Consider the following 72,089-nt stretch of genomic DNA (forward strand, 5'->3'; position numbering starts at 1 on the left):
TAAATTTCTCAGCATTTCCACAAATAGGCTGACGACACTCATCTTCAAATACAACAGGTACCTTCCCACTTTGAGTTGCCTTAGCATCACTAGTAGTTTTGTACCCACGAGTAGGCCCACGTGTTTTTCTACTACTAGGACCAGTTGATTCTATATAAAAAAAAATATAAGTTTAAATTCATCCTAATTTTAAAACAATCAAATGTAAAATGTATGAGACATACCAGATGGTGTTTGAGATACATTATATTCAGTGGCAGAGTCAGCCGCGGAGGCAGCTTGTTGACTCTGAAGAATAGGGGGAATGCTAACTTCAGGTGGATCACCCTAAGTAGTAGAGCGGGTGGTGGGGGCATTTGGTCGAGGTGGTAGAACATGAATAGTAGAGCGAGTGATATAGACATCTAGTTGTTGACTAGCCTGCTGAGTATGAATGGTGGAACGAGTAGGGCGACAAGGTTGTTGCCTAGCAGTATTAGACTCATCAACTTGTCTAGGTTGTTGAGCATGGGCAATGGAACGAGTTGTACGACGTCCAGGTGCCATGATAACTAAAAAATTTATAAAATAAAAAAAAGATTAGTATACATATATAGAGACTACATTTATAGAACGCATAGAATACATGTAAAATAAAAAAAAATTATAACTAGCAATTTTTTTAAGATTTTGTGTCATCATCAAATTGTTCTTCTAAATTATTTTCTTCTCACTATCACTAGAACATATCACTTCTCCATCAAAGAAGATATCTCCGTCATCAAAATCTTTCTTAAGTTCAATAAATTCATCTTCATTTACTTCCCCGCCAATATTCATTTGAACAAACTCGCTTGAGAGAGTTAAAGGTGCAACATCTCTACGATCCATAACAAATCTAACTCTGTTGGTATTTGGACACCCTCCTAATAACAATAACTAAAAAAAAGTTAACAAGTTTGAATTTTATGAAACATATTATGTAGTTGACACAAATTTATAATTTGCATTTTATGAAATAAATTATAAAATTTTATTACCAAATGCGATTTTCTTTATCTTATTAATTTAATTTTTATCATAAAATAAATCATTTTATTTAAATTTTACCATAAAGTTTCTTAATTTTATTGATTCAAATTTTATCATAAAACCAAAATTTTAAATTACTTTATGATTTACATTTCATAAAACAAATTATAAAATTTTGCTACTAAATGGGGAAATAATTTCTAAATTTTATTAATAAAATCTCTTTATTTAAAATTTACCCTTATGCACACTATTTTTTTAATTAAATTTATTAATAAAATCGCTTTATTTTATTTATTTATTTCATTTGGAATTTTTAAAGATGAATGCTTTTAAAAAATAAAAAAAAAATTGGGTCATAAATTATTAATTTCAATAACATTTTAAAAATTACCATTTTGAAGTTACATTTTAAAGTCAAATGAGTTGATCATTGAGAAAAAATTAAAAATTATAAAACATTAATGCTTTATTTGATTACTTCATGAGTAATTTTTTTAATAGAAAAAATATGAGTACATTAAGTTTATCACTTGTTGGAAAAAAAATTTCATAACCAAACTTTTTTATCTTTCCAACTAATTTTTTACCAAAATATTTTTTATATATTGCCAAACAATATTCATTGATAAGATAAACTTGAGGAACATGAGACAATTAAAGATAAACTTACTAAATATTCAATAATAAGCTTAAGATAATATTCAAACTTTTGTACAATCTGAATATTTATACTTCTCATTCTTCAAAACTTAATACAATATTACATCATTATAGTAAGTCAATACAAATAAAACATCCCCACTTTGATCATCACAAAAATTTCAGAAATTTATATAATATGAATTATTAAGGGCACTTACATGACTTGGTATACCAACACACACACACACACACACACACACACATATATATATATGGGCACAAGAAGCCACATAATCACCAAACATAACAATTATAATCATTTTTAAACATCATTGGCCAATTTTTTTTTTTAAAACAAGACAGATAAAAAATATATAAATCAAGACATATCCAAAAAAAGATGCAGATTTTGAACATAGCAAACAAGGCAGATAGATTTGTTGGGGTTTTATGCCCTAATTAAAACCCAAATTCTTTGTAATCTCATTTTATTATCAATAAAAGAATAGAAATCATTTTTTGACTTGGTCAATCACTTTGCTCACATGTTTTATTGATTATTTGTTTAATATAAACTTCTATTAAATCCCGAGCATATAGCTAATCTTATTTATAGTGACGTAATCACAGTGGAATATAAATATGATTATATGTTCAAAATAAGTTAGTCCTAAGATTAGTCAGTGCACCGGATTTACACTGACTTTCCAATCGACGATATGATCTACTTACACATTACAGTGTTATGATATTTCCAGAAAATTAGCAAAGTAGATAAGATCGGATGTATATGTTACATCGGGCATGACCGATATTGACAGTTGATAAGATAAGTAAACATGCCGTTATTATCTATTCTAGTCATATCATATATTTGACCATAGGTCAATTCAATCTCAATTATGAGTGGTTAGTATTCTAACTGATTGTATTATTTGAGTTCTTTGACTTGTTCGTTACCAGCTTACCCTACGGACTAGCCCATACTTACATCTTGGGAACTCGGTAGTATAATTGAGTGGGAGTGTTAATCATAGATATGAACATCTATAGCTTCTGATGAAGAAGTGAAACGATGGTTTCCTTTTAGTTTGGTTCAAGGTGATAAATGATAGAGATCTCATTTCAGTAATTAAATTAGTTTATTGAAATATCATTTACAAGGAACTAAGTGTTTTAAGGATAAAATACAATGAGGGGTAAAACGGTATTTTAGTCCTATCTCATTGTAGACCGTCTATAGAGGATTGAGTGACAATTATGGTTGTAACAATGGATAATTAATAGCGTATCTATATTTCTTATAGAGCGTTCTATGAATTCAAGAGTGCAATTCCAAGTCTATAGTGGAGTCACGAGGAATTAATAAGTTAGTAAATTTATTTGTTAGATTTATGATAACTTATTGAAGCTTGATTTCATAGGCCCATGGTCCCCATTGTACATTGGATAAAATCATCTAGATAGTCTCAATTAATTGATTTAATTATCAATTAGAATTATCAAAGTTGACCAGGTCAATTTTGGATAGTTTCACAGAGTTGTGTAATTTTGAGAAAAAAAGAGAAATTATGGCAGATTTATTAATTAAGATAAATTGGTATCTAAATTAATAAATAAATTTAAATCAAGGTTCAAATTATAAATAATTAATTTAATAAAGGATTTAAATAATTATTTAATTAATTAAATCAATAGAAAATAATACAGGCCTTGATTTTAAGTCCAATGGGCTTATAATTAAATGGGAAATTTCACGGGCCTATAGCCCATGATAATTTCGACCTAGGGCTTCAAAATGACTGTTATTTTGATGATTTTTTAATTAAATTAAATGGCCTAATTGAGTCTATAAAAGGAGTGCTTAGAGAGAAGATTTCAGAGATGACAGATAAGTCACAAGTCAGATTTTCTGATAGTTTTATATTCTCTCTAAACACAAGTCCTTTTCTAAGCCACTTTGTTATTTTCTCTTCTTCTCTCTATATCTATCTCATGTGTTGAGAATTGCCCACACTAGTCTAGGTGGTTCTAAGGATACATTGGAAGATCGTGAAGAAAATAGAAGATCGGTTCAGTTTCTTGATAATACTTTGCGACAGAGAGGATACAAGAGTTAGAGAAACTGAAGGAATGACTCTTTAATTCCGCTGCGTATACTGTAAGTATTATATTATTTGTTTCTCTTTGAATTCAATTTTAGAAACATGTTTTAGGCTATCTCGTATTAATTTGTTTAATATTAGATATACATGAAAATAAATAAAGATCCTGTATAAGCTTTTTCTAACAAGATTTCCAATTGAATTCCCAATTTTTTTTTATAAGAATGGAAAATCTAGCAAAATGAATAACTAAGTACCTAAAAAATTACTAACTAAATAGACAAAGATACAAAATTTATACAAGTATAAATAAATGTTCAAAATTTTATTCAGAAACAAAAAACCAGATTTATATACACAAAGTAAGGTAAAAAGCATTTCTGAAAAACAAATAAGTGTTGCAAGTGACAATTCATAACTCTTTGAGCATAAACAAAACCCCAACACAAATAACAGTTCAAAGACTAAGGACAATTAAAAAAATGAACCACAATATAACAATGAAAACATAAACCAGATTACAACAATGACACATAACTGAAAATCTCTCAACAAAATCACAGCTAAATAACAGTGAAACAACTCAGACCTGAAACACAGTAATCATCAAAACATAATTTTCTCAAAGCATAACAATGAAAACATAAACCATATTACAACAAGGGCACATAACTAAAAAACTCTAAACAAAATCACAACTAAATAACAGTGAAATAACTCAGACTCAAAATACACCCGAAACACAGTAATCATCAAAGCATAACATTCACAAAGCCTCAGAACAACAATAACAAAGCCTCACAAAAAAAAATAACAAAGCCTAAAAAAAAATGAATCATCATTAATCTTTCAAATCAGTGGGGATTTAATAAAAAAAATCATAGATTTATACCTCAAAGCCACCAAGCCAATTTGTCCGAAACTCAAAGCCACCAACAATCAAACTTCCAAAAATTTTATAGCCACTAGAAAAATCTCAAAGCTAGGCCAATCCACCTAATTCTAAATAATCAAAGCCTCTAAAGAAATCAAAATCAAACCTTAAACAAAAAATTAGAGACATTACCAACAGTAATTACAAAGGAATTACACAAATTTGAAAATGAAAAACTACCCAAAGAGAACTGACCAACAAAGATGGAGGCGACTCAGAGAACTCAACAAAGATGGAGGCGGCTCAGAGAACTCAACAACGATGGGGGCAGCTCAGATAACTCAACAACAATGGCAGCGGCTCAGAGAAGTGAACAACGATGGTGGCGGCTCAGGGATTTGAAGGATGAGTGTGGCGGCTCGGAGATTTGAAGAAAAATGGCAGTGGCTCAGAGCAAGCGTCGATGACCATGGACAGAGGTCCAAAAATTCCAGTCGACCATGGAGAGTGGTCTGAAAATGGGAGAGAGATGTTGAGAGGGAGTCCGAAAATGGAGAAGAGGTCGTGAGTAAGGGAGGCGACAAATGAGAGATCTGGTGAGAGGGAGTCAAAAATGGAGGGATTCGAAAATGGAGAAGAAGATTGTGAGTGAGAGAGATGACAGATGAGAGAGTGAGAGTTAGATAAATGTTAGGGTTAGATAGATTTTAGGTTTATATAAAAAATATAATAAATTAAAAATATTAATTAAATTTTAATTTATATAATTTTATAATTTATTTTTTAAAATATATTATTAGTGCCACGTGTCACGTAGTGATACGCCTACATGTATTCGTCAAGTGACAAGTCACCATATTCATCACATGTCAGCAGCCACATCACCTTTTTTTGCAGCCACATCACTTTTTTTTTTAATTATGTAAAAATGAGAGGGAAAAATAAGCGGGAATTGTTAAAACATTTCCCTCCAAAAATAATCGTAGGTAAATCTAATACCTACCAATACTAATGGTAGGTAATAATAAATTTTATAGCCCCACACATTTTCTTAAGGAATCGCTTACTGATAGTCGCTACGAAAATATAATCGTAGGTAAAAGAATTCTTTAGCTACCAATAAATATATGTAGGTAAAATATTGGTAGGTAAATGCCGAATTTCTTGTAGTGTATTATGTTATATTGAAGGCAGAATAGTAAATTTGGACCCTAAATCAGAGGGGCCTAATAACAGAAATGCAACCAATAATAGAATATAATTAATGCTAATGAGAGATTAACTACTGCCTAACATTCCTGAGAAAACTCAGCGGCCAGGGTAGGACATTGAGTTTGGTTCAAAGAACTTGAAACCGAGCTGCAACTAACGACTTTGTGAAACAATCTACCAGTTGCGAGTCTGAAGAAGTGGAAGCAAGCACCAGATTACTAGCAACAACCCATTCTCTAAGAAAATATAAATCAATCTCAACATGCTTCGATCGACTATGCATAGCTGGATGAGAAGCAAGACTTAGGGTACTGATATTATCACCGTACAAGACAGGGGGAGTGGACAGAGAATGTTGAAGATCAGCTAAGAGCGACTGGAGCCAGGGCAATTCAGTAACTCCGTTTACAAGGGCTCGGTACTCAGATTCAGTACTTGAGCGAGAAACGACCTTCTACTTAGAAGAACATCAGGAGATCAAGTTGTGGCCAAGAAATGCGCAATAAGTGCTAGTGCTGCATCGATCATCCGAGAAAGAAGCCCAATCGTCATCCATATAGCAGTACAAGGAATGGGCAGAATTGGCATGAACAGAGAGACCAAGATGAGTCGTTCTTCAGATATCGTAGAACTCATTTAACAACAAGCATGTGAGAGTCTGTCGGTGCATGCATAAATTGAAAAAGGAAATTCACAACATGAGAAATATCAGGTCTTGTCATGGTGGAATACTATAAAGCCCCAAGCATGCTGCGATATTGGGTAGCATCTGAGAGAGGTGTGCCATCATGAACAGACAATAAGGTCAAAGCCAATGGTGTGGATACTGGTTTAGAATCAAGCATTCCACTTCGAGATAATAAATCCCTGATGTGCTTCGTTTGGCTCAAGTGTAATCCAGTGGCAGTGGGTTTAACTTCAACGCCCAAAAAATAGTGCAAAGTGCCTAAATCTTTGACAGCAAAGTGAATCTTTAAGTAACAAAACAAATCATGAATAAGAGTGGAAGAAGACCCAAGGAAAACTATATCATCCACATACACAAGGACAATGAGTCTATGAGTAAAAGAATTGTAAACAAACATTGAAGAATTAGCTCGTGAACCATAGAAACCCCAAGTTGTTAAGACCGAACTAAGCTTCAAAAATCAGGCCCTTGGAGATTGTTTAAAGCCATAGATAGATTTGTTCAACTTGCAAACATAATTAGGCCGAGTAGAGTCTTGGAAACCTTGGGGTTGAGCCATATAGACATCTCCATTAAGATAGCCATGGAGAAATGCATTTTGGATATTCGATTGCCGAAGAGGCCACTGTTTAGAGATAACAATACTGATGCAACAAATCGCATGGGGTGAGCAAAGCTCATGCCAAATCCATGGCAACAAGGGGAAAACCCCAAATATGAGAGACTCTCAAAACTCTATTTCAAATATCAATTCTCAAAAGTTCCCTTACAATAAAAACAAGCTAGGTATTTATATAACCCTCACAAATATGACAACATAAATTGAATAAAAAGAATGACAAATTAATAAACCTAATACATTCTAGAATTAGGACACCTCATAATATTCTAGATTATTCTTACTACATCATTCACCCTCTCTATGAAAGAACTCGACATCGAGTTCAAATTGAGGCACACAAAAGGGTAGCATAAGAATTGAAGGAAGCTCAAACTAATGAAGCAAATAACACCATTGTTGAACTTGTGAGAGTGGTAAACCTCTATGGAAAAGTCTCTTCGAATCTCATCCCAAAGCCAAAGTGGTATCCTAGTAGTAATCCAACAAAATGACAAGAAATTTCAAGCTATCCACCATTGTCGATGCCTTGCCTTTCTAGTCTTGAAGGCTCCAAAATTATCAACCAGTTGGTCAATCACAAGTTTTGGCTTCACTACTAGTTTGTCAAAAAATATTTTCTCAATTGGCGGCGCTTCAATTTTGATGATATCAACATCTTCCATAAGTGCATCTTGATCATTCTTGCTTTCATCAACAATTTATTCTTCCAAATCAACACTAAAAAATGTGGTAATTTCCCCAAAATGAAACCATTATTTGACAAATACCATCATATTAGCAAGAGTTGTGGGTCTATCTCTTGGAAAGGTGGGCTTGGTGTTGTTTATTGGTTGCATTTTATGCATGGAATTGGGCCTTAAAAATGGGCAGCCGAGAGAAATTGGGGAGCCATCTAATTGATTATGCTTTAGGCCATGAAATTTTTGGGCTCCATTTAGAGCAAAAGAATTATGACCTATGTTGAAATCATAGTGTTGGCCCAATTCATGGCCATTTAGGGTTAAAATAGTGTTGGCCCAATTCAATTGTAGCATCACCTTTCTCAGTGATAATACAACTAGGTTTTCTGCTTGCTTGACTTCTCACCGCCATTGCAGGCATTTTCTTGCAGTAGCCATCTTCTTTAAATGTAAAGATATGCTTTGTCGAAATCGTCGTTGTCGCGGCGTCTAGTGTTGGGAATATTGCCCATAAAGCAATTGTAGTTGATAAATGTTTTAAATGAAATAAATAATTGAATTAAATTATTATATATAGACTATGTCCGATATTATGGTTATAATATTAAGTAAATATCATAAAATTTAAAAGTTCATCTATGTGGTCTTAATCTCATATTGGTATGAGAGTATCGAGATTGAGATAATGAACTTATAACAGTTCGCAGTAAAATAAAGTTATGAAATCTTTAGATTAATTACTGCTAGTACGGTTCACTAGCATTATGAATGCAAGTGACCTAGATCCGGGTCACTAGTGTAGTAGGACACTTTAGTGAAGGTACTTTATATATAATGATATATAGACCAGATGTGATTTGTTAATACTTGTTTAAATACTATTTCATAGTATTAATCAAACACATCAAACGATGATCTTAATCCTGAGGTTACTATGAACTCCTACATATGTCATCTAATCCTTTGATTCATACGTTAAGGTTTGGTAGAATGATTAGGCTAAGAACAATTATTTTGGGGACTCAATGATATATATGGCTAGGGACATAGTTTAACAGATATGGAATCTATACTTTATTATAGATTGAATAATGGTTCTCTATTGGGTTGACTTTTGGAACTAAAACGGTTATGAGCGCCCACGTCGCAAATTTATCGTGACACAACATTCACTAGTAAAGTCAATGGTACATTGAGAACTAGATATAGTTAAAAATGTAAAACGATAATTTTATTCCCTTTTAATTATGAACCATTAATAGAGAATTAACGTTGTATGTAATGATTATATCAATGGACACTTTATTCTTTCATAAAGTACTTTGTAAATATATGTCTATAATTATCAAGAGTTCAATCTCATATTGATAGTGGAGTAATCATGAGATTAATAAATATGATTATTTAATCCAAGAGCTTTGATTAATAATCTAATATTTATTTAAGCTTGATATTATAGGTCCATAGGTCCACAAGGTAGCTCTATCAACACCATATCAAGGTAAGAGTTGATACAATGGTAAAACTATAATTTAGAAATTTGAGAAGAATTTTATTCTTCGATTCAAATATACAATTATATGATAGTTGATGTTGAACAATTAATTTAGAATTAATTATTAAATTTTTGAAAATATATTTATTTATTTAAATATAGAATTTCGAAATATATATAAAATAAATTAATTATTTTATTTGAGTGGGAGAAAATAAAAATGGTAAGTCAAAATAGTTTTAATTTATTGATTTTTAAAAGATGATGATAATGATGATTATTAATTTGAATTTGGAATTTTGAATTTAAAATTTAAATTTGAATTATGGTTGTGATATTTTCCTTAAATAGATAATGCTATATTTTGTGGGAAGAATTTATTTAAATAAATAAAAGCAAGTAGGACAAATACAATATTCCATGAAAGGGAATAGTGCTACATGCATGACACAGTCCAATGACTGTGCCATGCGTGTATATGATACTGATAATGTATCAGTATTATTTTTATTTTATTTATTTAATTAATTAATTAATAATTTAAAAATAGATTTTTTCAAATTTGGTAAGTTAGATATTACCTAAATCAATTCTTATCACCATTATGATTGTATTGTTATATTATTATTATTATGAATAATAATGCAATATATAGTCTAATAAGAGAAAGGAAGTGGTGATTCAGAAGAGTTTCAGAAAATTGTCAGACGAAAAATTCTCATATTCTTCTCTTATTATTCCAACCTTTTTCAAACCATAATCCAAGAACTCATGTGTTGAGATAAACTTGTGATTTCTAAATTACAAACCCTTGTTCTCTATGTGCCCATCCACATCTTGAGGTGTAGAGAACACTCTGGAAGATCGTGGTCTGAGTACTCAAAGCGTTGGATATGAAGATCGTTATTTATACAAAAAGACTCAAGGACAATTGATAAGCTTCAAGAAGTAAATATTTTTGTCCTTGAATATTTGTATACATGTGCATATAATATATAAGTATGTGTGTATATATATGTTTGATGATTAATGATATTGCATATTTATGATTCGTGTATGTATTCTTGAACATATAAACTGTTTATACGAGAGGTGGAAATTTTGTTGTTGTTTACAAACTAGGCCGACCATGCCATTTTGCTATGCACTCTGATGGTTTTTCCAACATCTAGATCATTTTTCCTGCTGCTCTTATGTTCTCGTGAGGTTCGTGGAGCTCGTACTAGTGCCGTGGAACGTGGCTGCGATCTATCATGAATGGCGGAGGCTACAGGTCGCACTGCCGGTTCCTTCTCAGAGGTCGTCAAACCACCGTGGTCGCCTCTGAGTTTTTCAAATGAAACATCATCTTCGAACTTGGGAGATGGTGACATTGATGTCATGGGAGAGTCTTCTAGTTTGACCTTTTTTTTTTACTCAAGGAGATGTTCATGTCGTTATATTGTTGTGATAGATGATTTTGTTTGCATGTTCTTTCTTGAGTTTGAGTTGAAAATGGGTCATTTAGATTGTATTTTTGGTTATGAACACTATGGATATGTTGGTGTAAGTGGAGCTTGTGGGTTTCTCTACTATTGTTATGGGCATGGTGTTTGGTGACTCGAGATCGGAGAAGATGAAAAGGTGAATTTGATATTGAGTAATGAGATTGATGGTTGGTGTTGACCGCGTTTTTGGCCAACGCGTGAGAACGTCAAAAACGATGAAACCTTTTTGAGAAATTAAACGACACAGATGGTTTTATAAAGAAAGTAAATAACACACACAATTTTTATAGTGGTTCAGCCCCAATATGTTGGTAATAGCCTAATCCACTTAGAGTTATGATTATAGATCTGTACTCAAGATCAGATGAACTGAGCCAACTGAGTTTCTTCAGTACAGATTACAAGAATACAAGAATTCTTTCAGATGCAAGCACTTTCTCTCTGTAGAAAACGCAGACCCAAAATTTCCCAAAAGTCCCAAAAGAAGAAGAAGCCTTTTTCTAATCCATAAGCCATATATTTATAGGCTTAGGATCATACATCTGCTATCCCCTAGAATCGGGATATTTGATTATATTTATTACATTTACAAAAATATTCAAAATATAACAGAACACCCAATTTGTGGGAAGAATGAGAGATTCCCGCGTGTGTCAAGACCGGTTCTTGTTGAAGCTGTTTCTGGGAATCTTGACTTAGTCCTCCTCTATCTGGTCGACCCATATCTCCTTCAAGCTGGTTGAACACACCTCTACTGGACAGTCATGCACTTGGCTGGTAGGACATGCACTTGCTGGTAGGACATGCACTTGCTAGCAGGACATATGCATGCTGGACATATGCAAGTGCTGGTCGGACACATGCATGCTAGACATATGCAAGTGCTAGGACATGTGCATGCTGGTCTAACATGGCACTCTGGTCTAGCATGCCATGTCTCTCCTCTAACATGGCACTCTGGTCTAGCATGCCATGTCTCTCCTCTAACATGGCACTCCAGTCTAGCATGCCACTCTTAGGCAGCAATTTCACTCCTGGGCAGTAATGTCGTGACTGGTCGGACAAGGTCATGCCTGGTCGGTCATGACACTTCTCAAGCCAGTCAAAATTTTATCACAACTCTGAGGAGTCAATGTATTTATTGACTATTTAATGTGTCTTTTATGGACCATGTACTGCCACTTGTCACCTCTATTGCCACGTCATCGATCTCCATTTTTTGGGGATAACAGTTGGGATAAAGAGAATGGTAATTTTGAGATGGTGACTCCCGGTGGGGTGATGGTGGTGGTGGGTTACGGTATCGTGGTGGTGGCGTTGGGTGTGAGGTAGAGCTATAGTGAGTTTGATGATGACTGGACAACGAAGAATATGAATATGGAGATGATGAAAACGAAGGTGATAGTGTTAATGAATAGTACCTTAGAAATGAGGTGGAGATGTTAATCTTTGGTGGCCACTCCACATTTGAAATCACCATTCTCCGTCGTTTGAATCTCTAACTCACTCGGATAGACAGTGAGCTAAATCTTTCTTTCGCATCCGTTGAAGTTTTTGATTCGCCCAAAAGGCTTTCGCTTCATGTTCTTCGATATCGAAGTGACTCCAAATGCCATTCATGGCTACCGTACCTCTTGGGATAGAACCGAGGCTCTGAATACCAAATGATGCAGCAGGTTAGATGGGTGAGCAAAGCTCAAGAAAAATCCATGGCAACAATGGGAAAACCCCAAATATGAGAGTGTTTACCCAAAAAATATTTGATTGATGATGTGGCATGATCAGGGCGCATGTGGATATCACATGATTGTTTAGTGATGAAAGTCTGGTAGACCAACGATCAAGAAAGAGTAAGCGGCTCGATGGGCACAAGAAATATGCTGAACAGTAAGGAAGAAGATGTACTGACATACGCGATTAGATCTGATCGTAGGAACAAAGCTAGAATTCAAATACAGTTATAAGTCGGATATTTCTAAGATATTTGACCCTCTTTATGTGTAACTATTATTATTTATGTTATTATTCAAATATGCTTGTAACAAAATTTGAACACGGCCCATCGACCCATATGTATGTCCTTGAGCCTATAAATAGGACTCATGGAATTCATTTGTTTAGGATGCAATAATTGGTATTTAGAGAGAACAAGTGTTTTATACGCGACTTTTGTTTTCTACTTTGGAGCTTGTGAAACTTAGTGAACCCTAGTTTGCTGATCATAGGTTTCAGAGTTTACATCAATAAAATCACTAAGTGGATGTAGGTTATTACCAATCTTTGGGGCCGAACCACTATAAAATCTTTGTGTCGTTTAGTTCTTGCATTCAGCTTATCAATTCTTATCGCTTTTAGTGACTCCATGTTGTTGACTAAATCACCACTCAACATTTTGGTGCTTTCATTGAGAGTTGAACTCAAGAACTTCAGGATAAACAATGGCAAAAACCTCCAGGAAAGCGGGTCAGATTGGGCAGACATCTGAAAGTATGCCAAATCCACCTCCTCCACAGGATGTAGTAGAGGACGAGCCACAAATGGAACTGGAAGAGGAAGAGATGGATGTTGAAGCCTTGCGAACAACTTTGATAGTGTTGTAAGAGGAATCAACTAATCTGAATGCTAACCAAGAGAATGTGGCTGAAATGATGGCGTTGTTGCAAATGGAGATTGATCGGCAGCACCGAGAACTGAATGAGCCGCAGGCTAACATGGATCACCGACAGAGAGATGCCATGACAACTTTAGAAGCAACCATTCAGTTGGCTTGAGGACAACCTGCACCAACCTCTTAACCAAATCAGCCACCAAACTCTCACCCTCACCAAAATCTGCAGTCAGATCATCCCCAGTATCATCACGATCAACCACACCCAAGGAGTCTGCATAGACCAGAGAAACCTCCTACTACTCAGCAGGAAGGACCAACCCTGAATCCTGACAGGAACAATGAGCAGCAACCACCCTCTCGATCTGGTCGGGATAACGTTCAACAACACATCCAGAATAGGAACAAGCAACATCCCAAAAGCCCTAGACGCAAAGTAGGTGTGGAACCAAACCTTCCTGGCAGGGGACAATGTCCCATGGAAAGCAGAAGGCAAGTGGACTCAGGATTTGCGGTCCAGGATCCCCCATGACATAGTAATGTCAGAGGACCTAACGAACATTGCAAACCCCCCTGTTTATCGAGATGGACCAGGAAGAAGAGAGGGGAACAATGCGTACATTAGGTCACACACTCATAGGTCGCAATTCAGAGATGGCCATGACTATAGTGAGGCAGACTCTGGTAGGAGGATCAATGGTCGGCAGCAGGAAGAGAGAGACGCACAACGAAATCCTCTGCCAATGGAGAACCGACCGACGAGCCAAAATGCTGGGGGACAGCCTGAACAACCCAATGTCTTTGACCGACTAAGTGCAAGCGAGCAGAGACGTAGGGATGAAGATTTGAGGGATGCGCTAAATAACTGAAGAGAAAGACATGACGAGTACTTCCCCTCGGCCTTAACTGCTCCAGCAATACCGGATGTTGTATAGGCTCAGATAGATGCCTTGAACAGGCCCTGCAACATCTAGTTGGGAATAAAATGTCCCACATAGAGTATGATCGAAGAAAGGGCACCCCATTCATTAATAGAATTGTTGTGGCAGAAATCCCGAGCAAATTCAAAATACTAGTTCTGCCCAACTTCACGGGAGGAGAAGATCCAATATCTCACGTAAACAAGTTTAAGATATAAATGGACATCTAGAAGGTGTCCAAAGATGCTTGGTGCAGGATTTTTTCTGCCACTTTGTTTGAATCTGCTCATGAATGGTATTTCAAGTTCCCTCCGGCTAGTATAGTTTCCTGGGAGATGTTTGTGAAAGAGTTTTACAGGTAGTTTTATGCTAGTCGAATACACCCAACAGAGGCTAATCAGTTGGTCGACATTCAACAGAAGGAAGGAGAAACTCTCAAGGAGTATATACAACAGTTTATGCGAGCGACTGCTCGAGCCAAAACTATTGGAGAAGAGGGAAAGATGATGGCATTCACATCTGAAGTGCAACGCCATTCTCCCCTCTGGAGTAGTCTGCAGAAGAATGGAGTCAAGAGCACTCAAGAATTTCTGGATCGAGCAGACAGATATATCAAACTCGAGGAGGCCATTGCCAATCAAGGATAGTCCCCAAAGGCTGACCAGAGTAAGAATGAACACCCGACCAAAGCCGCCAGTGGGTTTGGTAAACCCAACAGTAACGACAAAGGCAACAATAAGAATGGACGAAAAGGGCGAACACTAAACCACCGACATCTGATAACAAGCGCCCCAAACAAAACAGATACGGACCAAGGTTCACCAATTACACTGCCTTAGTCAATAGCCGCACTGAAGTGTATCAGGCCAGTCATACCATCGTTCCTTTTAGGCGACTAGACTTGATCAGGAAAGACATATCCAAAAGGGATACAACCAAGTTTTGTCATTTTCACAACGACTATGTCCATGAGACCAATGAGTGTAACCAACTTAAGGATGAGATCGATTTCCTTATTTGAAAAGGACATCTAAGGAGATATGTACGAGTAGGAGGAAATTCTCAGCAGGAGGCTCACAGAGGCAACGAGCAGGTACATGTATGCCAACACTCGCCTCCTCTGCATCCAGCTCTTGTCACTGGTATGTTGCTGCCTATCTGTAGAGGACAACTAAGGCGAGGGAGAGATATGCCAGAACCCTGCGTCACAATTAGGACATCGAAATGCTAAACGTCGAGGAGCGAACTCCCAAAAAAGCTTGAACAGAGGAAGAATTTCTAACTTTCTCTGAGCTGGATGCACGTCATGTCCAATTTCTCCACTCAGATCCTCTGGTCGTGGATGTTTAGATCGCCAAAATGATGGTAAAATGAGTGTTGATGGATACAAGAAGCTCCGTCAATATTTTATACAAATCTTCACTTGAAAGAATGAAATTGTCAGTGCAAGGTTTAGAGCCATGCAATCAAACCATCTATGGTTTTCTGGCAAAGGGCTAGCACCAACTAGGTTGATCAGACTCTCGGTCACAGCAGGAGCTGCACCCGCAAACAGGACACTGCTCGCTACTTTTATAGTAGTTGATTGTCCATCCGCATATAATGTTGTGATCAGAAGGCCCATACTCGTTGATCTGCGAGTCGTCACTTCTTTCTGGCATCTAGCCATGAAGTTTCCAACCGATGCAAGAGTTGGGTGCAGATTGGGAAACCAACGAGAAGTTAGAGAATGCTACAATTCCTCGATCACAAAGGAAAGAAGAGGAGGATCGGGAAGCAGAGTTGAAAAAAGGTTGCTAGTGGTAAATGAAACACAAGCCCAATCAAGTGAACAAGTCACCAAATAGGGCATTGCCCGAAGTGAGGATAGGGACTTAGATATTTGCATTGGGGATTTTGAAGAATACATTGGCCCTGTGGAGGAACTCAAGGAGGTCCAACTATAAGATAAAGATCCGACCAGGGTTGTGAAAGTCGGTAAAAACTTAGAGACAACAATAAAAAACAAACTGGTGGAGTTTTTGAGGAGGCACTAGGAGGTCTTTGCTTGGTCGCATAAATATATGGCTGGGATAGACCCAGTAGTGATTAGTCATGTCTTGAATAAGACAAAAATCTTCCACCAGTACAACAAAAAAGAAGGCTATTCGACAAAGATATATCTAAAGCCCTAAAAGAAGAAGTCGAGAAGCTGAAGGAAAATGGATTCATTAGGGTAGCATTTTATCCATCTTGGGTCTCTAATCTCGTACTAGTTCCCAAGACAAATGGTAAGTGGAGGACGTGCGTGGATTTCATAGATCTTAATAAAGCTTGCCCGAATGATTGTTTCACACTTCCAAGAATCGAACATCTGGTCAATGCTATATCAGGACATGAAGTTTTATCATTCATGGATGCGTACTCTAGTTATAATCAAATTAGTATGCATCCACTTGATGAAGACCACACTAGCTTTCAAACAGATTCGAGACTTTATTGCTAAAAAGTAATGCCCTTCAGTTTGAAAAACGCTAGTGTAACTTACCAATGACTAGTCAACCACATGTTCAAAGAACTGATCAGCAATAACATGGAGGTTTACATCGATGATATGATGGTCAAGTCGAGAAAGGCCGGTGAACACATCAAGGACCTACAGGAATGATTCAACGTCCTGAAAAAATATCAGAGGAAGCTAAATCCTCTAAAGTGTTCCTTTGGTGTTGGATCAAGATTTTTTTTTTGGGATTCATAGTAAACTCAATAGGAATCAAAGACAATCCTGAAAAGATTGGAGAACTGATCGAGATGTAGTCACTAGCCAAAGTCAAAGATGTGCAAAGCCTGACATGAAGAATTGTTGCCCTGTGTAGATTCATATCTAAGTCTACGGACAAGTGCATCCCATTTTTTAATCTACTCAGAGGAAACAAAAAGTTTGAATGGACAAAGGAATGCGAACAAGCTTTTTAGGTGCTCAAAGCCCACATGTCGTAACCACCCATTTTGTCCAAGTCGGTCGTGTAATATCCGTTTTCCCGGAAGAGCAATTTCGTAATTTTCCCACTGTGTGCATCCTTGTCATTTTTTTTTCTTTTCCTTTGATGGATTATTGGATATGTATGACTTCCAATGAAAATAAAATTCATGGTTTCTCATGTGTTGAGTTTTTGTGGAATCACAACATGAGAATAATGTCAAGTGAATAAATAATGGCTCGGGTTAAGTTATTTATTTACTTAAAAATTATTATTATTATTATTATTATTATGAGCATAATAGTAATAATAATATGCTTGAAATTATTTTATCATATTATGTGTAATTTTTTGTTTGCCATAATATTAAATATTTGAATTTGCGAAAATACCATAATACCCTCAAGTTTGGGTTTGGTTCAAGGGGTATTTTAGAGACTTTATTTTTCTGTTTTAACATGAATAAATATTCATAAAATTGGTTAAATTTTCGAAATTTAACTGATAATATCAGTTGTGGAACTTAGTCATTTTATTTTATTTTTAAAAAAATAAAATAAAGAATTTACTTGAAAAGAGGATTTTACCACTTCAAATGCTAACTTATTTTCTAAACCTATTCTAAAACGTGTTACCATGATAATCTGAAGGAGAAATCGTGGAAATATTGAGGGAATCAAAGGATTAAAGAGAGATAGTGTTATTATCGTTTTTTTTAAAAAGAGAAGAAATTTTTGAGTTCTTGCACTTGGGAAAAATCTGGGGAGTAATGAACATTGTAGAATCATTCTAGGGGAAGAAATAAACATTTTTAGTGTGAGAAATACATTTATAAAGCCTCGGATTGTGATTCACCATTTTTATCCAAAAAAATGCATATTCTTGGATAATTTTGGATTTAAGTTTGTTCAAAAGTGTATGGTGTGTGTGGTTGGTGATAAACAAGCTTAGGGGACTCCAAGAATCGGTTTTGATGTGAAGAAACGGGCTGAAATGGTCTAGAGCAAGAAAAACTAATTTTGAGCTCCATTTTTGGCGGTACACCGGACTTGGAGAAGAAGACTTCGGAACAAGGGGTTACAGACATATTTTTGGGCTGGAGTCTATTGTTTTGAAGTTCTGGACATAAGGGGATCATTTTCCAAGCAAGAGAAGGGTTGGAATGCAGCAAAACTCAGCCATAGAGTCGCCGTTGCTGAAGACGAAGAAAAAACCGGCGATATTTCCGGTGAACCCGATCTGGGTATTTACTGAGGTATTTTTTTTTGTTTTTAAATCTTAAAAATTAGTACATTAATTTTAGACCATTTTCCAACTGGTTTCATATTTTTCTGATTTTTCTTTGAATTATTATGATTTATTGAAGTTTAAATAAAGATTAATTATGAAAAATATTTTTATTATTCAGAAAAATATGATTTTATGTTTCAATGATATTTGTATGATTTAGAATGACTTTGTATGTTTAGATTTAATTTTTGATCGTATTTTATAATTTTCTTCAATTAATTGCTTTTAAATATGTGATTTAAGAAAATAAATGTGAAAAATTATTTAAAGTATTCTAAAAATTCTGAGAATTTTTGTATATGTTTAAAATGAGATTATAAGGCTCTCTGTAATTTAATTTCGAATTTTTATTATTTATGTAATTTTCATGATTTATTTGGTTTATTTTATATTTTAAATATAACAAAATATTAATGCTACTGTTCTGAACCCTAGGTAATTTTTACGTGTTACTGTATGGTGTAGAAATAGATCTGTATAGTTAGATTCTATTTTTAATCAGTTATGAATTTTTTATTTAATTATTTAGTTTTTCTATAAAATGAATTAAGAAAATAGTTATTTTGCCCAGAAAATTCTAAAATAATTTGTATAAGTTTATTTTGGATTTTTAAACAATTCTGTATGTTAGTTTGATTTTTGGGCTTGGTTCTGTATTTATTTATATTATTTGGGTTTTATTTGAGAAATTGAGGGAAAATAATTTATAAATGTTAAAAATTATTTTTCTGGTCTTATATGAGAATTTGGTGATTATTTAGGGTTTTGGAAAAGTTTATTATAAAATTTTGTTGTCATATGATAATTTTTATAAAATTAGTGAGTCTTTAATGTAATTATGATATTAAAGGGAATTTTAGTAAATTTCACATAAAAAGTAGTTATATGAATTCATGTGATATGTTAGAAACATTATTGTTTGTGTATGTGACATGATGGTTTGAACATTTTGTGGAAAATTGTTTTAATTTACGTGTCATGCATGTTAAAATGGCATAGTAAAATTATTTTGATAATTAAGGTTTCGAAATAAAACCTTAACGCCTATTTTATTTTTCCTAAATTTTCGCTGTGTAATTGGACGTCTAGGAGCTAGCGGTCATCGAGGTGACGCAGCGAGTGGTTCGAGACACGTTAGCGGAAAACACACTGTTTAAGGTAAGAAGAGTGGACATCTGCGCACAGGGTGTACGTTATGCGTGCGACCTTGTTTTCTTATTTGTTTAATTATGTAATTATTTTGTGACTTGAATTGTTGCATTAGGTTGAATAGCATGAGGATAGTGCTATGGATTTTAATTAGTAGACATGCTTAGAGGATAGAGTAGGCGTGCTACTAGATTTTAGCTGCTTGTGTGAGTATAGCACTTGCAGGAATTATCTTGGGTGTGTATAACTCAGGATAATAGGATGCCACCACGGAACTGTCGAGTGTGAGTACAGTGTAGGCAGGGCAACGATGTCTCGAGGGAACGACCGAGTGTGAGTACAGCGCAGGCTAGACTAGTAGCCACCGTGGGAATGCCGAGTGTGAGTACAGCGCAGGCAAGGCAGATTACATTTCATGTCTGATCAACATGACTTGTTAGTATTTATGTGTGTGAGTGTAACTCACATTATGTTAGTGTGATATGGTGTTTATATATCACACGATGATTATTGTGCTTATGATGTTTATTTATTTTTAGTTGAAAGTTTATGTTTCTTGGTTTGGGGAGTTATGTCCTACATAGCTCTTCTTATTGGGCGTTAGCTCACGGGTACTCTGTGTGCATGTAAAGGCAAAGCAAAGCAAAGCAAAGCAGTGAGTAGTGTGGGCTCGAGGCATGGACGGAACATGTTAGAGGCTGGGCTCCAGTTATTTTATGTTTTTAGAAATAAATGTTATGTTTTTAAATTTTCAGACTTGAATGGTTATTTTCTTTATGTTTTTGTTATTAAACCTAGCGTCCAACATTTTTATTTTTAAATAATGAGATCTCATTGTCTGCTTAAATTTTAAATAAATATTTTCTCTTAGTGTCTTAAAGTATTTATTGTTTATTATTTTTAAATGGACTCCCTAAGTAACGTCTCGGGAAATCGGGGCGTTACAGGTCGAAGGAGAGACTTTGTACATCTACTCAGCCATAACAGAGTATGTTGCTACTGTTGTTTCAATAAGAGAGGAAGAAAAAATTCAAAAAGCAGTATACTATGTAAGCAAAAGGCTACTGGGAGCAGAATTACGATATCCACCTATAGAGAAATTGACTTATTGCTTGATATTGGCGTCTAGGAAACTGCGACCCTGCTTTCAAGCTCACCCCATAATAGTGCTTACCAACCAGCCACTACTGCAAGTCTTGCAGAAACCAGAAGCTGCTGGTCGACTATTAAAATAGGCAGTTGAGTTGGGGCAGTTTGAAATTTCATATGCTCCTCCAGCAGCCATAAAGGGACAAGCTTTAGCATATTTCATTGCTGATTTCACCGGACTCCTTGCCAGCAAACTGATGATAGAGACAGATAATCAAAATCAAACCCCCGCCTGGAGACTGTTCGTAGATGGGTCCTCTAACGAGCACAACACGGGGGCAGGGCTAATCTTAATCACCCCCGAGGGACATTGGTTTCACTGTGCGATCAGATTCAACTTTACATCCTCCAAAAATGAAGCTGAGTACGAGGCCTTGCTCGTAGGATTAAGATTAGCCAAGGATATGAACATAAAGTCACTAGAAATATACAATGACTCCCAACTAGTAGTTAATCAGATTATTGGAGAATATCAGGCTACGGGTCTTAAGATGGTTGCTTACTTAAACAAGGTGAAGGATTTACTAGCACAATTTGAGAAGTATACTTTCCAGCAAGTACCTCGTGACCAGAATTTAAACTCCAATGCCTTAGCCAAGTTAGCAAGCTCCAAAGATGCTGACACTTTGAGCATAGTACCGATGGAACGTTTATTTGCACCAAGCATTCAAGCGGAAGAATCCTTGCTAGTAATACAAGTGTCCGACACAAGGATGACTCCCATTATACAATATAACGAACAAGGATTGTTACCAGCAGATAGGAATAAGGCAAGGACTCTTCAAAGGCAATTAGCTCGACTATCTTGTTCAATGGAATCTTATATAGACGAGGATACTCAATGCCTTTATTACGGTGTGTCTCCAAGGAAAAGGCTAAGGAATTAATGCAAGAAGTACATGAAGGATTCTGTGGAGATCATGCTGGGGGGCACAGTTTGTCAAAGAAGATTCCCCAACAAGGGTATTTCTGGCCTACAATGATCGAAGATTCCATGGAATTCGTTAAGAAGTGTGATAAGGGCCAACGATTTTCCAAGATACCTCAAGCAGCCCTAAATGAGCTTAAACATATGCAAAGCCCATGGCCATTTGCAGTTTGGGGAATTGACCTAATCTGATCTTTGCCTATAGGAAAAGGGAATGTCAAGTATGCAGTATTTGATGTCGACTACTTTACTAAGTGGGATGAAGCTGAGCCACTCACAACAATCATGACCAAGAGAGTATTAGATTTCGTTGTCAAAAACATTATATGCCGATATGGTTTGTCGAAAAAAATTGTTTCAGATAATGGGACACAATTTGACAGCGACCTTTTCATCGATTTCTATGAGCGGCATGGTGTCACGAAGAGATTTTCGTCAGTCGCTCACCCACAAGCCAACGGATAGGTTAAAGCTGTTAACAAAACTCTAAAGAACACACTGAAGAAAAGATTCAAAGAAGCAAAGGGAGCGTGGCCAGAACAATTGCTAGAAGTACTCTGGTCGTATAGGACATCTCACCGAACAACAACAGGCCATACGTCATTTTCCTTGGCCTATGGGTATGAAGCCATGTTACCCATTGAGTTAGATCCACCATCGCATAGAAGGCTGACATACGACAAGAGCACAATTAACCAGTTATTAATGGAGTCCTTGGACTTGGTCAATGAAAGGCACAAGTAGGCTCAACTACGAGTTGCAGCTTACCAACAAAAGGTTGCTCGATATTTTAACTCTAAAGTATGCAAAAGAAAGTTTGATTTGGGAGATTTGGTACTTAGAAGAGTTTTTCTTAACACTCGTGATCAGACTGTTGGAGTATTCAGACCAAACTAGGAAGGGACGTATCAGATTGAAGAAATCCTTCAACTAGGCACATACAAACTTGCTCGCTTAAATGGAGATCTCATTCCTCGCTATTGGAATGGAGAACACCTGCACAAGTATTACCAATGAACAATTCTTTTTAAAGAGTTGGCTTGTATTAATTTTACTTTTTACAAGTTTGTGAACAAGGGCTGGCCAGTTAGATGGTTGGTCGCTTATAAGTGTAAGATCAATTTTTGATCACTCTTACATACACGAATCTTGTCCATTTTATTATGAGAAATAAAAGGAACTGTGCACAGCAAGTTATTCTTGCCAATTATTGCATTTATTACAAATATTTGCTCATTACGTATGTTGTTTTGTTATATTATCATTGATTGTTTATAAGTACGCGAGCAGTAATGTTCTAACATGTATTGGTCATGGAAAGTGACCGAGAACCTTAGACTCCTCGATCACTTGGGGGGCATATAAGATACTAAGCGAGCAAAGCATATCAACATAAATATATGTAAACACATGAGCAAAATAAGGGAAATCATACTACGAAACTTAGAGTATTTTTAAAAAAATTTAGTTAATTTTGTGAAATCTTAATGAAGTGTTATGCTAAGTTCAGTCATACGAGCAGATGTTATAATAGCAATAATAATGTGTTATAATATCAAAATGAAACGTTTTTACACTGCGAGCAACTGTTGCTCGGATGTAATTAAAAATATTAAAAGGTAAGTAAAGCTGCCTTAGGTAACAAATTGTCTCAACACCACAAACAATTTATTCGAGTGTTTTAATTACATAAACACGAATTTTTACTATGTAGCTGAAGGGGGTCCTGCTGAGGTTGTTGGTCGACTGAAGGTCCGACTTCTTTGTCAGCACCATCGATGCCCATCGCTAAGGAAATTTTAGGAGAATCTGAGGCAATTTGAGCATTTTTCTCCTCCTTTAGGCGAGCAGCACACTTGGCGAGTTCGGCTTGTTTTACCTGCTTGGGAAGAAAGTCAAAATTTGCCTCTGAATTATTTGTCCAAAACAAGTAAAAGTAGTTGAAGGTGGCTCCTCGGAACCTCTCCAAGTTTTGGGAGTTTTTCTCCTCGAGCAGTTTGACTCGCTCCTCTAGACCAATGGCTTCCGTCATGCTTGCCTTCGGATCCTCTTGAAGCTTGGCTGCTTCCTTGTAGTTGGTTTTGGAGGCTTCCTTAAACTTCTCCTTGGCAGCAACAACCTTAGCCATATCTTCTTGGCTCTTCTTCAGCTCCTCGGTTAAAACGACCACTTTGTTTTCAGCTGCCTTAACCTTAGCCTCCCATGCCTTGATCTCCTCGGCATGCTTTAAATTGACCTCCTCAGTGTGGTGCCAGCCACTATTCATGGTCAGAATACCCTGCGAATAGTGGAAATATGAAGCTGTCAGAGCTAATCAAAGGAAATGTTGTTCGACTAAAAGACAATGCATAAGAAACTTACACCGAGGACTTCACTGAACCCACGAGCAAGGACCTGTATAGGTTTCAACGAAGGAAGATATGCAAAGACCTCTTGGTTGTGGCGGTGCTTGGTCAATTTTTGTAGTTTGTCGTTTGTTGAGCTTTAAGCATTGCTCAGCAATTCTGCAGCCAAAGATCCCCCTGTCTGGTCAGTGGAAGGTTCAGTGCGAGGAGGAGGAGATGGCGTAGTTGATTAAGAAGGAGTGGGAGCTGGAGGGTCCTCTGGTTGAGCCCTTTTTCTTGAGGGTTCCCCACTGGCTTTTCTAGGATTTCTTATGCTCAACCTCTTCATACTCGCTAGAGTGCCTACAGAAGCATAGATGTTGAATGCGTCGTCAGATTGCATGACTACAAAACAAAAACAAACGAGCAGATATGTCAAGAAATAGTTTGGCATAATAAGGAAACAAACTAAAAAGAAATTCTAAGTAGTATACCGGAACTACTATTATTGGTCGCTACATTATTTAAAAAAACTACTGCTACGGTTACTATCTGCCTCGAAGAAGTCCAAGCTAAAACTACTAGTCGTAAATTTAAAGTTGCCATCCCTATCAAATAAATGATAAGGGATGGGCAATTTATCTAAGAGTGAGAAATCTATATTGTTCTCACCAGTATATTCTATTAGTTTTTATTTTCCCCTCCCATGTTGGGAAGGAGTATTAGCTGGTCAAGTGTTGGGGTTGCGCCCTCGAATGGTCACTCTCGTTGGTCGACGCCTTTGGGGCTGTGACACATCTTGTTGCTACTTTGGGTTTTCTTGTGCTTCACTGTCGTCTCCAGTGGCACTCCCTGTAGTTGATTCCCTCACTTCCTGGTGAGGTTCTAAAAGGCTGACCAGCCTCAGGTTGCTCTCCGTGACCAGCTGTTTGACACTATTTTCTATGTTTGTCATGCTGGCCAAGGCAATGGCTCTTATCTCCATTTCTGGAGTGGGATTCGGTCGATACCATGGACCTAAGTACAACGCAAGCTAACTAAGAACAATGGAAAAAATACAAAGCGACTAGATAAATGTCGAACGAAGATTAAAAATCTTACCTCCTTGTGTGAAGGCCATGTTGTCTGTGACCAAGTCGGTTGTGAGGAAGTACTCTTGGAAGTACTTTCCCACGTTGGACTTATAAGTTATGTCACTCAGGAATGTGCGAGTGGTTTCCTGGTGGTAGAAATGGAAGAACCCCGTGTTTATTTGATTAGGGTTGGATTTGAGATCGAACATATAGTTGATCTCATGAGGGGAAGGCACAAGCCATTTTTTGTGGTTGTATAGGATATAGAGTGCTGAAGGTACTTTATATCCATTGGGAGTTATTTGGAAAGGGGCGACCTCGAAATAATTGGCCACCTCCCGGAAAAAGTTGTGCAAGGGAAAGATTGCCCTCGCTTCTATATGATACCTCGACTAGGCACTGTAGGCGCCTCCGGGCACGTTTTCCCTCTGGTCAGGTGTAGGTTTGTATAGAGTAATCCCAGGAAGCCCGTACTTCTTTGGATATTTGGCCACCATCCTGGTCGATATGACGCTAGGACGGGTGATGTACCAGACTACCTCTGCTCGAGGGCCATCACGAGGACGGGCTTTGGGCTGGATATCTGGTGGTGAAAATTTTAAGGGTTGAGGATCGCTTAAAGGACCCTCGGTATTGGCTGCAGGCTGGTTGGTAGAAGAGTTTGTGGGTTTCTTTTTTCTACGAGCAATGTGTTTGACACGACCCATATTCGATTGGTTCTGTAAAGGATTGTGAGGAGGACTGTTCGTAGGGTTTGGGTGTGAGGTCGAAGGCTTAGAAAAAGGCAGAGAAGGTTGTTCTTGATCCTTGAACAACAAAGCGAGAAGCTCGTCGTCTATTGGTCTCTCATCTCCCCAGAGATCATGCATGAATATCTGAGAAGAGCAAATGAGAAGTGAGAATCTACGACCAATAGATAGAAGAAAGAGAAAAGCAAGGATAAGTTGCTCGTGTATAAAAGATAAGCTTTTATACGACCAACAACATCCTAATAAAAACACAATAAACATGCGATCAAGGTGGACAAACGGATGAAAAAGCGAATTTGGAAAGTTTTTTTCAAAAAAACTTTTCAACTCCGAAATTAGGCGGGAAAAACCAGTTTTCCCAAAACACTCAAAATCGAATTTTGACTTCGATTTTGGACCCGAAATAAACATAATTATACTCTCTATTTTTTCTTACACATTGTCTTGTATAGTATACTGCCTAAAATCCCTATTCTAGCATACTTATTCTATGTATTTTTGCCTAAACCAGATTACCCAAAAAACTTTCCAAGAACAATGTGAACTCAGTTGTGGAAACGTGTAAATCAGTGCTAGAATGCGCGAAAAAGTCTACAAAAGTAAGAAAATGGAGTCGAAAACTTACTTGAAGAATGGAATTTTTGAAGAAAACACGAGGATGGTGCTTGAAGTTGATTGTCGATGCCTCGAATCAGACTGAGGATGCTGGTTTTCTTGGAGGTTTTTCTGAGTGGTCTTGAGGAGAGAGAAGGCTCGGGTAAAAAATGAAAAGAAGTGAGAGGGCATATATTTATACTGATCGAAGGTATTTGTTGTGTAATGATGAGATTTGAGGGTTTTTGCATGAGAAATGGCAATAACCGTCGAATTGTTTATGGGAAATTGTAAAGGTCATAATTAGTAATTTTTTTCGAAAAAGTAAGTACTAATAGATGTGACAGGTCAGATGGATTGGTGGTCGATTAAGTTTATTAAATGTTGATCGCATTAAAATAAACTTGGGGGGCAAATGTTTACCCAAAAAATATTTTCTTGATATTGTGGCACGATCAGGGTGCACGTGGATAACACATGACTGTTTAGTGATGAAAGTTTGGTTGACCAACGACCAAGAAACAGTAAGCTACTCGATGGGCACAAAAAATATGCTGAACAGTAAGGAAGAAGATGTACTGACATACACGACGAGATTTGATCGTAGGAACGAAGCTAGAATTCAAATACAGTTATAAATCAGATATATCTAAGATATTAGACCCTCTTTATGTGTAACTATTATTATTTCTGTTAATATTCAAATATGCTTGTAACAAAATTTGAACACGGCCCATATGTCCTTGAGCCTATAAATAGGACTCATGGGATTAATTTATTAGGACACAATAATTGGTATTCAGAGAGAACAAGTGTTTTTATACGTGACTTTTGTATTCCACTTCGGAGCTTGTGAAAGTTAGTGAACCATAGTTTGCTGATCGCAGGTTTCAGAGTTTACATCAATAAAATTACTAAGTGGACGTAGGTTATTACCAATCTCTGGGGCCGAACCACTATAAAATCTTTGTGTTGTTTAGTTCTTGCATTCAGCTTGTTAATTCTTATTGTTTTTAGTGACTCCGTGTCGTTGGCTAAATCACTAGTCAACAGAGAGACTCTCAAAACTCTATTTCAAATATCAATTCTCAAAAGTTCCCTTACAATAAAAACAAGTTAGGTATTAGAACCCTCACAAATATGACAACATAAAGTAAATAAATAAAATGACAAATTAATAAACCTAATACATTCTAGAATTAGGACACCTCATAATATTCTAGATTATTCTTACTACATCAAATAATTAACACCAATCAGATTGTATCTAGCTTGATAATGGGACTGAACGTCTCATGATAGTCCAATCCATGTGTTTGAGTGAATCCCTTGGCAACAAGCCGAGCTTCGAACCTATCAACAGAACCATCAATGCATAACTTGATATGATACACCAATTTTGACTTGATGGAATTACAATGAGTTGGTTTTGATACCAAAGACCATGTATTTTGAGATTGCAAGGCCTGAAATTCGGTATTCATAGCTACCACCCATTGGCTATCCTTAACAATAGTAGCATAAGAAGAAGGTTCAATAGGAAGACTTGCAGCAATGTTACAAAAGACACGAGGCTTGAAAACACCAACTTTGGATCTTGTTACCATGGGATGAGTATTGATTGGAGGGGAAGGATCTAGAGACAAAGAAGGAGAAATATCAGGGGAAGAAGTATTCAGTGGTGAAGGTGAAGACGCAGAGGTAGGAGAAGCAATCAGAGATGAGGGTGAGACAGACGAAGTGAACGGTGAGACCAATGGAATGGACTTCGAGACAGAAGGAAATGGTAAAGAAGATGAGGAAGGAGGGGAATCAACAAATGGAAAATAAGTCTCATTGAAAACAACATGACATGTAACATACAACGTGCTAGTAGATACATTCAAGCTAAAATAGCCCTTGTGATGGCTATTATAGCCAAGAAATAAACATGGCTGAGATCTAAATTCAAGTTTATGATGATTATAAGGTCTCAAAAAAGGAAAACATTGACACCCAAAACTACGAAAATGTTGGTAGGCTGCTTGCCATAAAGCAGCACATAAGGTGAGCTATTTCGTAAAACTCGTGTGGGAAGTCGGTTAATTATATACGTTCCAGTAGCAAATACATAGGGCCAATATGTTAATGGCATAGAAGAATGACCTAATAAAGCCAATCTGGTTTCAACAATGTGTCTATTTTTCCTTTCAACTTTCCCATTTTGTTGGGGAGTATGAGGGCATGAAAGTTCATGATGAATACCTATCTTTTTAAAAAAAATGAGTGTAGTGGGTGAAATTCACCTCCCCAATCAGACCTAACACTCCTAATGGAACATTGAAATTGAGTTTGCACCATCCTTTGAAATGTGAGAAAAACATTATATGTTTGGTCTTTGGATTGCAATAAGTAAAACCAGCAAAATCGTGAATAATCATCCACAAACAACATAAAATACTTAACTCCAGAAATAGAATTAACAGGGGAAGGACCCCATAAATCCATGCGAACTAATTCAAACATAGATGATGTTCGAGTTTTTGACAACGGAAATGGAAATTGATGCGATTTAGCCAATTGACAAGCATTACAAAAATCTAAACTACAAGAAGTAACAGAGGAAAAATTACATAAAGATAACACATATTGGACTATTGCCTTGCTAGGATGACCCAAAAGAAAGTGCCAAAGATGAGTTGGATTGCTGGAACCAACAAAAAGTTGAGGAGAAGACGCATGAATGCTGGAAGTGAAGGGGCTGACACGATAAAGGCCATTATCAACTTGTCCCCGTAAAAGAACCTGATTGTTGACTAAGAAAAAATGGGGATATAACTCAATAAATTCACGATTATCAGTACATAAACGAGAGACACTAAGTAGATTTTTGGTAAGAGAAGGTGTAATGTCCTCCTAATCTAGGACCATTACACTGTGTACTTTAAATAGTGTTAGACTTGCTAGTCAAGTCATTTGGTTATAAACGTGTAACTAAGGTTAACGTCAAGGGTTAGGGTTAATTTTTTTTTGGTCAAATGAACTGTTGAATTTTCATTTAAAAGTGTAATACATACATGGGATCCCAAAATATTACAAACATATGTTTAAAAGGGTGTATACAAATCAAAAGTAACAATCAGCCGACCTAAGTGACAAAATAAGGGATACAATCCAAGTTCCTCTGCGAAACCCTTGCCCGTGGTGGATGAGCAGTCACATATGTACACGCTGCCACCGAAGCTCTCCAACTCATGGTTGGTCAAGCTTTCCTTTTCCCTTACATGCCCCACATAGCATTCGCTAGCCAAGGCTCAGCAAGAAAACTTAAGCATGTGTATGAACAGTAAATACAGAATCCAAGTACATATCTAGCATGCCCAACAATAATAACCTACTCATGCATGCATACAATTACAAATAAATGATAATTTGATCATTCTGGGGTCCGCTACCATAAATAGATGACCATAAAGTCAACCCAAGGCCCTATGCCCTAGCTATGTGACCATAGAGTCACTCGGGGGCCCTTGCCCTTAGCTCTAAAGAACTATCCAAGCGCTTTGTTTTCCAACGATGATAGGGTCGGCCAACGTAATAGTACTTTCCTAATTGGGCCTAAGCCTCTCAACCAGCGTGTAGCGTGCTATTGCCTCCCTTGACTAATTAGTCAAGGCTTCAATCAGACATTCAGATACAGATACATGTACAGATACAGATACGGATACATATACAAATACATATACAAATAAGCATACTTCAAACAATACAAGTATGCAAACATATAATTCATGGTATCTTAACCAATCAAGCAAAAACACAGTAATAACCATGTTCCTTAACAGGGTCGAGCCCTACCTATGCAATAAGGTAAGCATTCATTAAGCAATTATCCAGACATAGAGCATTCAAGAATAATTTAATTCACATTTATTCTTAGGGGCCGAGCCCTATTCAAGATTGTAATCAACAATCGGGCCAAGCCCTAATCACATATACCACGTATTGGGTGCAGTTTTCTTACCTTAGGTCCGAGTGCAAAGTGTATTAAGAACGACCCTCGTACACAATCTTGGTTTCGAGCCCGTAGCGATAACCTAGTCACAACCAATAGAGAATCTCATCAAAACGAGCAATTAAAGGCTTCCGAATCATGTCCTAGCCTGCGGGACATCGAATTCTACTAAACCAGGTAGTAGGTCGATCCCGAGCCCTAAGGTTTAAGTTCCTGCACTCAAAAACCCTCCCGGGGCTCTAAACCCTTTAAGTATCGCGGCTCAAAACAAAGAAGCTGAGGCCCGCCCCAAGTCAGAGAGCCAAAGCGCTCCTCTGCTTCAACCTGCACCGCGATGCTCCCTAGCAGGCGCCGCAGCTCAAATGGCCTGAAGGTACCAACTTCTTCAAAGCTTCAAGAGAGTCACGACTCGACATGAAAACCCTGTTTTTTCTTCATTTTCTTCAAGAAAAATCCCTCCAAAAACCTATCCCAACATAGCTAAAACTCAAAAGTAAAACCCTCAATCAATTCAACAGCTCAAGTCTAACAAAGCCCATGCAAAAGCTTGGCCAAAACCCCTTCAAATCTCAAAATCAAAGCTGAGTTTTCTAAACTCCAAAAACTCAATTGAAAATCAGAAAACACAAAGTGTTAGGGCTAGAAATCATTACCTCGGTTTCCCCAATCGATGGTGAGTCTTTCCCCAAGAAATCTCGAGCCTAAGCTAGCCTCGATTCTCCTTAAACCGTAAGAATTCTCAAGAAATTTGAGAAAGAAAATGTGTATCCGAGAGAGAGAAAAGGGAGAACGTGTTTTTCTGTTTTTTCTGTGTTTGTGTAATTGTGAGGTTACTTAGAAGTAAGTAAATCCCAAGGCTCGGGGTCCCAAAAACGTCCCCGAGGGGAAAATGGTCAAAACTCCCAGAATTCCCTCCTAATCTCGCTAATACCAAATCTATAATATACTATTCAATTCCGTTACCCGATAGCCCGGTAATGGACTGGATACCCAAAATACCCCTTGACTCACCCCGAGTCGGGTATTAGGTCCCGTTGTAACTTTCCCGCTAACTTGCTCCCCTGGATCGTCTTATGCCGAGTAACTCAAATATATTCACATAATAATGTGGTCTCACACATATATCACATATATGCCAAATATACACATAGCGGGCCAAATTACGAAAATTGCCCTTCTAATAAGAAACGGGCCCACATGCATATTTAATACTCATAAACATGCATATCTAGTCATATCATCATATAATTCACATATTCACATAATTACACACATACACGTCACATAATCATATAATTCCCATAAATCTCCATCCTGGCCCCCTAATCACGGCCCTAAGCCATATTAGATAATTTGGAACGTTACAACTACCCCCTCTTTACAGAAATTTCATCCTCAAAATTTTACCTAAAAAACTTGGGATACTGATTCCACATAACTGGCTCCAGCTCCCAGATCGCTTCCTCGATCTTGCTGTTCCCCCATAATACCTTAACTAAAGGTATAGTCTTGTTCCTTAGGACCTTATCCTTCCCGTCTAAAATCTTAACTGACTGCTCCTCATAGGACAAATTTGTCTCCAGTTCCAGATCCTCATAACTCAATACATGAATTCCGTCTGATACATACTTCCTCAGCATGGAAATATGAAACACGTTGTGCACTCTAGACAATGTAGGGGTAAGGCCAACCTATAGGCCACTTGATCAATCCTTTCTAAGATCTCAAATGGTCCAACAAACCTAGGGCTAAGCTTGCCCTTCTTCCCAAATCTATTCACCCCTCTCAGTGGTGAAACCCTAAGGAAGACATAGTCTCCCACCTGAAACTCCACGTTCCTTCGCTTTGGGTCTGAATAACTCTTCCATCTACTCTGAGACGCGAGCATCCGAGCTCTAATCTTTTCAATTGCCTCAGTGGTCCTCTGAACTCATTTAGGACCCAAATATTTCCTTTCACCCATCTCATCCCAATGAATGACCGATCTACACTTCCTGCCATGTAGCATCTCATAAGGCGCCACTCCGATAGTCGACTGGTAGCTGTTATTATCGGAAAACTCTATCAGAGGCAAATATTTACTCCAGGACCCTTCAAAGTCCAATACACATGCTCTCAGCATGTCCTCCAATATTTGGATAGTCCTCTCAGACTAACCATCGGTCTGAGGATGATAAGTTGTACTAAACTTCAGCTGTGTACCCATCACCCTCTACAAACTTCCCCAAAACTTGGAAGTAAAGATAGGGCCCCTATAAGACACAATAGACCTCGGAGCCCCATGAAGGTAAACTATTTCTCTCATATAGAGATCTGCATACTGGTCAACCATGTAGTTCGTCCTTACTGGTAAAAAGTGAGTTGGTTTCGTATACCGATCTACAATGACCCAGACTGAATCGTGCTGGCCCTTTGTCCTGGGCAATCCTACCATGAAATCCATCGTGATGTCATCCCACTTCCATTTTGGGATATCCAAAGGCTGCAATAACCCTGCTGGTCTCTGACACTCTGGCTTGACCTACTGACAGGTCAGGCACCTTGCCACGTACTCAGTCACGTCCCTCTTCATCCCAGGCCACCAATATAAAACTTTTAGATCCTGGTACATCTTTGTAGTTCCTAGATGTAGAGAATAAGAGGTAGTATGAGATTCATTCAGAATCTCATGTCTGATCTCAGTGTCGATCGAAATGCAGATCCTATCCTTGAATCTCAATAAGCCCATACCTGACACTGTGTAGTCCTTAGCTACTCTAGCTAGGACATCCCCTCTAATCTTTCCCAATTGTGGGTCACTTAATTGCTTCTCCTTAATCCTCGTGATGTTGGCTAACTGGCCCACCACTAGCTCAATTCCTGCTCTAGTCATATCGTCAGCCAACTCCCTGGATATCTTCCTATCACTATACAACTGTCTCAGACCCTTCTGACTTAAGGCATCTGCTACCACGTTGGCCTTTCTTGAATGGTAGAGGATTTCACAATCATAATCCGTCACCAACTCTAATCAACGTCTTTGCCTCATGTTCAAATCCTTCTGAGTGAAGAAATATTTCAAACTTTTGTGATCTGTGTATATCTCACACTTCCCACCATATAAGTAATGCATCCACACCTTCAGTGCGAAGACCACTGCTGCAAGTTCCAAATCATGTGTGGGGTACCTTTGCTCATACTCCTTCATTTGACGTGATGCATAGGCTATCGCTTTCCCAGTTTGCATAAGTACACAACCTAAGCCCTACCTCAAGGCATCACAATAAACCATAAACTTGTCATGATTTGTAGGAAGACTCAGAACTGGCGCTAGTGATCAAACTCTTCTTCAGTCTCTGGAAAACTGTCCTCCACCAGTCTGGCCATATGAACCTTTTATTCTTGCGTGTCAACTCTGTCAGCGGTGACGCAAAATGTCTGTTATAACCTGCCAATCCCAAGAAACTTTTGATCTCTGAAGCATTCTTGGGCCTTGATCAATCTATGACTACCTCAATCTTCGCTAGATCTACCATAATCCCATCCTTGCTGACTATGTGACCTAAGAAAGTCACCTGTGGCAACCAGAACTCGCACTTCTTGAATTTCGCATACAACCTGTGTTCTATCAGTCTCTGTAGTACCAATTTGAGGTACTACTCATGCTCTGTCTTTGACTGAGAGAATACTAATATATTGTCGATAAAGTCGATCACAAACCGATCTAGGTAATCTTTGAACACCCTGTTCATCAGATCTATAAATGTTGTTGGGGCATTAGTCAGTCCAAACGACATGACCAAAAACTCGTAATGCCCGTACCTGGTGCGAAAAGTTGTCTTCGGTATATCCTCCTCCCTGATCCTCAGCTGGTGATAACCAGATCGAAGATCTATCTTGAAAAATACAATCCTACCCTGTAACTGATCAAACATGTCATCAATCCTTGGTAGAGGATACCTGTTCTTGATAGTCAACTTGTTCAGTTCTTTATAATCAATACACACCCTCAAAGAACCATATTTCTTCTTCACGAAGAGAACTGGTGCCCCCCACGATGAGAAAATGGGCCTGATAAAACCCAAGTCTAGTAATTCCTGTAATTGAACCTTTAGTTCCTTGAGCTCAGCTGGAGCCATTCTGTAAGGTGCCCTAGACACTGGCTTTGTCCCTGGCGCCAATTCAATCACAAACTCTATCTTCTTATGTCGAGTTAACCCTGACAGATCCTCTAGAAACACATCCAGAAACTCACAAACTAATCTGGTCTGTCCTAGTCCCACTAACACAACCTGAGTGGTATCCACCACACTAGCTAAAAACCCCATGCATCCCCTTGCAATAGGTCTCTAGCTCTAAGTACATATATCATAGGTATACGAGATCCATGCACAATACCAACAAATACAAATGGGTCCTCACCCTTAGGCTCAAAGGCTACCATCTTCTTCTTGCAATCTATCATTGCCCCATACTTCTCTAGCTAGTCTATATCCAGAATTATGTCAAAGTCAATCATAACTAACTCTAATAAGTCAACTGACAACTCCCCACCATCCACTATAACTTGTAGTGATCTAACCCATCTCCTGGAAACCACTAACTCCCTAGTAGGCAACATAGTACCAAAACCCATATGATAAAAATCACACGGTCTACACAATCCATCTATAACCCTACTAGCAACAAAAGAGTGCGTAGCACCCGAATCAATCAAAATAGTATAAAGGGTCCTAGTGCTAGAAAGCTAACCTGTAACCACCGAGGGACTAGCCTCGGCCTCTGCCTAGGTCAAGGTGAACACCCGAGCTGGCATCAGGCTGTCCACCTTCTTGGGCTCTTCATTTATGGCTTTCGGGCAGTCCTTCTTCAAGTGTCCCACACTCCCACAGATGAAGCAGGCCTTCGTTAAACATTCCCCAATATGGTGCCTCCTGCACTGAGTACACTCTGGGAATGCCTTCCAGGTCTCACCGCCACCCTGGCGGCCTATCTGTATGCCCCGTGGCCTTTTATATGGCCCTGGAACTAAAACTGTATATGAAGTCTTCCTCTTTTGGTCACTAGGGCCTCCGCCCCTACCAAAGCCTGCCAATGGAGGTCCCGACCTCCTAGAATCCCTTCTGGCCGCATTCTCATGCAAGATCTTGTTCTCTGTGCTCTCAGCTATAAGCGCCTTCCCCACAGCCTGTGCATAGGCAGTCAATCTTGGCACAATAGTAATGTGAACATCCCAGGCTATCATAGGTTGTAGCGCCTAGAGAAACCTCTCTCTTCTGGTCCCATTAGTGGGTACCAGATCCCCGACAAACTTTTCCAATCTATCAAACTTCAAAGCATAATCGGTCATTGTCATATTACCCTGAAGTAACTTGCTGAACTCTTCAGACTTTGCAACTTTAACTGTGTTATTGTAGTACTTCTCGTTGAACAAAGTTATGAACTCTTCTCATTCTATAATGTTTACTATTCTGGTATGGGATACCACCTCCCACCATATTCGGGCATCCTCCCGAAACATGTAAGTGGGGCAACCCACTCTCTCATTACCACCTACCCTCATAAAATCTAGGATAATGGTTATCATAGTCATCCATTGCTCAGCCTTCAGTGGGTCTGAGCTGCCCTAAAAAACTGGAGGGTGCTGTTTCCTAAACCTCTCATACAGGGCTTCCCATCTATCTCCCCCTGCATGGGGCTGTACTACCGTTGGTACCTCTAGCTATGACACTACCGGTACTGCGGGCTATGGGTTCCCTGTTGGAACCCATTGCTGTCTCAAGAGGCAAATCTCATCTTCCTGCCTCTCTAACTTGGCTTACATATCAGCAAGCACCTGTTGCCAGTTTTCTGGAGCTGGCAGTGGGGCCTGGCCCTGGTTATTCTCTTCCCTGGCCTGTATCTTTTGGCCAGCCAACCTCCCTGGTCTTTGAGGAATCATACTGATAACTATTCCACTCTGCAGTGATCGAATCAACTGTTAGGTAAGTAATAACTATACCTCTTGCCGCCTGACAGTCTAAGATCAAACAAACAAACATATGCAATGCTAATGAGTATGCCAACACATGATACATTGAATCATGGTGCTAATAAGCACCTTTTGATATTCATCAGCAAACAACAATGCTAATAAGCATATCTGACCTTCATATGTAATTAACAATGCCAATAAGCATGTTCAAGCATTTATACCTATATAGCAATGCTAATAAGCATGGTATTTAATCCCTGCCAATATTAACAGTGCTAATAATCATTTCCTGGCGTATATGCAAATAATAATGCTAATATGCACATTCTGACCTACATGTTCATATAACAACGCTAATAAGCGGTTCCTTGCATTCACAAGAAATAACGATACTAATAAGCATGTTCTTTATCATTCATGCAATATTCAAGGGTCATGCCCTATCAGTATATCTCATGCTCAATAAACAGGCATGCAGATAAGGCATTTATATCGTATTTAAGCTGTTAAACACATAACCACATAAATAGTTACTGAACCCTAAGTTGAGCTTATCTTTACTGGCGGGTGTACATGCCCGGCCAGTCTTCAGGAACCCTTAAACCTTGGCAACTCTGATACCAAGTTGTAACGTCCTCCTAATCCAGGACCATTACACTGTGTACTTTAAATAGTGTAAGACTTGCTAATCAAGTCATTTTGTTATAAACATGTAACTAAGGTTAACGTCAAGGGTTGGGGTTAAATTTGTTTGGCCAAATGAACTATTGCCTTTTCATTTAAAAATGTAATACATACATGGGAATCCAAAATATTATAAACAGATGTTTAAAAGGGTGTATACAAATCAAAAGTTACAACCATCCGGTCTAAGCGGCAAAATAAGGGATACAGTCCTAGTTCCTCTGAGATACCCTTAGTCGTGGTGGACGAGCAACTGCATATGTACACACCACCATCGGAGCTCTCCAACTCATGGTTGGTCAAGATTTCCTTTCCCTTACCTGCACGACATAGCCCCCGTGAGCCAAGGCTCAGCAAGAAAACTTAAACATGTGCATGAACAGTAAATACATATTCCAAGTACATATCTAGCATGCCCAGCAATAATAACCTACTCATGCATGCATACAATTACAAATAAATGATCATTGGATCATTCTAGGGTCCGCTGCTCTAAATAGATGACCATAGAGTCAACCCAGGGCCTTATGCCTTATCTATGTGACCATAGAATCACCTGGGGGCCCTTTCCCTTAGCTCTGAATAACTAGCCATAGAGCTAGCCAAGCGCTTTGTTTTCCAACGACCATAGGGTCGGTCAACGTAATAGTATACTCCTGATTGGGCCTAAGCCTCTTGACCAGCACGCAGCGCGCTATTGCCGCCCTTGACTAATAAGTTAAGGCTTCAACGAGACTTTCAGATACATATACATATACATATACAGGTATAGATACAAATACAAATACAGATACAGATACAGATACATATACAGATACAAATACAGATACAGATAAGCATACTTCAAACAATACAAGTATGCACACATATAATTCATGGTATCTTAACCAATCAAGCACAAACACAGTAATAACCATGATCCTTAACAGGGTCGAGCCCTACCTATGCAACAAGGCAAGCATTCATTAAACATTTATCCAGACATAGAACATTCAAGCATAACCTAATTCACATTTATTCTTGGGGGTCGAGCCCTATTCACAATTGTAATCAACAATCGGGCCAAACCCTAATCACATATACCACGTATTGGGTGCAGTTTTCTTACCTTAGGCCCGAGTGCAAAGTGTATTAAGAACGACCCTCGAGCACGATCTTGGTTCCGAGCCCCAAGCAATAACCTAGTCACAACCAATAGAGAATCTCGTCAAAACGAGTGATTAAAGGCTTCTAGATTGTATCCTAGCCTCCGGGATGTCGAATTCTACTAAACCGGGTAGTAGGATTGATCCCGAGTCCTAAGGTTTGAGTTCCCACACTCAAAAGCCCTCCCAGGTCTCTAAACCCTTTAAGCGTTGCGACTCAAAACAAAGGAGCTACGGCGTGCCCCAAGTCAGAGAGCCAAAGTTCTCCTCTGCTTCAACCCATGTCGCGGCGCTCCCTAGCAGGCGTCGTGGCTCAAATGGCCTGAAGGCACCAACTTCTTCAAACCTTCAAGAGAGCCGCGACGCCCCAAGAACAGGGTCGCGGCTCGACATGAAAATCCTATTTTTTCTTCGTTTTCTTCAAGCCAAATCCCTCCAAAAATCTATCCCAACATAGCTAAAACTTAAAAGTAAAACTGTCAATCAATTCAGCATCTTAAGTCTAACAAAACCCAAGCAAAGCTTGGCCAAAACTCCTTAAAATCCCAAAATAAGAGCTGAGTTTTCTAAACTCCAAAAACTCAATTGAAAATCAGAAAACACAAAGAGTTAAGGCTGGAAATCATTACCTCTGTTGCCCCAATCGATGGTGAGTCTTTCCCCAAGCAATCCTAAGCCTAAGCTAGCCTCAATTCTCGTTAAACCGTAATAATTCTCAAGAAATTTGAGAAAGAAGGTGTGTAGTTGAGAGAGAGAAAAAGGAGAATGTGTTTCTCTATTTTTTCTGTGTTCGTGTAATTGTGAGGTTACTTAGACTCTAAGTAACTCTAAGTAAATCCCAAGGCTTGGGGTCCCAAAAACGTCCCCAAAGGAAAAATGGTCAAAACTCCTTAAATTCCCTCCTAATCTTACTAATACCAAATATATCCTCTAATATTCATTCTCGTTACACGATAACCCGGTTATGGGCTAGATACCCAAAATACCCCTTGACTCACCCCGAGTCGGATATTAGGTCTCATTGTGACTTTCCTGCTAACTTGCTCCCTAGGATCTTCTTGTGCCGAGTAACTCAAATATACCCACATAATAATGTGGTCTCACACATATATCACATATATGCCAAATATATGCATAATGGGCCAAATTACGAAAATTTCCATTCTACTAAGAAATTGGCCCACATGCATATTTAATACACCTAAACATGCATATCTAGTCATATCATCATATAATTCAAATAATCACATAATTACACACATAACGTCACATAATCATATAATTATCCTAAATCGCCATCCTGGCCCCCTAATCAAGGCTCTAAGCCTTATTAGGTAATTTGAGACGTTACAGAAGGAGAATGATATACATGACTCAAACGAAAACAGAGGTAGGAGTAGAAATGGAAGACATACCAACATGAGTAATAGAAGCTTGTTTGCCTTTGACAACTGTTACTTGTTCATTACCAGTATAGGTAGCTGCAGATTCCAACATATTAAGGTCCGGAGCAAAGTGATGGGAAGCACCCGAGTCCATATACCAAGTGGGATCGTGAACAGAGGCGACATTGGCATGAGCAGAGTGAACCATAGATCCAGGTGAATGCATATAGGTGTTGAAGTCACAAGGGGTAGGAGAGGATGGATGATACTGAAGGTTAGCCCGATGGTAACACCGATTTTCAGTGTGCCCAGGCTTCAAACAAATCTAGCACCGAGGCCTAGGCATGGGTCAAAATGAAGAGGACCAAGGAGAATGATGATGTTGAATCCCATCAGAAGGAGGCCCTCGAGATCATGAAAACGAACCAGACGAAGATGGAGTCACCGAATTATACGAACCACCAGGTGAGGGAATTTTTTGGCTTCGATTTGGGCATATGTAGATTTTCCATATTCGCTTGAAGGGAGCTCATATTAGCCGCGACTATTTTTCGTTCAATTCTAGCATCGTGACTAAGGAGTAAACTGTGAACTTCTTCCATGGTGGGACGATCAGATCAATTCTGTAATGATGTAACAAATGCATTGTACTTAGCCCCTAACCCATTCAGAAAGTAATGCAACTGATCCTTGTAACTAATGGGTTTCCCAATCGCAGTAAGAGAATTACAAATGCTTCAAAATTTATGGACATAAGCAATAACAGTAAGACCATCCTTCTTAATTTTCTATAATGACGTTCGGATCTCAAAGATCCGAGAAAATGAAGCCGTGGAATAAAGCTGCTCCAAAGCAACCCAAATTTATAATGTTGTAGCATATCCGACAAGCTAACCAAGCATGTTCTCAGAAATAGAGGCATAAATCCAGCTCATAAGTAACCTGTTCAATCTCTGCCAGAAAGTGTACTCTGGATTCACTTGCGAAGGTTGAGAATAAGTGAGCCGAGATGGGCAAGGGCGAGATCCATTTAAAACATCCTCAAGACCATTAGCAATCATGATATTCAGCAACTGGTTTTTCCAACTAAAATATTATTTTCATCTAGCTTAACAGCTAGAGGTTGATTAACTGATGGTAAGATCGAAAGTGGCTGGAGCTTTGCATTCACAAAGGCGGTCAGAGTAATCAGAGGAGCAGAAGCCGAAGTTGGTGTATGAGTGACTGGTTGTGAAGCTGCAGTAAAAGTTGTAGTGCTATGTACCGAGTCAATGGTGGAGTTGTTAATGCTCTGATACCATGTAAGAATATGCATTTGGGAGGAAAATTGTGAAATGTAATTGTATTCCTCAAAGTAAAAAGAATTATAATGTTATGTTATATAGAAGGCAGAACCCTAAAGCAGAGAGGCCCAATAACAGAAATACAACCAATAACATAATACAATTAATGCTAATGAGAGATTATTTCTGCCTAACAATTAATAAGATGTGGTTAAATATTTTTTTAATCACGCTGTTAATAAAATTTATAAGGTTAATCACAAATCACACAGTACCTATGTTGTGGTGTAATATAGTTAATTATTTTTAAAAAAAATTATTTTCATTTGTCATATAAAAATCATTTTTAAAAATATAAATACAATAAAACAAAAATAACTAGTTGTAAACTGATAAAATTTAAATATCATTATTACTGGCATATTTTTTTTCATAATTATAGTACATAGATTGATAATATTAATAATAGTGGAAATGATAGAAGCTATCATATACATTATAATATAGTTGAAAATTATGGGAAAAATTTCTTTTAAGCATGTCACTTCTAATATTTCCATAGGATTTAAATTAAAGATCAAAATACAAGAAAATATCATGATTTTAACCTTAGATCACACCAATATACACCTAACACTAAATTACTAATATATATGTATTTATTTATATGGGTGATTATATTACTGCATTCACTTTGGAGAACATCTCCACCAAATCCATCTCCTTCTTCACAACTCCAATATCACCTCCCCTCATAGAACCAACATTGTTATCCTCTACGGGCTGCTCCACATGATCACTAGCTGGTTCCAACTTCTTATCATCAACGACAAAAGGCATCATCTCATCAAAAAAAGACTCAATACTACTATAACTACCCTCTTGGAAAAGGTTCTTGTCCAAACAAAAATCCACAACAGTGTTCTCAACACCAGCATGATCAAAATCATCATTAGCATAGCAAACTTCCAATGTCGTTTGAGGGGGTTCAACCCCAACAAATGGTGTTGTTGAGTACTCGCTTGTGGTGTCGTTTTTGAGGTTTTCTGTCGTTTTTCCTTGATATTGCCTTGTGAAAGTACTGCTCGAGGCGGTGGCCAAGTTCAAGCACTTGATGTAATCTTGGAGGAGAGTGGAGGTGGAGCCTCTTGGATTCTTTGAATTACGACATTTTCTTTTGGAGTGTTGTCTTCTTTTGGTTGCATTCCAATGGTTTTTAATGGAGTTTTCAGTCCTTCCTTGCAATCTCTTTGCTATTTCTGCCCACTTGTTTCCTATTTCTGCATGCGCTTCAATCAGTATCTTGTCTTCTTCTTCACTCCATGGATCCTTCTGCAAAACCACATAAATCATAATGTATAATACATATATTTTAGTACACACACTCACGTATAGTCATATATATCGAGTAACAAGAGTCACATATATATAACAAGTTCACAAGGACAAGTTTGGTACTAAAAATGAAAAAAGAAGTGAGGATTTTTACAAAAAAAATTGGTAAGAAAATTTGCATGATTTGTTTTCTTTACAATAAGAATATGAAAGTGATATCAATTAAAAGTAGGATTGTGATTACTTCTTTTACAAAATAAATAGAAAACTTTATGCCTATACATATACACATTTGCATATAAACATGTACAAGTCTAACAAAAAATATATACTTCATGTTCTTAAAATTTGAAAACAAAAATAACATTTTTACTTCTATTTCAAAATATTTAAACAAAAACTTAAAGTTCATCTAACCAAACATTATTAGTATTAAGTTTTAGTGTTTTACTCAAACACAAGAAATTAAAACCTTAATGTCAGGTCGAAGATGATTATGCCATCTCTCTCTACACTGCTTGCCAATTCTTCCAGGTAACATCTGAGCGATGTGGGACCATTTTCTCACTCCATGCTCTTCAATCAGTCCAATCAAAACCCTGTATTTTGTACACAAAAACTGAGAACAACTACATACATAAACGAAAATCACAAGAACAAATTCAAAGGTTTAAAAAATTTTGTGAGAAAAAAAGAAGTTATGTTATGTTATTGTTGTGTACCTATCTTCTTCTACTGTCCACTGGCCCTTGACTGGATTGTCAATGATCTTCCTGCGACCATTAAAGTATGTCATTCTTTTCATTAAAGAACAAGAAGTAGTATTATTAGTACTCTTGTTCTTATGCATGGCAACTTGGTTTTCGAAGTACCCATTTTCAGCTGTTATGCTTGAGACTTGATCAGGTACCACAGAGCTCAAATTATTAGGTTTCATGATCTCTTGGCCATTTGAGCAACTCCAATTGGAACCAAACATTTCTGTGGGATTTCTACTTGGGAAAATATTCAAGCACTCTCCACTACTTTGGAATGTGGTATCTGTAATGGGCTTATAACAATTATAATAATGATCGTATAAAATCCCAACATTGTTTTCACAACTCCCATATGTAGTGTAATCTTCGAAATTGGGATGACCAAACAATGGAGTTTGGGACCCAAAATTAGGATTTGATGAGGATCCATTTAGGGGAAATTGATGACCATGATCATGAACAATATCATGATGAAAGTCTTGAAGATAAGTGGTAGTACCCTTTGGTGTGGGAAGCTCAAAATTGTCATCTTTTGAGTAGGGTTTCATATGGTTCTCATGTAAAAACAATGGATAATAAGTGTTGTTTTCTCTAAGCTTGGTTTCTATCTCCATCATTAGATTGAGAGAAAACATAAGAAAGAACTAGGGACATTGGCCTAAGTTATTTCTTCTAGTGCTTGTGTGTGTATATATATATGTGTTATTTCTTGCTTGGCAAGAGTGAGGAGGGTTTTTGACTATTTGCCTTTATTTTGTGTTGAGATTGATCACTACCGTCAGTTCTCATTCATCTAAGGGTCAGGGTTGTTTACAAGAGTAAGATTCTTTGACCAGACAGACTTCAATTCTTTTTATTTTTCTCCTTAAGTTGTGTTTTGTTATACATTTGTATTGAATTTCACTTTTTCATTTATGGGTTTATTTTCAAGTGTAATTAAAATCATTCAAGTTTTAGAAATGAAAATTCCGTTACTTAAATTTTCATCTTTTACGGTTGGTCAAAGAAGTATGAACTATTCTTCTTCCATAGCAATATAGAATTGAGGGGGAAAAAAAAGAAGAAAAGAAAACAAATTATATCCAAATTATTGATTTGAAATAGTTTTACAAAATAATTTTTTCAGGCTTTTGAAACTAGAATGAAATTCTATACTAAAATTTGTTTTCTACATGGAAATAATAATTAATTAAAAATCTAAAATTTAAATAGAAGAGAAAAAGGAAACAAAAATTATTGTTATTTTTCATTTTAGCTTTCTAATTAATTGAAATTATTTATAAATTGTTATTTTAATTTTTAGAAAATGAATATTAAAATTAGATTTCTTTAAAAAAATATTAGATATATTATGTAATAAAAATAAAATTATTTTGTTGATATTCAAAATAAATTTGTCCAAAATTGTACTTTATACTAATTGGTGAAATATAAGGTAGTGTTTTCGATATTAACTAAACTAGAAGGGTATCAACTAGTAGTAAATCAAACAAGCGTGTAGTAAAATGGTATAATCCTTAATAAAATTTTAGTTATTTTTAAAAATACTTTTTATTTAAAATCTCTAAGCACTTTTTAATAATACTAGGTAAAAATAGCGTGTAATGCACATTTATTTAGTTTCAAAGTTATTAACATGCTTGTGCAAACATGTATTTATTTTTATTATTTTTAATTATTATATAAATTTTAAATAAATACACAATATCATAAAAATAAATAAAATATGTTTAATATAATGTATGACATAAATGTATTAAAAAATTAGGGCAAAACATTGTCTATAATTTTAATAAAAACTGATTCATTTTTTTCTTCTTCAATATATAATATAATGAATTACAGTTCTATAGTATATATAAATATTTATATAAATAATTTCTACATGTATAACATCTAAATACAATATTGACATAGATATATAAATATATATATATTTATATGGCTACATGACATATATATAAATTACAATAATATCTAAAAAGAAATTAATAATAAAATAATAATAATAGAAAAGTCATAGTATAGAGTAGTATACATGCATCAACTATTTTTAGTTTTTAATGTATATTGCAATGTCCTTTAGTAAATTTGAAGAAGAAAAAAGCTCTAATCACTTTATAGAAAATAAACTATCATACAAATTTATAAGATAAAAAAAACGAATATGTATGGCTTTATTATTTTAAATAAATAGATTTAATTATTTAAATTGTCATAAAATATCTTAAAAATATTCTATTTTAATTAATTTTTATTTAAGTTTATGTTTGTTCTGGTTTTTGAATTTGACAGTGACAACAAGAAATTATATATTATATATTTAATATGATATTAATATTATACATGAATTTTAAATTTAAATTTGTTGCTAGTTTTTTTTTAAAGAAATTTATTTTTAGTTGATAGTAGATTACATTATGTTATATATTTAATATGATATTATTCTAATACGTGAAGTTTAATTAAATTTTATTTAAGTTATAAAACATATGGTTTTATTATTTTTAAATAATTTTCATTGTAAAATATCTCAAAAATATCATATTTTAAATTGTTTAATTATTTATTTATTTAATTTGATTTAAGTTTAAATCATATTTACAATCTATGTATAAATATAAGAATATTCTGTTAAGGTTAACGAAAAAAATAAAAAACCGTTAAAATAAAAAAAAAATCGTTATCTACACATTTATTATATAGAAGAGATATCTAATTTATTATTTTAATTGTAATAAAACAATAGTAAAACGATGTAAAAAATTGACCAAAATGTTAATTTTAGTAGATTTTTGTAAATTATAATTTACCGAGGTATAATCTCTTAATAAAATTTTAGTTTTTTAAAACTATTTTTTTTCTTCTAATTATCATATGACCCTTTTTTATATATAAAATAAATAAATTATAGTTTTAATATATATAATAAATTACTCAAAATCATATTAGTGGTAATAAAACAAGAGCAAAAAATGTGTTTTTAAAAAAAGATTGATCAAAATTACGTGCAAAGTTAGGTTTTGCATCTTTTGTGAATTAAAAGATTGTTTTGTGAATTAAAACACAGGGAGCTAAAGTTATTTGTAGTTAAAAAATTTAATGGTAAAAATATAGTTTAAAAGGGCTACTTTAGCAATTGGCGATAATTAAGGGCAATATGCGAAAACTTTACTTCAAATTAGTCATTATTTTAACTAACACTAACGTAAGTCTAGCTATTCATCAAATATACAATTAATAAGACATTAATTTGGTCGTATATAAGAAAACACAAATGTGAAAATTTGTTAGACGCTATTAGTAGGTGTTGGAGTAACGGCAGGCATTAAAATTGATCTTAACAGCCTTAATCAATTAAGAGATAATAAGAATGGACTGAAGTCCTAACCCTCTTAAGGAATGAATTTAATATACATTAATTGAGATAAAATGATAATTAAGATTAGATGGTTTGCAGTCACAGCTTCAAACAGAAAAATATTTTGCAAAAGGAAAAAACTGACAAGCAAGCTACTAGTATTGATTTACATCAAAATAACTGAATAAAGTCTTAAAAGTAGTCCAAGTAAATACATAGTTTTCATTTTGAAAAGAAAAAAATCCAAAATAATAGTAGACTCAAAATTTACTAAAGTTGTTAAAAGTTCTGGGAAACTTCATTTGTGTGCAATTTTTAGGTGTAAATATAGATGTCTCTAACATTACTCCAATATGGAATCATAACCATAAGTTGGTGACTTGGGGCATAATCACCAAGAGCCTGCACCCTTATGGAAGAAAAAACAATAGAGCTAATAATTTGGCCAAACTTAATAAAGAAATGCTCTAATGATATGTAAGGTTACAAGAAAATGTCAGGTTACAAGCATCTATCCTGGAAAATTTTCTCGAGGTTCTTCCCATCAATTTGTGAGTGGTGAGGGAAATCGAATGGCATTTCCACAGGAGAAAACCAGGCTTCGCTGAAAACTCGGGTGACTTCTTGGTGTACCACAGCATTGCCATCTGGTGTCAGGTGTAAACCATCACTGTAATGAAGAAGGAAGAACATGAGTTCAGAATATGAGGCGCAGTTTTAGTACTTCCACCTAATTTCATCAGAATAATGGCAACTGGGAATTGACATTTTTGTGAGAAGAAAAACAATCTGACATTTGCAAAAGGAGTAAGGATACTTGGAGAGCTTAAGCAAGGAATTGGTAGAGGGAGATCGGCCCTCTTGACGATTAAGAAAGGAAAACAAACCTTAGGAATTTCTTCTGCCAACCTTCTGTTTCCTGCATCTTGGTCCATAGATCAATGGAGCGGAGTCCCATTTCCTTAGATAGTTCAACGCACTGCTTTGCATAGACTCCTGTTACTTCATTTGTCCTCTCAGGTAATTTCCTAGCGTTCTCGCCATATAAAGATCTGTTAGACCCATTAGTGGCAAAAAAAAATTTTTTAAAAAAAATTGAATCTATAAAACATAAAAGTTTCCATAACTATCTAGTCTTAAAGTTAAGTGATTTTTGGACTACTAACACAATCTGCGAAAAGTGGAAATGTAAAGAAATGATTACAGCAGGCACATTGGCTACCACTCTAGCAGGTCAAGGCACCATGACAGAAGCCCTGAAGCTGTATTGGTTTTAATACTAGCTCGAGAGTTAAGACAGCATTATGGTGGTTGAGAAGGTGCAATGCGAGCAACAAGAACGACAGACCAAGATAAAGTTAGCACCAGCACATGTGAAACTACACATAAGTTGATGGACCAAAAAACAAAAAACATGATATGCAGCAGCATTGGCATCATGGATGGCAGGTCTGAGCTAGGATAAGAAATTAAGAATATAAATGCATTCTGACTGAACAAGTGATAAGGCGGCAACACTACAATGTCTCTGTCTAAAACCGTACCTCGCAAAGTTATCTCGTCCTTCCTCATCAATAGGAGGTGGAGTAATAAGCACAATCAACACAGTGGGAGAGCATTCCTGCAATCAAAATTCCTGGCCATAGTGAGAAGGAGAAAGTCATGCAGTTATTCCTAGAAAACGACATTTGCAGTGCATAAAACCAGAAACAAAAAAACATTTAGTTCATTGTACTTATGACTATGTAAATGAAATATTATAGTATTTGAAGCACTGTATGTTAGTAGGTGCAAACTACATTCATTAACACAGGAAGCTACAATCCAAAATTCTAATCCAAAAATGAATGTTGGTGATTATAATGGTTTTACATCAGTCCTATTACATAATAAAGCCACAATAAAATTCAAAAGACTTAGATAGGAATTAAGGAACAGAATCTGAACCTTCAAATGAAGAACAATTTTTCTGAGATTCTCCTTATACTCATCAATTGGAACATGTTGCCTTTCACTTGTCCTCCCTAAGATAGCCGCATCATTCGCACCGAAGAAAATAGTGACAGCAGCAGGAGGCTTTTCAATTTTCTGAAATAGAACCATATATCCTTACATATTTAATTGATTCTATTTATTTATTTGACAACACTTGTCAAAATCTACAAGTATCACCATGGCAAAGTAAAATATCAATTGAAACAAAATGCCCACCAAGAACTACACCATTTTCCCTTTTTCCCCAAACATTTGCAACCACGTAGATACCGGTTGAAAGAAAAGAAAAAAAAAAAAGCATCCAGAACACCTCACTACTATTCCAAGGTACATGGCTTAGTATGCAATCAGTGAATTGTTTACATCAATCCTGTCGATACTAATCATCAAAGTTCTATAATAAAAAGGAAAATTTTCACATCCTAATTCCAAATGCATAATTAAAAAGAGAAAGAAAAAAAAGCAAGTATTGCATTGAAGGATGCCTCATCAACAAAAACCCATCATACATTTACATTTTCTGTCTACTGATATTTAAGAAAGACAAAAAAAAATCATTTACAAAAGCCCAATTTGCTGCTACAAGAGGGTCTACCATCCATGAATGAATCCAAGAATGAATAATAAAGATCAATTCCAAACACTCATGGAAACTAGTGTGTGTGTATTTATATATATATATATAGAGAGAGAGAGAGAGAGAGAGAGAGAGAGCACACCAGTGGGAAAAGATGATGCAACAAAAACAAAGCCCATCTGGTGTTGTATCCACCATATCCACGAACTAATACATCAGCCTATCAACAACCCAATACACCAAATCAAATTTTGACTAATGAAATATTGAAAATCAAATTGTGGTTCTTTCTCCTTTTATCTTGTTTTCCCAGATTATATTGTGAACCTTGCGAGAGTAAGTATCAGCAAGAGCAGCTCCCCATCCACCAGGTCTGAAGGACTGTTCAGTGATTGAATCACCAAAGAGTATGATCTGAGGCCTCATTCTCTGGTGTCTCGAAACAAAAGACACAACACAATTCAGAACTGAGAAGTGAGAACACAACCAACTAAAATTGGTTAGAATACGACAATTCCTTCCAATAGTGCGTGAGATGCACGTACGTGACCAATAATAGGTGTAACTAATCGTACTGTAGTTAGTGGTTGTGAGGTGAGGCCCCGCCACCGCCACGGATATTTTTTTTGTTGTTGCAATTTGCAGCCTGGCCACTGCGACACTGACACTAGCACAGTAAATGTTGTTGAAAAAAAGGACTTTGAAAATGATATCTACATATCCCAAACGACTATATCCCACCCAAACGACCGTAATGGTAGTGTAAAATAAACATAGTATTAAGATATATATCTTACCATTTATCCAATTATATAAATGGTTAACAAAAATTTGAATAGCTTTAACATAATATGCTTTTAAAAAAATTAAACTGAGTTTAGAGTTGATTGGTTCGTAATTGGAAAACTATAATTTTGAAATCATGATTATGAAATGAAAATCTGAATTTATTAGTGAAAATATGTTTATGAAAATATGATTAGTTCATTATCTGTAAACTGTTTTTTGATTTAAAAATATTGAATTTGTGGTTAGTAGAATATGTAAAAATATAAGAGTACCAAAATATGTGATTGGTTAAGTTGAATCTCAAAAACTATTTTATAACATTTTTAAACAAATATTGAATAATATTAGATTTTAATTTATAAAAATATCTAAATTCAAAATAAATTATAAAATTAGTACATCTATTAAATTCTTAATAATAGTAAATATTGTATAAGTTTTTATCTATTTTAATTAAAATTTCTTAAAATATTATAATATGTAGTGTGCAATTTTGTTTTCAAACATTTAATTTGGTGAGTCAAACAGTTGATGTGTCTTGTACACAATTTTGGTGGATCAATATCTATATAAATATATATATATATATACATTTATATTTACACAGACATATTAAGTAAATCCCATTAACAGAATAGTTTTTTCATTGAAGTATGGTTATTGATAATTACAATGCTCCAGACTTAAATATGTCTAAACCTAATTATAAACTCTAAATTGGTGGCCATAGGTTGTCTAAGTTGCAAATGAAAACCATTGAAGTTTCAAATGCAAATTCAAGAACTTAAGCTGAGAACTAGTGACTATACGTACATCATCATTTTCAAGCTTAGTCAATTCATCAACATTAAAAGATGACTTGTTTGGAATAGCATAAATGCATCTTTGCACGTTCTTGACCACCACACAACCACTATGATATGCAGTATCCACTTTCTCAGTGTTTGTTCGAAGAGGCCACATATAGCAAATTCTCAACCATATGGGGCATTATAACAACTCAAAATATTAATGCATCACATCCAATATGAGAATGGGAATTATTTCTGTTACAAAATAAAAACCAGAGACTGGAAAAGAAGAAAACATTTTCTAATTAGGTTTTGGAAGATTACAATCTGATTCTTATATACAAAAAAGAGAGCGGATAAAGCTCAACAAGAAGATGATAGCAATAAGGTCCTAACAAAACATGAGGTAGTGCCACCACTCCTAACAACCTGTAGACATGCAGTATAAGGGAAAGCAGATAACAAAATGGGGAAATAAAATAAGATAGGGGAAATAAAATAAGATAACAGTCATATAATTAATAAAACTTAAAAAGAAAGAAGAAATCATTCATTTACCTCATAAGATGTATCCAGAAGCTAGAATTTTTCTTCACTTCTTGCAACTAAATATAGGATAACCACTATTGAAAAAAAAAATATGCAGTATAATCATAGCCATAAAAAAGCGATTGCAGTTAAAAATAGCCTAATGAAAGCTATAGAATGTCACATGTATCTGAATTTGATATAATCAAAGCCATATAATGGCAATAATACCTTAACATGACAAAACCACCACTATAAATGGGCACCAGTAACTAATATAAATTGTATAATAATCAATATTATCCACTTGAGTGAGAACGATTATAGCCGGTGACTAAAAGAATTAAATAACTGAAAATAATACTAAAGCAACAATAGAAATGGAACACCCTTCTATGCTTCATACCCAAAAGAGATGTCCTTCTGGTAAGAAGGGTGCAAAGGGAGATGAGATAGGATTTGTATTACATCCAATAAGAGAGTATCAAGTAGGCAACAACTATTCGTGAAAAAGTACGAAAATTAAAACTTATTAAAACAAAAATAAAATAGAACAAGAATGTCCCAAAATATCATACCCAACATAGTTCGAGAAAAGAGAAACATATTTTACAAATCAAATACAAAGAAACAATAATCTTGGCACCAAAAAATCTTAGAAACTATCTAGAACACTGAGATTAAATTCCTAAGGTGTCATTTTACAATATATAATTTCCTAGCTATAACACAGTAATAGACCAAAGCCAGCAAGCCTGATGTGTGTATATATATACACAATTATGTCAGATGTAGAAAGTGAAGAAAAAAATATATGAAGAGAGTCTCTTATTATTCTCTTCCACAATTAATGACAGAGGAACAATATAATCACGTGTAACTAGGTTTGAGAGTGCAACATGCATTTAGACAATACTTTGAAGATCTTCACTTAAAGATCTGGAGCCACTTAATTTCCTCTTTTTTTTTTAATACATACAATTAATCTGAAATGGAATTTGTAATATAAGTGATGCACTTGAGCTAATCTCCTAATTAATTAAGGGATGCTCTTGCGACATACTATTGCAAGGAGATAGACAAAAATAAAACAAACCCAAGCACAATCATCCGCATCAACATCCTCAGCCAACTCACCACACATAGATGATCAAAATCCCCTTCCATTAAACCCAGGAGCCAACCATCCAAACAAGTTAGAGTCAAAGCATATTTTACATATATATATATATTTAGAATAAATAGTGCTACCTCATATGTGGGTGTGGCTAATGGCAAAGAAGATGATTTGATCAGGCGTGCAGGCGGGGCAACAAGTCGGCGTGCAGTTAGTCAACTGTTCACCGTCGATGAGGAGGAAGCTTAGTCCAAATTTGGAGAGGAGGAGAGCAGAGAGGGAACGAGAGAAAGGATTTGATTTTAGGGGGTGTTTGTTTTGAGTAGTTGAGTTGCCTTGGAAAGTGTAGATGGGATGGAGGTAATATTAAACTCTTGTGTACAAAATGGTTCACTTTACCCTTAAAATACATGTAGGGCCCACACAACTTATTAACTTTACCCCCTTAAAATTTGAACAAAATATAGGAAGGGATTTAGATTCTCATTTCCACCTTTACTTTACCCCATACCAAACACCCCCTTAGAGTTTTGGAAAGTAATTTCCCAAACTGCAGAAAACGTGATTTGTGCATTTTCTTTTTTACAATGTAAAATCCAGATATAGATCAAGTTTTAATTTTCAAAAACACCCAATCAATCAGCTATTATCATGGGTCCCACAGATGCTTGATTGGTTCGCAATCAGAAAATTGAATTTTTGAAAAATGTGATTCTGAAATGAAAATCTGGGTTTAGTGACTGAAAATATGTTTATGAAAATGTGACTGATTTATTGACTGTAGAATGTTTTTGAGTTTTAAAAACTAAATATGTGTTTGGTAGAAAATCAAAAAATAAAACAGAAACAAAATACGTAATTGGTACCATTAAATAAGAAAACTATTTTAATTAATATATCTTTTAAATTTTAATTTACCAATAAATTTATCATAATATTTTTAAGGTTCGTAATATTTTTCATTTACATAAAATTTTATTTTTACTATCATAGATAAGAATATGCATATGATACAAACTAGTGCATTTGCATCAAGATTATAAAATTTGAGAGCCTCTTCTTAGGCTTAATGATATAAGCCTTGTCAAACATGTTTTTATCTTAATGTGTATGGTAGCAAAAACACTGATCATACCAAGGAATGAAGCTATACATTTTAAATGCTATAATCCTTTTTATGATAGTATTAAAATTTTAAATACACACTATATTATACCTCATGATACACAAACCTTAATCCAAGTTGTCCATGCCCTCCAATATCAATCTACAAAGCTCCTTTTTATGAGCTATGCATTAGAAATATGGGCTCAGATTTATTTATAATACTAATTATGTTATGAATTCTTTTACATAGATCTATTCCAAGCATTTAGACATTGATACATTGCTCAATATTGTTTTTAATGAACTCTCGAACATCAAGCAACTCACCAAGCCACATAAGACAACCTCTACCTCTACTAAACCATTTCACTCTGCCTCACACTCCTTGAGAATCACACTCTTGTTCAATTTAGAATACAAAATGTGTAATGTGCAATAGTAGGTAAACACTATCTTATTAGTTTTTTTTTTATCTTAGTATTGCATATTGCAATTACAATTACAGAAAAGACATATTTTTTTTTTACTCTTAATATCTAAAATGGAACATGCTTCCAGTGAGAACTATAAAAGAATATGATCGAAATCAGCAACTACTAATAGCCAAATTGATTAATTTACTAACATGAGTTATAAGCAAAATCCATAAACAGACATATGAATATATATATATATAAAAATATATGAAGTAGTAACAATATACAACACAATGACTCATAAAGCATATCCATGAACGTTTACAAAGCATCAAGATGAAAATTTACTATATAAACAAATTGTTCACACAATCATTTAATCAAACATTATATATGCAAACTACACAATATTATATTGCCAAGTGTGGAACTTGAAACCTACATATTAAGAAAGATCAAAAGTCTATTTAATTTCATATTTGCACATAATATATCATTATTATATCAATGTTGACATTGAAAATTATTTTATATCATTTCAATACCAAGAGTACAAAGTACAAGGATCCCATATATATATATTCGTATATTCTTTTGATTCTCAATAATTCTATTTATGAAATTATATAACATTAAGAGAGAGGGAGAAGGAGAAGAAAGTGAGAGAGAGAGGGAAGGAGTATTGTTGTGATTGAGTTCTGAGTTGTGATATTAATAAAGACGAGAGAGAGCTGTCGAAGTTAGTATGAGAGAAAAGTGGGTTTACCTACAACGATGTCAGCATAGGTATGACTCTGGATTGTGGTGGCGGAGTGGAGGTGGTAGACCACCATTCAAGGAGCTTCTTGCTATCTTCGACTGATGAAGTGAAAGAGAAAAATGAGTAAAGAATATGTTTACAAATTTTGGGATGTAGTATTTGAAAAGGGAGAAAACGTGAAAATATTGTTTTCAATGATCCAGTATAAAATTAGGATATGTATTTGGAATTAGTTTTTAAAAACAAATAACCAATCAGCATTATCACGGGACCAACACTTTTTATGTTTTCAAAATGATAAAATTGGTTTTGAAATCTATACCAATCAGGCCCTTAGTTATCCAAACTCAACAATTGCTTCTACTAAAAACAAATCAACAATTGCTCATTTACACAAAATTAATTCCCAAACAATGCAACAATTCAGAAGTATACACAACCATTCGCATTCACAAACACATTACAAATATAGAAAAATGATCTCATCATCAATTCTCACATCAGTAAAAAAAAACCCCAAAATAAGAAAATCCACCTCCTGAACCAGAAATTCAGAGAATAATTTCACTTTTCAGAAAGTATTGAATTAATAGCCTGATTTCAACTCTGGAAACTTTATAGGAACATTGACAAGGTTAGTAAATCTACTTTCAACATGATTATTTACACCTTTTACAAAAATTCTGAGATTAATTTCACTTCCAGAAAGTGTCGAAGTAATACAACCTGATGTCAACCCTGGAAGCTTTAAAGAAACATTGAAAAGATTAGTGATATTGTTTTAAATATGACTATAGCATATTTATAATAATTCAATACATAAGAAAGATTCAAATTAGTATTCCTGCAAAAACTAAATAGCTACATATGTTTAAAGAAACAGAGATGAAAAAAGTAATTGTCCCTTACATAAACACAGAAAACTAAACTCAACGTCGTGTATTATATTTAGATTTAGAAATAAGAGTTTACAAATTAACAACAATTAAAAAAAATATAGAATAATTAAGAATAAAAGACATGTGATAAATCTAGATTATAGAGTTATCTTTACTACTTTTAACTTATAATTTGATTAAAAAAGATGAGTGATTTGTGTCTTTGTCTATAGAATTGAGTCATTTTCTTTTATTTGGGTTCAAGAGTTAGTTTTGGTTTTATGAGGAAAAATAAGTAAGAAAATGATAATTGGATGAAGTTGAGTGAATTGGAAATGAGCTAATGTGGTTTAAAATGATAATTTTTGGTGCAGGAATTCTTCAGGTTGCTGCAGCAATGCTGAAACATTGTGTCCAGACAACAAGCATTTCTTGGGTCACTTGAGAAGTTGCCACCTCAGCAGTATAAATCTATTTTTTTTAATTAACTTGACTTGGGTTGAAGATTAAATGAAGAGATTTGGGCCTTTAATTGTGTTGGTGCATCTTTAGCAAAAAGACAACAAATGGGAAGAAAAAGGCCCATGTGGTCTTAAGAAAAAGAAAGAAAATGGGAGCCCTAATATCATATATGATCATCCTTACTTTTAAGAGGCACGTACAGTAGAAAAGGGGACACAGCCAGTAGCCATTAGAGAGGAAAAGTGGAGAATGAAGAAAAAGAAAAAGAATAAGAAAGAGAAGGATTCAAGAGAGGATGACCATTTTGGGAACATCTTTTTGGCTTGATTCTCTTACCCTGCTCCTTAATATTTTATTTTTTTTCTTGTATTTTCTAAACTATGATTTATTTTATTATGGGCTGTTTTGATTTTGGATTTGTGCTCTTGAATTCAGCCATGAACTAAATCAATAATAGTGATAAGTTGTGCTCTTGAATTCAGCCATGAACTAAATCAATTTATTTTTCATCACTATTAAATTGTTTGGTAATTGAATTTTGAACAATTATTTGCTAATTCAATCCTTGTGGAGACGATACTCAACTTGTTACTTTATTACTTGTTTGCTGACTGTATACACTTGCACAATTTTAATTGCTTAAATACACGCAACAACCTAAAAGATAAAATTCTTCTACAACCAAACAACTAGTTTGAATTTAATAAAACTTATAATCAGTCAAAGAATTTGGAATTAATATGAGTAGAGAAACAAACAAGCAAAAAAAAAAAGCACTTAACCTCTACCAAAACCAAAATTAAACTCAAATGAATAACCCATATGATCCAAAACATAAAAAAAAACTTATTCAGTTTATGAACAACACTAACAGACCACAAATAAAACATATACAAAGAAAACCAAAATTGGTCTAAAAAAACAAAATTATGCATACTCGTATGTACAAAATCATGATAATAGCCAGCCTGATTAAGAACAACAAAAGTAGATCAAATCATGCACAAAAATACAAACGCAAAACCCTTAACCTTTTCCGTTAAATGGAAACAACAACCATGAGTAAAAAAGACAAACATCAAACAAACAATGCAATCCAAGAACAGCCAAACCCTTGTCAGGAAGACAAAATACACAATTACCCTGTCTAAAATAGAACACGCCATCACCGGAGACAATGCCATGCACATCAAAGCCGAGCAAGAGTACTTTGAAAAACCAAGGTGGCTTACTATCTGATAGGGTCGTGATAAAAAAAAAAAGCAAAATGAGAAGATAGAGGATGCCACAGACCGAGCGGGAGTGAGGATGACGGGGAGATGGAGAGAGTAGCAGAGTCAGGAGAACGTTGAGATACAGTGAGGGAGATAGTGGAAAGACGATTGATATCTGAATTTTTTTGGGGGAGAAATGGCCGTGTAAGAAAAATGGGATTTAGATAGAAGATAAAAGAAGTGGAAATTACATGTTATATGGGATTTTTAAATTGATTGTGCAAAAGTATGGCTTTTATTTCAAGAAAAGTTAATCTATGGCTTTTTTTTTAAATTTCACTTTTATGGGTTTAGTTTCCCATATTTTTGTATAAAAGTTTGTTTATGCCATAGTTTTACTCTTAATCAAGTTTTAGTAATTTGGAAGGGTATGTTTGTAATTTGATTATTTTTTTAAGCTTATTTGATTTTTTTTTTATATTAATTTTATACAACTACTTTTATATTAAATTTTTCCATAGTTGTTTTGCAAATTTTTTATTAATTTTTTTTGTAGTATGAATTGTGTTTATTATTATTTTTATTTATTATAAACATTTTTTTCCTCTTTTTTAGATTATACGTTTTTTTTTTCAAAGCCTGGGTAAGGTAACCAATTACTTAATTGATTTTTCACAGTTATGTAAAAAAAAAAATCATACAGCTAGGTTAAATATCATTTATCCAGGGGTAAACATTTACTTGTTTGATTTTTAATAGTTATGTAAAAAATAGTCTTAGATGTTAAATAACATGTATCAGGAAGGGTAACCAGTTACAATGAGATGAGTAACCTTCTGCCATAAGAGGGGTAGCCAGCTACCATAAGAGGGGTGACGAGTCACTCATATTAGAAATGAAAAGAAACATCAAATTTGAAGGATAAAAAGGAAGGGTATGATTTAGTAACATAGTAGCAAGTTACCATAAAGAACCTAGAAATCTACACACATATCAAAACATGAAGGTAACCAGTTACCTCCTGAAATATACACACAAAGAACATGAAGGTAACCAGTTAATATCGATCTGAAGATAGAAAAGAAAAAAAAAACAGATTTGACCACGAACCAATCTTCTCACCTCCGACCACCACCAGAACCCCCATCCCCTGCGCGCAAAACCCCGTCGCAACCACAGCCATCCCCGTCGTTTTGCGCGGCTCTGAGCACCACGAATCGCACTCATCCCAAGCGCCACCCTTCTCCCTCGCCTCCGACCACCTCTAGCACATCCCTCACCTCAACCTATCCCCGTCTTTTTGGATTTGGGGGCTCACGAATGGAATCGCGCAGAGATGCGTGGATTAGGGATGTGTTTGTCGATGGTGCGACTGGGTGTTCTTGGCTGGGTTTCACAGAGGTGCAGGCCTAAGGTGAATCGTAGGTGGTGAGGGTGGGTGGCCGGAGATGATGGTGGAGATGGTGAGGCAGGCGAGTGGAGGACAGGGAGGTGGTAGCTAGGGCAAAATGAAAGAGAAGAGGTGGCTTGGCTGAAGACACGATATGGACTCAAGTTTCAGATGATGAGTTTTTGCTATGTTAATTACCATAGTACCCCTCCTTTTGCTGATGTTATTTTGTTTAATTTTAATTTCCAATTTGTGATTAGTTTTCCCATAAACTGAGTTTTTGTTAATGAAATTTTCCCATACAAATTAAGGAAAGTTTAATTCCCATATTTTTGCACATTGATGGCTAAAAAGCCATATTTTTGAAAAATTCCCATAAAAGAAACCCTAATAAAATGTGGGCTTGGCCTTATTATTGTTTTGGTAATGGTACTCTACTAATTTTAAGGTTACATAAAATATAAATTTTTACTAAAAAATTACATTTTTACGGTGAAACATTTTTTTTTTCAATTTTACGGTTTTAAGAATTTTTTTTACATTTTTACGGTTTGTCTTTTTTTTTTTTATTGTTGTTTATTTTCAAGATATTTTGTGTTTTCACGTTGTTTTTAGGTTTTTTTTGTTGATATTTAGTTGGTCCAGTGTTGTTTTCAAGTTGTTTTTCCTAAAAACCGTATTTTCGTAATTATGAAACTTTGAAAATCTTATTTTTGAAAACTTGAGTGCGTATTTTTGAAAAAAAATAAGAACCATAAAAAAGTAAAAAAAAATGTGTATTTAAAAAAAATATCTAAATTTAACTCGATCTTTAAAAAAACCAATTTAATCATTCTTTTTAAAAAAGAATATTTATGTAAAAAAATTAAGAATAAATAACATTCCCCCCCCGAACTGTGACCACTATATGATCATGCCCCTCGAATAATTTACAATGTTAAAAATTCCCCCTAAACTATGTACGTTATTGAAAAATGAGACTTCTGTTAGATTTCGTCTTAGGTGGTTAACAGATTGATGATGTTGCATTTGTTTATTGATGTGTGTTGATGCCGTTTTTCGTCAACTTAAATTTGAAGAGCACTAAATAATATATCGGAAAGAATAAAAGACAGAAGAACTTTTATGTGGTGCAGTAGTTAAAATCTACCTAGTCCACGAGTCAATATTATTGATCATAATATTCTCTCAAAGCTTTCTCAAAGCAATTCGACAGAGTATTCTTAGTACAAGTTTTGTGCGTGAATACAAATGAAAATTACTAGGCAATTTATAGGTCTGGTTAGGAGAATATCTTTCCCTGATTCGGGGAAGTTACAACCAATTATTCAGATATGAAATAGATGTAAATTAATATATTAAATACATAATATCTCATGATAAGTGAGATTTTATATCAGATAACAACAAATCCCTAAGGAAGAGGTATTTCCTAACAGCTGTTGTGTGCAAAACGCGTTGCCGATCTCAAATGCAAGGTTAACACGCTTTCGAGAGCGACATGATTTTTAGCTTGTCATTCTAGTATATATATATATATATGTAAACATAAGATAATTTAAAACAGGATCTTTGTCAAAATTGCCTATTTTTATAGTGCAATTTGAACTTTGGGTCTACTTTCAGTAGTTTTGAACTAAATGATCTCTTTTATTAATGAATTTTTTGTATTACCCATTTTACTTTTAAATTAAAATAATAATAAATTAAAACAAAAATCCTAAAACTATCATCTTCTTCCTCACTCCTCTCATCCATCCACAACCACCCATTTTCATCCCGCCACCGCCACAACCACCGCCACCACCACCGGCGACCACTGCCAATTACTGGCTACCACCGCTGGCGACCACTGCCCATCATCGGTTGCCACTCATTTAAAAGTTAGTTTATAAAGTCTTTTTTTTTTTTTATCAAAAATGAGATTTGATATTGTTTTTGTAGATTAAAAATGCAAAATAATTATTTTAGTATATTGAAAGTATAAGTAAGGAATTAAGTTTATTTTTGGAGTTTTATGTAGGTTAAAGCTTGAAAATCCGAGGAAGAAAAAAATTAATGGTGGTTTCAACCATTTTCGAGATAGAGAAACTCCAAATTTTTTGATAGCTTGTCTAATTTTTCGACAAGGAGCTGATATTTTAGATCAGCTGTCAAAATTTTGGAGCAGTAGTTGTATTTTTTCGACCACTTGTCTAAATTTTAGACCACATGTTGAATTTGGATAGGTATTCTAATCTTTAGACAGGTTGTCATGTATTTTTAACCACATGTCGAATTTTCAGACGGGGTGTCGAATCATTAGATAGGTTGTCAAATTTCAACATATTCAACTTGATTTTCATTTTTTTATATAAATTTATAATCTAACTAATACCAATAATTTATAATTTTTTGTTGTATTTTGTTTTTCAAATGTCATTGAAAAATATTGTAATAGTATGTGAATGATTGTGGAAAAAGAATGAAGACTCTTGGAAATGGATTTCAAATGACTCACGATCAAGACCAATTTTAGTACAAACTAACCTAACTTTTGAGAAAAGTGATCGAATTCTCAGATATGGTGTCGAGATATAGACATTGGTTGTTGATAAATTTATTTAAAAAATGTTAATCAGGATACAATAATGACGATTTGCACCTTTATATAACATTATTTGAGCTTTTTTATTTTTTTTGACATTTTCATGCTTTTAGACAGGTTGTCAAAATTTCGAAATACTAAACGAAGATCAATTTAAAAATATAAAGTTTATATAATATTGTAAAAGATACAATTAGATCAATTTAACAACTAGAAAGTATTCATTACGATCTAATTGGTCATCTTATTATTAATGTTGATTATAACACTCAATCATCTTAGTAGTTTAACTACGATATCCACCACTCAATCCTTAATCATCAAGTGATGGTTGATTAACAAAGTTTATTTGGAAAATATTTATTAGAGTCCAATAATAATGATATGCACCTTTATTTAACATTATTGGAGTTTTTTTTTGGACATTTTTGTTAGAAATAATATAGTAGAGACGAACAATATATATATATTAATATATTTTATTGAAGAACATAAATTAAAAAAATAAAATAGAAAGAATAAATCAAAGCCGAGGCACGCGAAATGCACTTTTCTTATAGCAGATTTGCCCCCTCTACCTGAACAGTGCTAGAGGATTCGTGAGCAACCACTTCCCAGAATACAACAACTATCAAGCAGGACTAAAGCACAACTGCGTCTGCTTAGGCGAACTCGAAACAAACCTTCCCTCTATCACCAAAAAAATACTACAAAGACTGAAGAGAGAAAGAGACCAAGACTATTGTGTGTGATACTCTGTATTTGTGTGTCTTAGAATGAGAGGAGAAGCCTCCTTTTATAGGCTTCATGGAAGGTTGAAAATGTGTGTGAAATCAAGTACATTAATGCCCAAATATCCCACAAATCGGGGACCTTAATTTATGAAAATCAATAAGAATTAATCAAACTTATTATGGTAATATCAGCTGTTACCCAAAATGATTTTCTGAAAATCAATCAGAATTAATCACACAATATTATGATATCTCGATTTTGATCAAAGTGATTTGCTAAAATCAATCAGAATAAATCACACAATATTTTGATAATATCATCTTTAATCAAAGTGATTTACTGAATCATTACCATTTTACGCATCAATTTCTCTTTCACTCAATTTTTTCAAAATTTCCCCACATGAATGAAATTAATCAACATTAAGAAACAATGACTTGACACGACTCGACACAACAAGGTAATAGAGTTCTATGATTGATACCTACGTAGGATAGGTGGGTGTTAGCCTTTAAACCTTCCCTTGTGAGAATATATTTACTTTATTAACTAATCAGTAGACGCGATGTCTTTAAACTGTTCTGTCGTTTGTGTAAACGATGATATATCTCACACATATATCTTTTTGGCATAGTTTCGATTCTCATGGTTATGTTCATTTTGGCCGTGAACATCTGCTTGGTTTTGTGAGAGGTTTTAGAGAATTGAGCCCCCACAATTCTCCTTCAAAGCAACCCCACTTCTCTCTCACATAGGTGACCTCTTATCTAAGATCAATCCCACATTACTCTGCTCGGACTTTCAATGCGTAAGGATCATTAAAAGATTGAACTTAACCTCTTTTACAACCGGCATCACCATTTCACCATTGGAACAGGTAGGGGTAATCTCCCATAGTGATCCTACTCGGTCCCAATAGCTAGGTTGTCCCATGGAACCTAGATCTTGGGATCTTCAGTCAACTAGGTTGGGTTTCCTTTATATCGACCTTAGTTTCCTTTGGGCTTAATTCCCATTCCTTATGATGTCTTTTCAACTTGATCTATGTTTAACCCTTTGGTTAGCGGATCTAAACTGTTATCTTTTGACTTCACATAATCAATCGAGATAACTCTAGTTGAGATCAGTTGTCTAACGACATTATGTTGTTCACGTATGTGTCTCGACTTACCGTTATACAAAACATTTTATGCCCCACCAATTGTTTCTTGGTCATCACAATATATGCATATTGCAGGAACATGTTTAGGCCCATCTGGAATATCCTCCAAGAAATTACAGAGACATTCTGCTCCTTCACTACATTTATCCAGAGCTACAAACTCGGATTCTATCGTGGATCTAGTGATTACAGTTTGTTTCGAGGATTTCCATGAAACAACTGCACCACCTAAAGTGAACACATATACACTAGTACCTTTCAAGTCTTGGATGTCAGATATCCAGCTTGTGTCAGTGTATCCTTCAAGAACAGCTGGATCTCGTGTATATTTCACCCCATAGTTATGAGTATACTGCAGGTACCTAAGTACTCTTGTAATTTCCTTATAGTGTTTAACACCTGGATCACTTGTGAATTGACTTAAAGTACTACAGTGTAGGCAATATCTGGTCTTGTACAGCTCATCAAGTACATTAGATTGTCTATCACTCTAGCATACTCTGCTTGAGAGACATTGTCACAATTATTCTTGGACAGATGATGACTTATGTCAATTGTTGTTTTGGACACACCAAAATCATTTTTACCAAATTTATAAAAAAATCTTGTCCACATAGTGTGACTGACTCAAACTAAGTCCAACTGGCGTCCTTGTAATGTTTATTCCTAAAATTATATCAGCCAGCCCCATGTCCTTCATGTCAAACCTTGAGTTCAACATATCTTTGGTAGATTTTACCATTCGTTGGTTGCTTCTGACAATGAGTATATCATCTACATACAAACAAAGAATAATATATCCATCTTTTGTATTTTTGATATAAACACATTGTTAGGAAAATATGTTGTAACACCCTGGGTAACCAAGATCGTTACACTGTGTGTTTAAAATAGTGCAAGACTTGCTAATCAAGTCATTTAAAAAAAATGTGAATCTAACGTCATCAACGGATTAGGAATAAAAGATTTTGGTCATAAACAGGTTATTTTATTAAAAATGACAGTTTAGTACATCGAATCTCAAAACAGGGTTTAGATGACATATTTACAAAAATTTCAGAAGTTATAAAAAACTCAGGCCATTCTAATGGCAAAATGCACATTTTAGGTTTCCGTCCCTGTACAATCCCTCGACCGTGGTGGCCGAGCAGCTGACAATGTACACCTCGCTCCCAGAGCTCTCCAACTCATGGTTGAATCTACATACCCTTGCTTTTACCTGCACCACGTAGCACCCGTGAGCCGAAGCCCAGCAAGAAAACATAACAACATAGCATGATCAATATCAATAACCAACTATTCCACAAAGCATAAACAAGTATTCAGCAATTCATAACATTCACCTATTCAGTGATAACAATCGACAAATTAACAATTTGTCATCCAGATAATCAACATATCATATTCATCAGGTTAACAACAATAATCACATTCATAATCAACAGTTTATCACAACCATCAAATGATACTCAGAGTCGGCGCCCTTAGGTCGCACCCTCTGTCTAACCCACGTTCTTCGACTCACTTAGGCCACCCCCAGTGTTATACCCACTGACTCCGACCAGCTTAACCGAGCTCAGTGATTAATAAGCTGTCCTCAGCTACCAGTGGCTGAGCTGCGCCCTGTGCGCAAATATTGATTCCGGCACTCTTAGGTCGTTTATCATATGTCCCCATGGAATAATACCATCTCATGGAAATATATTCGAGTATATCGAGCTCTTAGTCCCTTTATGTTCACATGGTTTATCACTATCACATAACAATACATACAAACATAGGGAACACGTAGTCCCAACCTAACCACATAATCCGGTGCAGTTTTCTTACCTCTTGTTCGAGCGAGAAACACATTACGAACGACCCTTGAGAACGATCGATCCTTTGAACCTTTAGCGGTCACCTAGTCATAACCAAATATGGAATCCAATTAATAAAAACTTCAATAAAAGGGGCTTAACCTAAACCTCACTCCCCGGACCCCGAATTGTACCCAAACGGTGAGTGGATTCGATCCCGAGCCCTAAGGATTGAAACCCCGAGCCAAAAACCCTTTAAAACACCTAAAATGAGCATATGAGGAAACAGGGTAGCTCTACAGCGCTACCCCCTTAGCGCCTCAGCGCTACAACCAGGGACATTTTTCCTTGGCTAGCGCTATAGCGCTACCCTCTAGTCGCTATAGCGCTAGGATCAGGCAGACATGGCCCTGGTTCTTCTTCCTTCGAATCCTCCATTTCCAACTTGATTCAAAAGCTCCCAAACACCATTTAAACCCCCAATTCAACCCAAATACCCTATATACTAGTCCTAGGCATCATAACCTACCCAAGCTTTGCCAAAAACCCCATTGAATTCTCTACTTTCAAACCCAAAATCTTAACTGAACAAAATAAGAAAACAGAGTAGAAAACTAGAGTTCTAATGGTTAGAATCTTACCTCAAGCTTAGTATGAACTCCTCTTTAATGATGGAGCAATACCCTAGATCCTAAAAACTTGATTCCTTAGCTTGGTTCCTCAAAAGAAGCATCAAAATCCAAAGAAAAATGGAAGGGAGATGATGTACAGGAGAATAGGTGAAGTGCTCTGTTTTGCTTCCTATTTTCTACAGCCTTCCTTGATTCATATACATCCTTAAGGTAAAAAGACCTAAATGCCCTCAAGTCTAGTTAAAATCCTTAATAGCCACCAAGGGCAAAATCATCCTTTCGCACCTTTCTCACTAACCATAATTAACACCCTCCAATTCCCGTTATTCTCAAAATTCTCGAATACCAATAATTCATATCCTGTTCCCGGCAACGCTCTAATCACCAAATTACCCCGGGACTCACCCCGAGCCCTGAACTTAATCCCGTTATGACCAAACTGCTAGCTTATACCCAAAGATCGTCTCATGCCGAACAACTCAAACAAATCCACATTATAATGTGGCCTCAACAATAGCTTACCAATATGACACAAATATACAATTACGCCCTCAATGGGCCAAATTACCAAAATTCCCTCATAACAAAATATATACCTAAATGCATGCATTTATCATCATATAATAATACGATCCACATAATCATGCATATAATCATATAATGACACAATAAATCAATTATGGCCCTCCCGACCTCCTAATCGAGGTCCTAAACCTCATTAGGAAATTTGGGTCGTTACATATGTATTTGCCTCAATGGAAATGGTAAGATAATACAACTCTATGCAATAATATTAAAAATAAATATAGATTGATTAAAAAGAGTGTTACAACTCTATAACTGAAAATACAAATAAATGGAGAAGGAGATGTAAGATGATAGAAATAGAAAGTACAACTCTATTACAAAACATACAAATAAACTAGAAGTGTTTGAACAAAGGAAATAAAATGATTACAATTCTTAAACAAAAGTACAAGTAAATAGAACAAGAAGAAAAAGAAGAAAATCAATAGAAGAAAATAAGAACAAGAACAAAAACAATAAACTCTCACTCACACAACCAAAGTGAAGAGTTTTGGGGATCACCAACTTGAACAAGGTTTGAAACCTTTGTCCAAAAGCTTATTTCCCCCTAACTCAAGCACTAAGGGATCTCTCACAGATATTGGAAATGCTTTATGGAATTATCAAGCCTCAAGGTGTTTCTATCCAAGTGCTCTAATGGATAGAAATGTTGTGTCTTTCAAGTGAGCTATATGCTCCTATTTATAGAGTTTAGAGACACCCTTTGAATTTCAAATTCCACCAACCCACATGGCTGTTACCAATGTTCAATTGGATTAATATGGAATTAAAAATGAGATTTGGGAGTTATTTGAGTTTTTTGAGCTGTTCAACAAAGATTGAAAAAACTGAAAAAATGGTCAGTTTTGGCCTGTGGCCGTGGCTAGAGACATTAGTGGCTGCGGCCACTACTCTCTATCCCACTGGCCGCGGTCACTGACCATTTTCAGCACAAAATTTTGTGCTGTTTTTCCAAACGGTTCCAAACCCTCCCAAATGATTTTGTAACCCCCAAAACATATTATTGGGGTTAAAATGATTTCTCTAACATCCATTTCTCAAATGGCTTTATGAAATTTATCTCAATATTGTGTAACACTAAATTTACACAATAAAGGGTAATATCTGGAAGTTACAAATTTGTAACACCAAATATGTTACATTATTTGGATATATCTCATATATCTAAATATTGTAACTCTTTATTACATGTTACAATATGTGACACTCTTTGTCATATTTATTTAATCTAAAACATTATATTATAATATAATATAATATTACATTATATTATAAAATAATAAACATTCCCCCACTAGATTAAATAGTTATCTATTGTAACACTTATTTAATCAATCATTATATTTGAAAATAGAACATATCCCCCGCTTGATTAAATAAGAACTATCTCTTATAGGAGTCATTGCATTAGTGCATAAAGCAAAATATTTTTCAACTTGAACTTTACTATAGTGTAATTATCACAAAATTTGTCAAAAATTTGGTTGCACTAGACATTGAACCATCTTTTCATGATAACACACACACCTTTGCGATGTTCACTTGAGACCTCTATGTCTCGCTTTGCACCGTTAATGGCCGTGTGCACTTTCCATTCATGGACGTTCTTGAGAATACTCCCAATTCTCATGAGAGGCGACACCACCTCTAGGTCCATATAGGTAGAATTCTTACAATATTTTGTTACCAAAAATAGTTGTTTTCACAAGACTGAATTCTATTAAAAAACCTTTCGGTTTTAACCCTCAACTTGGTAACGCACAAGTACTCAATATCTTAGATGAGACTTGTTTTGAGTAAAACTAATATTCACTTGATTGACTTGTTGTTACCTATTGAACCTAACACTAGTTGAAACTAGTGTTAAGATATGTTACCATCAATCGTGAATCTCTTTAGGGAGTTTAAGTCCCATCCCTCGAGATGATGCAGCCACTAAATCCCTCGTTAGTGGCTTAGTGAAAGGATTCGCCAGATTTTCACTTGTTCTCACATAGGATATTGAGATGACTCCTCTTTGAATTAATTCTCTTACATATCCATGTCTTAGACTAATATGTATAGACTTCCCATTATACACTCCGCTGTATGCTCTAGCTAATGTTGCTTGGCTATCATAATGTATCGATATAGTAGATACATTCTCTTTGATTAGGGGAATCTCTAACAACAGATCCCTTAACCATTCGGCCTCTTTTCCGGTAGCAACTAAAGCTATAAACTCTGCTTCCATAGTGGAATGAGATATACAGGTTTGTTTCTTGGAACCCCAAGAAATTGCACCTCTATCAAGTGTAAATACCCAACCAGTTGTGGACAAGTTGTCCCCAAGATTGGATATCCAACTTGCATATGTATATCCTTCTAAGATTGAAGGAAATTTGGAGTAGTGAAGGCTTAGTCCTTTGGTTTTCTTGAGATAACCTCAGACTCTTCCAATAGCCTTCCAGTGATCCACACTTGGATTACTTGTAAAGCTACTAAGTTTACTTATCACAAATGCTATATCAGGTCTAGTACATTGGGCAGCGTACATTAAACTCCCTATAGCACTAGCATACTCCAATTGAGCTACCGCTCTTCCTTCATCCTTCTCTAGTTTTACACTATGATCGAATGGAGTATTGGCATCTTTAACCTTGAGATGGTTAAATTTGTTCAATACTTTCTCAACATAGTGGGCTTGCCTTAACACAAAACCCTCACTATGTTTCTTTACTTTGATACCAAGTATGGTGTCAACTTCTCCAAGATCTTTCATCTTGAAGGTTGATGATAGAAACCTCTTCGTTTCTTCTATCCCTTTCATGCTATTACTTAGAATAAGCATGTCATCCACATATAAGCAAACAATGATCACATATCCCTTACAAGTTTTGGAATACAAACACTTGTCTCCATTGTTATGTCTAAACCCATTAGACATGATGGCTTGATTAAATTTCTCATGCCATTGCTTAGGGGCTTGTTTCAATCCATATAAGGATTTTACAAGTCTACATACTTTATGTTCATATTTTGGTAGGACAAACGCTTCAGGTTGTTCCATATAGACATCCTCATTGATGTCACCATTAAGAAATGTCGTTTTGACATCCATTTGATGAACATACAAGTTGTGTATAAAAGCTAAAGCGAACAAAATTCTTATAGAAGTTGTTCTTGCAACAGGCGCATAGGTATCAAAATAATTGATACCCTCTTTTTGCCTAAACCCTTTAGCTACTAATCTAGCTTTAAAGGTTTGGATAGTGCCGTCAGTGTGGTATTTTCTCCTAAATACCCACTTACACCCAATTGGCTTAGACCCCGGTGGAAGATCTACCAATTCCCAAGTGTTGTTGGAAAGAATGGAATCCATATCATCATTGATGGCTTATTTCCAAAATGCACTATCTCTCGATTGCATAGCTTCTCTATAAGTCTTAGGATCATCCTCAACGAAAAGTACAATAGGCATTTTCCTAATGACTTCCTCTTTATTTCCTTCTACCATGTAGAGTGAAATTCGTTGAGAATCTATCTCATCCACTACTAGACTTTTATGATTTTTAAGCCTTTGACTTCTTCTAAGTTAAAAGGGTTGCTTTACATCCTTTTGAGAATTCTCCTCTTGAGAATCAACTTTGGATGTAGAAGCTTGAGAATTGTTCTCATATAACAAATTATCCTTTAGAGATGTTGAAGCTTGAGAATTGTTGTCACATAACACATTCTCAAAAAATTCAACTTCTCTAGATTCAATCACAATATTAGACTCTAAGTCTAATAGCCTATAAGCTTTACTATTGTTGGCATAACCAACAAAATCACACTTTATGGCTCTTGAACCTAACTTTGTTCTATTAGGTTCATTTTTCTTGCAATATGCAAGACACTCCCACACTATGTTGGGTTTTCTTCCTTTCCATAACTCATGGAAATATCTCATTTTTCTTCATCGGTATTCGATTAAGAATGTGACAAGCGGTTAAAAGCGCTTCACCCCATAAGTTGAAGTTCAACATAGAAAACACAAACATAGAATTTATCTTCTCTAGATAAGTCCTATTTTTCCTTTCGGCAACACCATTGTGTTGTGGTGTATAAGGTGCAGTGCACTCATGAATTATACCATTTTCTTCACAAAATGTATTAAATTCATTAGAGAAGTACTCTCCTCCTCTATCACTTCTTAGCACCTTAATCTTTTTATTTAGTTGATTTTCAACTTCTAATTTATAGAATTTAAAAGCATCAAAAGTTTCATCTTTATGCTTTAAAAGAAACACATATGTATATCTACTAAAATCATCTATAATAGTAAGAAAATACCTTTTACCACCTCTAGTTAAAACACCATTTAATTCACAAAGATCACTATGGATTAAGTCTAGTAAATTAGATGATCTTTCTACACTAGGAAATGGTTTCTTAATCATTTTTTCCTTAACACATGTTTCACATTTACCATAGTTTTTAATATTGCATGCAATCATACCACATTTTACTACTCTTTTCATGGTTGAAAAACCTATATGTGATAGTCTAAGATGCCACAAAAATAAAGAATCATACTCAACAATATAGGAAAAATTAACATTTTTATTGATAACATTGAAAGTTACATCATTCGTGCACAATTTAACCATACCCTCACAAGAGTATCCCTTTCCCAAAAATACATTTGATTTGATAAGTATAAGTTTACCGGACTCAAAAACGGCTTTAATGCCGGGCTTGCCAAGCAAATCACCACTTACTAAGTTTCTACTCTTTTCGGGAACATAAAGTACATTCACTAATGTAACTTTCTTGCCGGAGGTGAAAAAAGACTTCAATGGTAACTTTGCAAAGTACCTTGGATTTGCCCTCTTTTCCCATTTGAATCTCATGGTTGCACTTTGACTCTTCAAATGTCTTGAACAATGATTTGTCATAGGTGACATGGACGGTGGCACATGTATCATACCACCACCCTTTCACCTTGCCTTGGACCGCATTCACCTCACTAAGGGTAGCAACTATGTTTTCCTCTTGAGTTGCATTCACCTTAGGTCCGTGTTGGTCTTTTCTATGCCTACACTCTCTAGCATAGTGACCCTTTTTCCCACACACAAAGCAAGGACCATTCTCGCCCTTAAACTTGTTTGGGTTGGTTTTTGGACCCAAAGGTTTCTTGTTACCCTTTTTCCCTTTGTTTTTGGGATATTTTGGTTGTGACACCGCATTTTCTTTGGAAGTCTCTCCATTAGACCCCGCCACAATTTTATCTCTACATATCGATTCCTCCTTGATTTGAATGTGTTTTTGGATTTCCTCCAAAGAATAATCCTCATTTTTATGAAGGATTCTTTTTCTATAGCTCTTCCAAGTTGGTGGTAATTTAGCCACTATAGCACCAACTTGAAATGCCTCGGGAAGCTCAATCTTTAACACTTTCAATTTGTTAACAATTATTTGCAATTCATGTATTTGAGGAAGAATAGGCTTATCACAAAAAAAAATTGAAATCAAAGTATTGAGATATCAAAAACTTTTTTGTACCTTCCTCTTCCGCCTTGAACTTTTTCTCAAGTGCATCCCATATCTCCTTGGCCGATTTGGTCTCGGTGTAAAGGTCATAGAGCCTATCGGAAAGGGAGTTGAGGATATGACCCCTACAAAGGAGATTGTCCTCCTCCTTCTTCCTTCTTTTCTCCACCTCCTCAGGAGTGTCCTTGTCGGATGGCGTTGGGAGAGGTTTTAGTGTGGATTCTAGAATGTAGGCGATTTTGAGAGTGGTCAAAAGGAATCTCACCTTGTCTTGCCACCTAGTGAAATTGGATCCATCAAACCTATCCAACCTCACTAGGTCTTGATTCATTATCTTGATGGTCTCACCTTCCATTGAAACAAACAAAAGGATAAGCTTTTGAATGTGAGGAAAATATGTATTTGCCTCAATGAAAATGGTAAGATAATACAACTCTATGCAATAATATTACAAATAAATATATATTGATTAAAAAGAGTGTTACAACTCTATAACTGAAAATACAAATAAACGGAGAAGGAGATGTAAGATGATAGAAATAGAAAGTACAACTCTATTACAAAAGATACAAATAAACTAGAAGTGT

The 72,089-nt window shown here is 35.6% G+C and overlaps 2 protein-coding genes across 3 annotated transcripts; both read right to left on the reverse strand.

Annotated features, from left to right (window-relative positions):
- Positions 1 to 40,790: 40,790 nt before the first annotated feature.
- On the reverse strand, positions 40,791 to 43,714 carry LOC133832058 (transcription factor MYB98-like). The gene is made up of 4 exons (XM_062262447.1): positions 43,065 to 43,714; positions 42,815 to 42,941; positions 41,692 to 42,339; positions 40,791 to 41,015 (listed from the first exon to the last, which is right to left on the reverse strand). Exons 1-4 carry the CDS (start codon positions 43,712 to 43,714, stop codon positions 40,791 to 40,793), a joined length of 1,650 nt encoding a protein of 549 aa, XP_062118431.1.
- Positions 43,715 to 46,703: 2,989 nt separating this feature from the next.
- On the reverse strand, positions 46,704 to 49,549 carry LOC133830311 (GDSL esterase/lipase At5g62930). 2 transcript variants are annotated; one of them, XM_062260270.1, is made up of 6 exons: positions 49,361 to 49,549; positions 49,176 to 49,253; positions 48,409 to 48,549; positions 48,006 to 48,082; positions 47,349 to 47,489; positions 46,704 to 47,131 (listed from the first exon to the last, which is right to left on the reverse strand). In XM_062260270.1, the coding sequence occupies exons 1-6, from the start codon at positions 49,457 to 49,459 to the stop codon at positions 46,963 to 46,965; spliced, it is 705 nt and encodes a 234-aa protein (XP_062116254.1). In that variant the 5' UTR covers positions 49,460 to 49,549; the 3' UTR covers positions 46,704 to 46,962. The 2 variants fall into 2 exon arrangements, with proteins under 2 accessions (XP_062116254.1, XP_062116253.1); XM_062260269.1 differs by having other exon boundaries at positions 47,349 to 47,513.
- Positions 49,550 to 72,089: the final 22,540 nt, after the last annotated feature.

Source organism: Humulus lupulus, chromosome 4, assembly GCF_963169125.1.
Source record: "Humulus lupulus chromosome 4, drHumLupu1.1, whole genome shotgun sequence".
NCBI lineage: Eukaryota > Viridiplantae > Streptophyta > Magnoliopsida > Rosales > Cannabaceae > Humulus > Humulus lupulus.

Excerpts from the sequence above, each read along its gene's own strand:
- LOC133832058 (XM_062262447.1), bottom strand. The coding sequence starts at position 43,714 with ATGGAGATAGAAACCAAGCTTAGAGAAAACAACACTTATTATCCATTG. Across the intron at positions 42,942-43,064 it reads TGGACAGTAGAAGAAGATAG|GGTTTTGATTGGACTGATTG; the intron begins GTACACAACAAT and ends TACAAAATACAG. Across the intron at positions 41,016-41,691 it reads TGTTCTCCAAAGTGAATGCA|AGCATTAACAACTCCACCAT; the intron begins GTAATATAATCA and ends ACATGGTATCAG.
- LOC133830311 (XM_062260269.1), bottom strand. The coding sequence starts at position 49,459 with ATGAGGCCTCAGATCATACTCTTTGGTGATTCAATCACTGAACAGTCC. Across the intron at positions 49,254-49,360 it reads CTGATACTTACTCTCGCAAG|GCTGATGTATTAGTTCGTGG; the intron begins GTTCACAATATA and ends GGTTGTTGATAG. Across the intron at positions 48,550-49,175 it reads TGCATCATCTTTTCCCACTG|AAAATTGAAAAGCCTCCTGC; the intron begins GTGTGCTCTCTC and ends GTTCTATTTCAG.